The sequence below is a fragment of the Sminthopsis crassicaudata genome, chromosome 1 (assembly GCF_048593235.1).
Source record: "Sminthopsis crassicaudata isolate SCR6 chromosome 1, ASM4859323v1, whole genome shotgun sequence".
NCBI lineage: Eukaryota > Metazoa > Chordata > Mammalia > Dasyuromorphia > Dasyuridae > Sminthopsis > Sminthopsis crassicaudata.
This window is the reverse complement of record NC_133617.1, coordinates 77,722,627-77,783,574: the sequence shown is the minus strand read 5'-3', so window position 1 is coordinate 77,783,574 and position 60,948 is coordinate 77,722,627. Positions and strand designations below refer to the sequence as shown.

The 60,948-nt window shown below is 34.5% G+C and overlaps 3 protein-coding genes across 6 annotated transcripts in view; all 3 read right to left on the bottom strand.

Moving 5' to 3' along the window:
• Positions 1–7,337: 7,337 nt before the first annotated feature.
• On the bottom strand, positions 7,338–23,008 carry LOC141540156 (leucine-rich repeat-containing protein 14-like). Of its 2 annotated transcripts, none has more exons than XM_074263850.1 (4): positions 22,890–23,008; positions 13,094–13,498; positions 8,999–9,601; positions 7,338–8,228 (listed from the first exon to the last, which is right to left on the bottom strand). In XM_074263850.1, exons 2-4 carry the CDS (start codon positions 13,450–13,452, stop codon positions 7,667–7,669), a joined length of 1,524 nt encoding a protein of 507 aa, XP_074119951.1. In that variant the 5' UTR covers positions 13,453–13,498; positions 22,890–23,008; the 3' UTR covers positions 7,338–7,666. The 2 variants fall into 2 exon arrangements, with proteins under 2 accessions (XP_074119951.1, XP_074119961.1); XM_074263860.1 differs by lacking the exon at positions 22,890–23,008 and having other exon boundaries at positions 13,094–13,260; positions 13,368–13,501.
• Positions 23,009–37,065: 14,057 nt separating this feature from the next.
• Positions 37,066–47,921, bottom strand: LOC141540146 (leucine-rich repeat-containing protein 14-like). Of its 2 annotated transcripts, XM_074263829.1 has the most exons (5): positions 47,813–47,921; positions 47,070–47,243; positions 46,179–46,586; positions 41,328–41,954; positions 37,066–37,905 (listed from the first exon to the last, which is right to left on the bottom strand). In XM_074263829.1, the coding sequence occupies exons 3-5, from the start codon at positions 46,538–46,540 to the stop codon at positions 37,362–37,364; spliced, it is 1,533 nt and encodes a 510-aa protein (XP_074119930.1). In that variant the 5' UTR covers positions 46,541–46,586; positions 47,070–47,243; positions 47,813–47,921; the 3' UTR covers positions 37,066–37,361. The 2 variants fall into 2 exon arrangements, with proteins under 2 accessions (XP_074119930.1, XP_074119940.1); XM_074263839.1 differs by lacking the exon at positions 47,070–47,243 and having other exon boundaries at positions 47,813–47,902.
• Positions 47,922–54,489: 6,568 nt separating this feature from the next.
• LOC141552401 (leucine-rich repeat-containing protein 14-like) overlaps positions 54,490–60,948 on the bottom strand; it is a 15,292-nt gene continuing 8,833 nt past the window's right edge. For both annotated transcript variants that reach the window (XM_074284667.1, XM_074284665.1), the window contains 2 exons: positions 56,613–57,242; positions 54,490–55,305 (listed from right to left, as the gene is read on the bottom strand). In XM_074284667.1, coding sequence (XP_074140768.1) covers positions 54,738–55,305; positions 56,613–57,242 — 1,198 coding nt within the window. In that variant the 3' untranslated portion in view covers positions 54,490–54,737. The remainder of the gene's footprint in view (positions 55,306–56,612; positions 57,243–60,948) is intronic.

Genomic DNA, 60,948 nt, shown 5'->3' with positions numbered 1-60,948 from the left:
AAATCATAGACACAATCAATAATTTCATCTGAGAGAATGACAATAATGAGACAACATACCAAAATTTGTAGGATGCAGCCAAAGCAGTAATAAGGAGGAATTTTATGTCTCTAAAGGCTTACTTGCATAAAATAGAGAAAGAGAAGATCAATTAATTGGGCTTGCAACTAAAAAAGCTAAAAAAAAGAACAAATTAAAATCTCCCAATCAAATACTAAACTTGAAATTCTAAAAATAAAAGGAGAGATTAATAAAACTGAAAGTTAAAAAAACTATTGAATTAATAAATAAAATTAAGAGTTAGTTTTATGAAAAAAACTAACAAAACAGATAAACCTTTGGTAAAATTGATTAGAAAAAGGAAAAAGGAAAATAAAATTGTTAGTCTTAAAAATGAAAAGGGAGGACTTTCCACCAATGAGGAGGAAATTAGAGCAATAATTAAGAGTTATTTTGTCCAACTTTATGCTAATAAGTTCGCTAATTTAAATTAAATGGAAGAATACCTCCAAAAATATAGCTTACCCACATTAACAGAAGAGGAATTAAATGGCTTAAATAGTTCCATTTTAGAAAAAGAAATAAAACAAGCTATTAATCACCTCCCTAAGAAAAAATCCCCAGGAGCAGATGGATTTACATGCAAATTCTACCAAACATTTAAAGAACAATTAACTCCAATAATATATAAACAACTTGGAAAAAATAGGGAATATAGGACTCCTACCAAATTTCTTTTATGACAAAGACATGATACTGATACATAAACCAGGTAGGATGAAAACAGAGAAAGAAAATTACAGACCAAGCTCCCTAATAAATATTGATGCAAAAATCTTAAATAAAATATTAGCAAGGAGATTACAGATAATTATGCCAAGGATATTACACCATGACCAAGTACAATTTAAACCAGGAATACAGGGCTAGTTCAATATTAAGAAAACTATTACCATAATTGACTATATCAATAACCAAATTAACAAAAACAATGTGATTATCTGAATAGATGCAGGAAAAGCATTTGATAAAATCGAACATCCATTCCTATTAAAAACACTAGAGAGTAAAGGAATAAATGGATTTTTCCTTAAAATAGTCAGTAGCGGGGGCAGCTAGGTGGTGCAGTGGATAGAGCACCAGCCTTGAATTCAGGAGGACCTGAGTTCAAATCTGGTCTCAGACACTTAACATTTCCTAGCTATGTGATCCTGGGTAAGTCACTTAACCCCAGCTTCAGGGGAAAAAATTAGTCAGTAGCATCTATTTAAAACCATCAGCAAGTATCATATGTAATGGGGATAAACTGGAACAATTCCCAACAAAATCAGGGGTGAAACAAGGTTGCCCACTATCACCATTACTATTCAATATTGTATTAGAAATGCTAGCTTTGGCAATAAGAGTTAAGAGATTAAAGGAATTCCAGTAGGTAATGAGGAAACCAAATTATCACTCTTTGCAGATGATATGATGGTATACTTAGAGAACTCCAGAGAATCAAGTAAAAACCTATTATTAGAAATAATACACTTTAGCAAAGTTGCAGGATACAAAATAAATCCACATAAATCATCAGTATTCTTATATATCACTAACAAAATCCATCATCAAGAGATACAAAGAGAAATTCCATTTAAAATAACTTGATAATACAAAATATTTGTGAATTTATCTGCCTAGGAAAAGTCAGGAACTATATGAGCAAAACCACAAACATTTTCCACACAAATAAAGTCAGATCTAAGCAATTGAAAAGATATCAAGTGCTCATGGATAGGTTGAGCAAAATACAATAAAGGTGACAATACTCCCTAAACTAATCTATTTATTTAGTGCTATACCAATCAAACTCCCAAGAAACTATTTTACTGAACTAGAAAAAAATAATAACAAAATTCATCTGGAAGAACAAAAGGTCAAGAATTTCAAAGGAATTAATGAAGAGAAAAGCAAATGAAGATGGCCTAATTGTACCAGATCTAAAACTATATTATAAAGCAGCAGTCATCAGAACCATTTGGTACTGACCAAAAAATAGACTAGTTGATCAGTGGAATATGTTAGGCTCAAAGAACAAAATAGCCAATGACTATAACAATCTAGTATTTGACAAACAGAAAGGCTCCACCTTTTGGGATGAGATTTGACAAAAACTGCTGGGAAAATTGGCAACTAGTATGGCAGAAAGTAGGCATAGACCCACACCTATCATTGTATACCAAGATAAGTTCAGTAATGTTCTCTCTGTTGTTATTTGCTTGCATTTTTTCTCAGTTTTTTTTCTTCCTTCTTGATCTCATTTTTCTTATGCCACCAGATAACTATATAAATATGTATACACATATTAGATCTATCATGTTTTTCAACATATTTAACATGTATTGGACTATTTACCAGATGGGGGAGGGAGTGGGGGATGAAGGGGAAAACTTGCAACAAAAGGTTATGCAAGGGTCAATGTTGGAAAAATTACCCATGCATATGCTTAGTAAATAAAAAAGCTTTAATTAAAAAAAAAGATGTTTCAGATTTTTTTCTATTTTTCCTACTTTTATTATTTCTTGGTGTCTCACATCATCCAATTCCTTTTGCCCAAGGAATTATTTTCTTCCTTAACATTTTAAATCTCCCCCCCCCAATTGGTTAACTTTTCTTTTTATAATTTTCTTGGATTGCTTTTTTTCCCCCTTATTTTTGATCTTTCTTATTTGAGTTTTTGAATTCCTTTTAAAATTGTTCCAAGAAGTATTTATTGGCTTATGATCATTGAATTTTTGTTTTTTAATTCACTATCTTCCCCTGAATATGAATCCAGATTTTCTTTTATACTATAGTAGCTATGTATGGTAAGATTCTTTTCTTTTAGATTATTCATTTTTTGGTTTTATTTGTTCCATTTTATTTTTATCAGCTTATCATTATAGTCAGATTTTAATTCCTAATTATGGGATTTTGCCCTAGGTCTTAGATTCTGTTTTCTGAATTGGAGAAGGAAGTGGCAAAGTACTCCACTATCTTTCCCAAAAAAATTCCTAATTGGGGTCATGAAGAATTATGCACAACAGAAAATGACTAGACAACAACAGAGCAGGAAAATGATTGTATCATATTTAGAACCTGAAGGAAATAATAGAAATGGGATATGAATGTAAATGATATAAGAAAAACTAAAACTCAATACTTTGGAGGGGGAGGGCAAGGTCACACATCTAGTAAACCTTTAAGTGTCTGAGACTAGATTTGACAGGGCCAGTACTCTGTCCACTGTGCAATATAAGCTGCCTCATTACTAAAACTCAGAGTCAACTTGGGCATATTCATTGCCTTGTGCATTTTTTCTTTAAATGCCACAAATGTCTATCTTCATGGTAAGATTATGTTAGAAGTGAGGGCCATCTCCTATCATTCTGATCTATATCCTGCTAATAGACCCAGATAGCTCCATGATAGAAACTAAGGCTGGTGACTTTGCACAGTCCTTCCTCATATAAATCTAATTCATTTAGTTGTCATGTAACCACCTCCCTGATGTTATGGTCCTCTTTGAGAATATAGTACAAACAACCACTAACACCATGCAGGGCTCAACCTCAGGTACTCCTAAGCCACAGTTAGTGTCTCCAGTGTCACACTGTCTTAAATATTCTTAATGCCTGCTATGTAGTACTCACTGGACACGTGTTTGTTTCTCTTCTCCCACAGCTGCAGCCTAGGATCAAGTCTGGTCAGCCTTGCTAGTTCTGACATCTGTGAACCTCAAGGGTCCTTATGCAAGTATGGAAGGAAAGTTGATGATGTAAAAGTTCCTATGGCTATGAGAAGAACGTTTGAGGTGAAATTTCTTGAGAGTGTTTTCAAGAAGATCCTTCCAGGGCCTACTGTTTGTTAATTCAGTGAAGTAGGCCTTGGAGTGTTAACACTGCACTCTGGTAAAATTTAGCCCTGGAGTCTTTCCTGAGATGAACTCAATTGTCTGATAAAGACATAACTGCTTTACCCCCCCCTTTTTTTTGTTTCTTACATTAATTTCATGGAGATTTTTCTGTCTATTTTAGAAAAAATATGGAGACCCTGGAAATTTCTAACTCTATAACCCTCCCAGAATGCATGCAAAGTTCTTAATGAATGATTTTTAAAATTCATTTTGAACTTTCATGAATTGATGCTAAATGAAATGAGCAGAACCAGAAGATCATTACACATGGCAATAAGACTATATGGTGATCAGTTCTGATAGACATGGCTCTTTTCAACAGAGATGATTCAGGCCAGTTCCAATGATCCTGTGTTGAAAAGAGCCATCTACACCCAAAGAGAGGATGGTGGGAACAGAGTATGGATCACAACACAGTATTTTCACTCTTTTTGTTGTGGTTTGCTTGCATTTTATTTTCTTTCATTTTTTCTTTTGGATTCGATTTTTCTTGTGCAGCAAGATAATTGTATAAATTTGTATGCATATATTGGATTTAACATTTTTACCACGTTTAACATGGTAAACATGATTGGGGAAGGGAGGAAAACTGGAACACAAAGTTTTGCAAAGGTTAATGTTGAAAAATTATCCATGAAAATTTAAAAAGCTTTAATAAAATAAATAATTCTTGGATTCATCACCACTGTGTCAAAGTTGGTTATCATGCTTTATCATCATGTTTAGCTTATTCATTTTGTTTTTATTTGTTCCATGAGATCAGAAAATGCCAAGATCTCTAGATTTGCCACAAACAAAACAAAATTTTGTCTCAAGGCTATCATAGATTGATGAAAGACAAATAAAATTTTGGGGAGAACAGAGGTCTTCCTAGGACAACCTATGAAGACCTGAAGAAGGGTTTAACTGGTATGAAATGTAGAAACCTCCAGGCTAGTTCCTCAGAAACAGCAAACCTGAATCATGGGAACTTTCACCTCTGGGGATAACGTGTAGAGTTCAGGTCCCAGTTCAGGAAGACTGAAGGAATGCCAGGCCCAGCTGTATTGCAGAAACCTAACCCTGGAGGAGAGAGAGTGAGAGAGCGAGAGAGCGAGAGAGCGAGAGAGCGAAGAGAGCGAGAGAGCGAGAGAGCGAGAGAGCGAGAGAGCGAGAGAGCGAGAGAGCGAGAGAGCGAGAGAGCGAGAGAGCGAGAGAGCGAGAGAGCGAGAGAGCGAGAGAGCGAGAGAGCGAGAGAGCGAGAGAGCGAGAGAGCGAGAGAGCGAGAGAGCGAGAGAGCGAGAGAGCGAGAGAGCGCACACAGAAGCAGTGGGGCAAGAACTCTGTTGGCTGTGAGCACTTCCAGGAGAGGGGAAAGTTCTTGATTTGAGATTCCAGGTCAGAGGGGAAAACTGAAGTGAAGCTGGAACTACAATTAGAATTGTATAGGATTTAGCAGCATCTACAACAAAAGATCACAGGTCATGGAATCTATATCAACAAACTAGGCCCCTGGTCCAAAAAAAAAAAAAAAAAAAAAAAAAAAAAAAAAAAAATCTATCTAGCAAAACTAAGCATGATATTGAATTTTTAGAACTTCGTATTAAATGAACTCACATTTTCAAGACTGTCTCAAACAAATATGAACTTAATAAAACATTTAACATAAAAGCCAATAAATATTCATTTCAAGGAGCTCAAGAATAAATTGTTCATATTTTTCTTACATGGAAATGTAAACCCTATTGACATCATTAATTGGGTAGCTCAAAAGAAATATTGGGACAGAGCTGAATATGATCCAATTCTAAAAAAGCAAAACAGTTTAAGAAAAGGTAATGAGTGAAGTACAGAGGAAGAGTTGACAAAGTGTTGGTGGGGGAAGAAGGGAGTGTTGATTCTGAAAACAAACTTATCAGGAATGCTTTGAATAAGGAACAATACATATATCATGAAGGTTATAGCACTGTCTGAAATTTATAAAGAAATGGGGGCAGCTAGGTGGCGTAGTGAATAGAGCACCAGCCCTGCATTCAGGAGAACTGGAGTTCAAATGTGATCTCAGACACTTAACACTTCCTAGCTGTGTGACCCTGGGCAAGTCACTTAACCCCAGCCTCAAAAAAAAAAAAAAATTATATAGAAATAAGGGGAGAGGGAAGAGGATAATGTAGGGTATAAAAGGGTATTTAAATTAACAGGAATGGAATAAAGTTTGTTCATTAATGGGAATGGGATAAAGAGGGAAGGAAAAGGTGGAGGAAAATAAGTGAAGGATCCATGGATTGGGGGGGGGGGGAGGGAGGTTAAATACTAGCAATGCAAGTTGAGTAGAATTAAAATAGAAGAGTAAGCAGTTATAGGAAGCAAGACAAACACAAATTACTATAAAAAGAATTAGGAATAGCATTTAAGGGAAAAAAAAGTAGAGCTAGTGATCATTGATTCAAATTCAAACTAAAGATTCAATAAAGGGAGAAATCTATATTATGTCAGCCATATATTTTAGATGCATATGTATAAGTGTTTGTATATACGTATCTATGTAGATAAACATGTACACACATGTATGCGCACACACACAAACTCTTACTTAACTAGAGCCTGTTTGGGAGATAAAAAGGGAGGAAAAAATAAAGTTAAAAAAAATGCACAGCAGACAACAAAAGAATAATTTACAAGGAAGCAAAGAAAAAATGGATGGTCATGAATATAATCTCTCCTATTATATATATGTATATATATATATATATATATACACACACACACACACACACACACACATATTATATATATATTTTAATGGAAATTTATTGTTACATGTTCTGCTGGGGACATGACAGCTTTGTTTTGTTTTACTTTCCTTTTCTGTCTTTTTGATTTGTTTTTTCTTATTTTGTATTTAGCTTTAAGTTAATTATAAAAAACACCACTAGAGTGAATAGGAATCAATGGAACATATCTTAAAAAGATGAGTATTTATCTAAAACTAAGAGCAAGCACTATCTGTAAAGGAAATCAACTTTAACTCTAATATTATTAGAAAGGTTTCAAGCAAGTATGTCCATTATGACCATTACTATTAAATATTGTTCTAGAAATGCTATTTACAACAATAAGGCAAGTAAAATAAATATAAGGAGCAAGGAAACAAAATTATCACTCTTTGCAGATATAACATACTTAGAGAATCCTATAGCATTATAACTAAAGACTAGTTAAAATAATTAATAACTTCAGCAAAGTTTCAGGATATCAAATAAGCTCACAAATCATCAGCATTTTTATATACTCCCAAAGACCAGCTGTAAGAAAAAGGGAAATTTCATTTAAAATAATTGTCTCCATAAAAATATATCTATAGCTATTTTATTTGTTTGTATTAGGCTCAAATTCTATATATAGAATATAAAAACAATACTTTAAAATACAAATTTATTTAAAATGATAAATAAGAACATGGAAAGCTATGAAAGGTTTTTTTTTTTAAAAGAGATAATGAGAATGATGATATATATTATATCCAACTTGAGATTAAAAATAGTAATTAAACATTTGTGTCTTAGTTGTCTGTAAATCCCTTTTGCTCTTTGTTAAATACTATGGGTTTATATGAGATTTATTCTTTATTTTTGTACATTTAAGTATCTTTCATAGCTAAAATTATATTAAAATTTTTCTTAAAAATGAGAAAATGAACCATCATTATCATGGAACTATGTGATTCTCCCCATTCCTGTTAATCCACTATTACAGGTCAAAATAGTCACTCAAATCAAAGTTAAACCTTGTAGCGAACTCAAGGGTAAAGTCTCCTCTACTGATTAGTATCTGCTTCATTTTCGTTATTACTTTGGAAGTCATTTCCACGTTCATGTAAGATCCCAGTAATCTAGGAAGAGACTGGGGCAGATTCTGGCAACAATCCAGGAATACTGGGAGGGACATTAATTTTAAATTGGGCAGTTTGTGATGGGATGACTCCAGGAAAATGAAAATACTCTTGCTAGATAGTGGATTGTCACTCAGACCAAGATGGGAGAGCCTGGAACAGGAATATAGATAAGGCAAAGTTGCATAAAAGTCATTGTCCTTGATCCTACACATTGCCACATTCAGCCACTTCAGTGATTTTGAGGCTGACTTTAGAAGTTCCAGGAAGATGTCTAGTTGTTGTACTATTATGTCATTGTCTGTAAGATCCAGCTTTATGAGATGGGTGCTATGGTGACTCCGGGCCAGATAAGTTAGGTCTTTCTTTGTCAAAGAACAGGAAGATAGGTGAAGGCTCTCCAGGGGGTACTGTAGACTTCTGAAAATAAAATAAAAAATAAAGATGTCTTATGCACTGAAACCCAGAGATCCAATGGAAGTGAATTCCACAAAAGCCTAAATGATTCCTGTGCTCAGAAAACTAGCAGTAGTACAGAAGAGGTTGCATAGGAACATGGAACTCGCACTAAAGTATGTGAATGTTTATGATGTGAAGTTTAATGATCATATAGGAAAGGAGGAAATCAGATTAGACCAGATCTCTAGAACCTATTAAGTATTCTGGCAGACCTACTTGATATTTCTGGGGAGCATAGGTATAAAAGAAAAAGTATCTACAACTTGGATATGTAATGGGCAATCATCACTAGAATTTTACTTTCATCTGAAGTAGTCAAAGAAGGATTGAACATTATATATATATAAAAATAGAGTTTAGTAAAAAAAATTAATACAATAAAAATATAACACTATAAACTATATAAGGAAGCAGGGGCTCTAATACAGACTAGACAAACAAATTCAACTTTAAATATAGAGATTAGCTTGTCACAAGAGAAGAAATAGGTAAGAAAAGAAATGGAAAAACTGAGTATTACAGGTCTGAATAAAGGAAAGAAAAAAATGTGTGTGTTGTGTGTGTGTGTGTGTGTGTGTATAGCAGATCACCTGTGAGTTTTACCTCATATCCATCAAATGGGCAAAAGATGATCAAACAGATAAATAATAATAGTAGGAAGGGAGGTGGAAATAGAAACACAGCAATATATACTCAATGAGCTATTGAGGCTTTTGCACAGTCCCACTTACCCAAGCAGATTCTTCACCTGGTCTGAAAGACAAACCCTCGGCAAACCAATCTCTTTGAGCCATCTAAATTTTCTCAGCTCTGCAGCTAGAAGCTCAGCATGGGTATTTAGCAGAGGCTCCAAGTACAATACCTTATTTATATTAAGAGCCAGTCTAAAGCTCTGAAAGTTTTGGAAGGTTGTGAAATGTGACATTAGGCACACGATATACTCAAAGGTCATAAAGCAATGACTTATGTCTACACGGCGGAGTTCCAGAGGATCCAAAATAGGGAGGAATCTTAACATATCACGAAAAGACATAAAAGTCATGTAGAAATCTCTGCACTTAAGGTGGAGAGGGCTGTTGGTGTTTTCTTGGAGAAGTTCCTTCAGCATGTCCGCAGAGGGAGGGCACAAGATGAGATCCACCCTGAGAGTCACACTTGCTTCTGCTGGAAAAGTTACTGAGGATGCTGCTGCCACCTGGGGACTTGACTGGCTTTGTAGGCCAGAGCTGTAGATTTGGGCTTGCCTTATTGATCTGACCCACAACCTTATGAGTTTTAAATTACAAGTAATACCAGTATCATGTAATCCTGTCATATCCAGCTGCTTTAATCTCCTATATCAAGGACAAAAAAAAAAAGTTACAATCTGGCCCAAAAATTCTTATTGAGTTCTGCTCATCCTTTTGAAAGGAGGACCAGGTGGGTACAAAATACCATCCTTTTTTGAGTTCCACTCATGAAAAGATCACCAAACAGAGGAATCAGCTGGGTTGTAGTCACTGATGTCATACCTGTTTGAAAGACTGAGAAATTTTATTTAATCCCATAAGTCATTTGCCCCATGGACACTTTTTGACAGAATGGATTTTACTCTACTATAGACTTCTCCACTTCCACAATGGAGATGGATGCTAAAGGCTGACATGAATTGAAAAATAATTACAACTCTGCATTTCTCCATTTGACCTATCCTGACAGATATTTGTGGCAGAGTAGAAAGTGTAGGATCCAAGGTCAGGAAAACCTGGGGTGAATTCCTTTCTCTTAGGGATACTAACTAGGAAATGCAAGTAACTCTTCAGTGTTCCAAGAAGCTCCCTAAGACTATGGGTAGCAGAGAAATTGCCAATAAGTATTGCCATGGGACTTAATTCAACACACACACACACACACACACACACACACACACACACACACACACACACACACACACACACATTTCTTAATTACATATCAAGCACCTAACTCTTATTGCCTTAGGCTATCCAAGACCACAGAACTGTTTGTTTTCCCCACCCCCCCACCCCCAGACTAAGGACTTGACTCCTCCAATTTTGAGTCTTGTAGACATCTGAAAGTCTATCAGAGCAGAGCCACACTACTTGTCAGGAAGCCAGGAAATTAAGAACAGGACCAGATTCAAAAACTTTCAACTGTCTTCTTCAGTGGATTTTTTGCACTTGTCTGAATTCTTTTCCCAATGGTTAGCCTATTTCCACAATCTCTCACTTTACTCATACAAATGTTCACTTGCTCGTTTCAAATTTTCAGTTGTTTACTCTCTCAATTCCAATTACTTTGCAAAACATGCCACTCTTTATAATACACTTCTTTACTGACTTTTGTAAAATATCTTTCCCATAAGTAATATGCTTTTACAAATCTCCTAGCTCTTTCAATTTTCTGACACTCATTAAAATCCTGATTTACTAGTCTTTGTTGGAAAAAGTTTAAAGGCTCCTTATTTTCCATTGATATATTTCTACTTTGATCATTTAGAAACCACTCCTCCTTTGAGATTCATTTTACCCAAAATGATCATCTATGCTAGATCTTGAATATTATCTGCTGATCAGTAGACATTGTCCTTCCCACTCTAGTTTTATATTAGAAAACATGTTGAAAATCTCAGTCTATTTGGTCACTTACTTACTCTGAGGCTTTACCTTAACTACACTCAGAATAACTGTCATTACCTCTGTTTCCACTTTCTTGATTATGAATTCTAAAAGTTCAATTTCTAAATCACAATCTCCCATCATTCCATCTCTCCTTTTACTTGTAAAATCCTAAGCTTTAGGTATGCTGGAGCCAGCTCAAACCAGGAGAATCAATTATAACATTTTCATGTTAGAATTTACACCTCAGAAATTGGCAATTGCTTCAAATAAAAGTTTCATTTTTAAAAAAAGTCATCTAGTCTTTGGATAATGATGGAGAAAATATAAATTTAAAAGCACATTGTACATATTGATTTTTTTTCCCTATCGAGTCAGATGTTAAACATTTGCTAAAATTTTCAGGTCTTTCTATCTAGAGATATTATTCATTTGCAGTAATTATTCACATACCCCAATGAGCTAATTAAAAGGTAAATCAAAATATTAATTGTGGTATTTTTTGTGATAGCCAAGAACTAGAAACCATCACTTGGAGAATGACTTAACAAATTGTGGTACATAAATGTATTGAAATATTACCAGACTATTAAAAAATACCACTAACAGGTAGACAAGCATGCAAAGATGTAGATGAACTGAAACAAAGCCAAGTAAGTAGAGTCAAGAAACTTATTAAATGACTCCAGTTCAATTGTAAATTTAAAAAATGAACAGCAGAAAACAAACAAAAAAAAAAGATTGCTCTGAAAATTTGATTTCATTTGAACTAGACCTTCATTGCTGCATAGGAATGACTTATTTCTTAAAATACTCCCATTAGTTTACTCCCCCACCTGGAAAAAGGTAGCCTCCAGCATGAGGCCTTCTCAATGTTAGCTTCATTTCTACCTTAAAGAAAAAAATATTGCCTTGTATGTACTTCAGTGTACATATCATCATTCTTACAAAATATAAACTTTTTGTTGGTAAAGATTATTTTTCTTTGGAATTTTTATCCATAGTATTTCATACAATATATGATAGGGAAAGTGACCAGACTGATGAAGTAGCTAATATAGGGAATTCAATATATTTTCAATATTGGAAACACTCTCTACTATAGCACCACATTTTCCACAAATTCTAGGGAAGAAATTACTTGGAACCCTGAGAGCTTCAGTTCCTTTCCCATTCAGTAGTCTTAGAGATGGGCCTTGACCCAGGTGTTTCTGGCTCCAAGGCCAAATCTATATTTGCTATCTTTATTGCTTAGTTTCAATTGGCTGGAAGTCATCTATAATTTGTTGTGTGGTTTTCGTTACCACAATTCCACTTGGTTTATAGCTCATTTCCCAGTCTTCTCAACTCTTTGAACACATCTCTCTCTCTTTTGTCTCCCTATCTCCTGTTATATAATCTCTAGGTTAGGTCAAGCTAATAGAACTGTTTTAATAACTTCTGAATTTGTCTCCCTGCTTCTAGAGTATCTTCACTCCAAAGCATCCTCCATATCGTTTTCAAATTTATATTCCTAAAAAGTAAATCTCATATTACTTCCCTACTCAATCTGGGGGCTCCAGTTCCTCTAGTGCTAAGATTAAAAAAAACAACAACCCTTAAATTGACATTTAAGTCTTCTCCAATATAATTTCAATTTCTCTTTCTAGTTATATTTATTTAATAGATATACATTATACACTGTTGTAGTCAACCTGGCCTTATAGTAGCTGTTTCCTTCCTTCTGAACTGAGCCTTTTCAGAACTGGTCTCTATGATAGATTTTTATATCATCACTAGTAGCTTTTTTCAAAGTCTTAAAGATATAATTTCTTACTGCTCAGATGATGCAATGATTTTTAAATTCTTATTTTTCTAGAAATGTGTTTAATTCTATATTTTATTTTTTGCTAGTCTTTATGATAAATGTATCAAACATTGACAGAAGCACATTAAAATTTCCTACTAATCTTTTGCTGTAATTTCTTGAAGTTCAATTAATTTTACCTTAGTGAATTTAGATGCTCAAAGTTCTATTCACTAATTCTTACTGGTGGTCTTTTCCCATCCCACTGTAGCTAGTGTTCTCCCCATCTTGAAATTGCTTTTTATTAAGTAATATGAATTTGTGCTATCCCCATTCTCCCTTTGAATCCCCAATCTGGCATCTTTGCATATGTTAGGATACCTGGAAAACTTTTACCCTATTCTGAGAAATTAAGGACAAACCTGTATGGAAGCTGCTGTGAACCATCCATGATTACGTTTCTTATATAACTGATCACTCCTGAGAGGATGGCATCAATTTTATTTTTGCGTAATTCATCAGGTGTCAGTATCCCTATACATTCTGGACACTTTTTGTAAGACCAAGAACAGTGCCGACACATCTGCAGCTGGAACAGAAATTTAAGTTCTGGGTAAGGCCACATCTTCACCAGCTCACACAGCAGTTGAGTCTTATTTTTTCTGAAAGCCAACTTGAATAGAATACCAAACATACTCTGTGGCATAGATTCCAACATTTTACACGTAGCCTCCTCATCTTGGACCAGTTGCTCAGCACTTAGAAAAGTCAGAGAATACATGGCTTGTATTAGGGGATCTGGGATCCAAACAAAGAATTGCCAATATCTGCAAAGGGGGAGAAGTCATAAAATTGAGAATTAGTCCTAAGTACTTAATAGTGCTAGCCCCCTTTTTCTTTTTCTTTTTTTTTCCCTGAGGCTGGGGTTAAGTGTCTGAGATCAGATTTGAACAGGGGTCCTCCTGAATTCAGGGCTGGTGCTCTATCCACTGTGCCACCTAGCTGCCCCAGCCCCCTTTTTTCAATCCCACTCATCAACTCCATGAAACTATAGCATCTGTCTTTTCAACAGTCATCAGTATTCAATTGACTAGCCTTTTTTTGGCAAAGCAATTGGAATTAAGTGACTTGTTCAGGATCACACAGTTAATAAGTATCCTGACTCTGGAGCTGGTGATCTCCTACTGCACTACTCAACTGTCCTGATAAGCCATTTTTGGAGAGTATTATACATATTAAAGTCACGAGCTATCTTTACCCCTTCATTATTTCCACTGATGCTGACTTATAATTAATTTCTTCCAATACCTTCTGTAGATTACATATTGCCAAGCTCTTTCATCTCTCCACCTTCTAGACTATTTTCTCCAAGTGAGCCATGATTTTTCTTCTAGGACATTTGACCAGTAGAGATCTTGTTAGGCATGTCACAGTGATGACTTATAACAGGCATCTATGTTTGCACTATTCTCAACATCCAATCTCCTTGATCTTTTCATTTGAGCATCTAGTCCATGCTTGATAAGGTTATATTGTTTACCCAAAAGAGAATTCCTATCCTCAAGGAGCTTCTAATTGACAAATGGAGAGGCTGCTTCTTCATAGTTTATAATATGCCATGACATTCAAGTGTAACCATCGACTGTTCTGAATAGGAAGAGTTTGAGACAATTTGAAATCCAGCATTCAGAATAATCACAATAAAAGGGAAAGATTCAGAAAATGAATGATAGGAAATGATAGGTAGGAGTTGGGGAAAAGGAAGAAAGTAAAGACTGAAATTACCAAAGATTTCAGAAGATGAAAATGCAAAATACCTATAGCAAAAAAAAGTATCAATACAAGGAATTAATGTTCTTTAGATCTACTGAAGGAGTTCAGTTACCTATGAGTAAAACTTGCTAAACAAAGGAAAATGATCTAAATTTATTGAAACGAAGGACTCTGAAATTTGAGGACATGAAAAAAAACATGTTGTTTCTGAGTGGTTTTTGCAAAGGAAAGAAGAGTATGAGAGTAGAATTTATGGCCTTCACATCAAAAATGGTGAGCAGAATAAAAAAAACTGGAATTTGCAATTATAAGTCTCAAAGAAACAGAGATAATGCATTGGCAATACAAGTACACAAAATGAGAAAAGGAAATTATTATTAAAAGGAAATATTGTCACTATGCAAGAGAAAACAGTGATTTTGAAGAAAGTATAGACAGCTCAGCAATGTAGCTATCCAAGACAATTCTCATAGATTGGGATGGAAAATACCATTCATTTCCACAGGGAAAACTATAAAGACAATGTGGATTAAAGCATACCATTTTCACCTTTTTTTTTTTTTTTTTTTTTGCTTTTTCTTTCTTGTGGGTTTTTCCTTTTTTGTTTGAATTTTTCTTTCACAACATATATCTTTAAAATAATTGCATATGTATAACTTATATCAGATTGTTTGCTGTCTTGGGGATGGAGGAGGTAAGGGAAAAAATTTAGAACCTTAAAATCTTATAGAACGAATGTTGAAAACTATCTTTAAATGTAATTGGGAAAGTAAAATACCAACTTTCATAGGTGAGGGAGACCTAATTCTTCCATTTCCTACTAGACAACATGCCCCCTAATGATCTTCCACCTTCACAATAACCTATCATTTCCTGCTTCTTCATAGCCAGCATCATTGGTGAGAAAGCCTCAGACAATGGGACTACTGGGGAAGTCCATCCTATGGGAGTAGGCAGACCAAATGCCTACAATCTTCACAGAAATTTTGCCATTTCAAGATTAATTTCCTTGGGCAGGACCTGTTATGCATAATGTATTACTTAAGGAAAGTCTAGTAAAGGCCAGAATGAGTATCTTCCATCTTCCCCAAGGCAGCCATTTCCATTTGTCCCATCACAAGGCATCTTTCTCCTCCTCTGGAAGACTCTATCTCCCACATGGGAGGTGGAAAATCTCTAGTGTCAAAAAGCCAATCCTCCCTTCCACCTTTGGCTATATATCTCTTGCTCTGCCTTATTTTTTTTGGTATAGAAGCCTTCTGCTCAAAGATGAGCATTCTCATCTGTTCATATCCCATATTTCAATGATTCTGAAGTCCCGAACATCATGATCCAAACCCCTTTACCACCCAATTCCTCATTCCTACCATCCTCAACCACCTACCTCTAAGTTTCATCTTAAATTCATCCAGCCCTTCTTACATCCTGGAATGTGTGTTCCATAAATTTATCTTCATCTTAAAACTACTCCCCTTTCGTTCCTTGGATCTACTAGCTCTTATTAAGACCTGAATTTCTCTAATAACAGTCTCCCTGACCTTTTCTTTTCCTTCACTCATTCTCTTCAAATCACTCTAGTCAAGGTGAGAATTCCATTGACACTTCAAAGTTCTCCCTTTTCTTTTTTGACTCAAACTTTTTCTGATTTTTTTCTTATTTATAAATGTCACCCAATAAATAATAAAATTCTAGTAACTTGTCTATATAGTCCCCAGGTCACTCCTCTTTCTTTCTTAATCAAGTTAAAACCTGGTTTATATATTTTTTTCTCCTTCCCAACTGCTGCCATTATACTAGGGTCTTTGGCATATATATTGATTCTCTCATCAGTATCCTAACCACTCAGTTCCTCACTACTCACTTTTTGTAACTACTCTACCCTATCTTATTTATACACAAAAAATGGTCATATCCTTGATCCTTTCCATCATCCACAAATGTGCTATCTTCATGTTCAAAGATTCTGAACTCTATCTTTTTTATGTCATTCAACTCTTTCTACATACCCCATCAAGACCTCTAATCTTTTGGCCCTTTAATTCTCTTCCAGGACAAATCCCTGAATTTTCTTGTCCCTCCTCTTTTCATTTCTATAGTCTCCTGCACTCTTGAATCTCTAGTCCCCCATTATATTATTATTATTATTATTACATTAGCAGTTATGTCCAGTTGGAAATTCAAATACTGATTTAGTATTTTATATATTATTCTGTAATTATTTTGTCTGATATTGTCTCTGACAAGAAATATTCAAAATTCAATAGTCTTCTCTCAGATGCTAAAACTTTACAGTCTCTATTGAGCATTTTAATGAAAAATTCTGGGATAATTTTAGAGACTTAATACTATCATGAATCATTTTAGTCTTAATTCATCGTTGGCTCAGTTCCACTGTAAGATCATAAGTTTCCTTGGCACAAAGTATTTTTTTTACAGTGGAACTGAGCCAACGATGAATTAAGACTAAAATGTTTCATGATAGTATTAAGTCTCTAAAATTATCCCAGAATCTTAAGCTCCTGAGAAACTTCATGATATCTGCTTGCTATCCTTGAGAGGAGACAAGCTGACCTTGATCCCACCTTAGCCTCATTCTTGCCAATTAAATATGGGTCTTATCTCATTCCCAAGTACCAATGAGTATACTACCCCTAGTCCTCTATCAATAGCCCCAGAATGTCGCTGGGTCCACAAAGCATTCCTTTAAGGCAGACAGGACTAGTCTTGTCCCACATATGTGTAAATCCCACTTAATGTAACCAACATATTTCTTCACCCCCATTCACTGCCAACATTACAATAAATATTTTTCTTCATTAATTTCTTCACCTACTCTGTTTTGTTCTTTGTTCTAATCTTATAAAAAGTATTTACCCTGTATACCTCAGAGTCTTTAAGTTAAAGTTGAGGCAGAGTCATTGACCCATTCTTTTGGCAGGCAATACCCCTCTTATCTTGCTTAGACAAAATGTATCTATTTATCTTGGTAGAGTTTTGTTGGCAATTTTAGCCAGGTCTCACCCTTGGATCTCATCTACCATTTATCTATCATCTTGTTTACACATTTCTTTTTAAATCAAAGTGAAAGAAATACATAACTGTTCTGAGTCCCCTACAAATTTAGGTTGTACAAACTAACCTGGGTCCTCGCTCCTGCTAACCAATACTTTTATGCCTCTTTTATTAATTATCCATCCTCCACAGCTACTCTTCCAAAATTTTTCATTTTTTTAAAGTTCTGATTTCTACTCTACAATGTCTTTCAGCTGCAAACATTACCTCATTTCACAGGGAAAAAAATTGAGGCCATTTACTCATGAACTACCTCTTCTTTATCACTCAGATGCCTTCTGTTACTTTCTCTTCCTTTACCCCTGTTTAATAATCCTTCTACTTAAAGATGTGATCTCATTCTTTCTGTCCTTCAATAGGTTCTCCTTTCTGCCATTCCTACTCACTTGTTTTCACTATCTCCCTTACTATTGCATCATTTCTACCTACAAATATGTAAGTCTTCCCTGTCCTCAAAAATCCTCACTCAATCTTTCCATACTGTGGTCCTATATCTATTCTGATCTTTGAAGCTAAAATCCTTGAAAAGACTATATAATAGGTTCCTCCACTGTTTCTCCTTTCACTCTGTTCTTAACCCTTTACAAACTCGCTTCTGACCTTATCATTCCACTGAAACCACTCCCCCCAAAGTTACTAGAGATATTTTAGTTGCCATTGAACTTTTCCCAATAATCCTTGACCTCTCTGCAGCCTTTGATATTGGGAAGCAATCTCCCTTCCTTGATACTCTCTTTCCTCTAATTTTTTTTTCCAGGACACAATTCTCTCTGACCTGTCTTTTCCTTATTTTTCCTTTCCTTGCTCCCCTTCCACATGTGTCTCTAAAGATTCTGTTCTGTGATTTTTTTTCTCCCTGTATACTATTTCACTCTATGATCTCATTTGCTCCTATGTAATTACCATTGTCATGCTGATGATTCTCAAATCTATGTTCTCACATCACCAATTGCCTTTCAACTATTTTCTCTCTATTGCTACTACCAACTTCTCCTTTAACCACAATGAATAAATATTCTCTTCTCTCTTAAGATTCTCTCAATCTACATCTAATTCTCAATCAAAATGTGGTTTTTGTCTTCCAGATAACTTTTCTTTAACCAATGAACTGAATGCCTAGTTCAAAGTTTCTCTCCTCCTCAACTTCTACCCTCATATGAGAGAACTTCAACATTCATAATGATGCTGAATATCTAATTACTCCTCCTCCCACCTCAGCTATTAGAGAGAAATTATAGCCAGTGTTGGAAAGAATGACTAGGAAGGATGTGTTTTGAGGCAGAAACAAAATGTCAGTGAAAAATCAGAATATGGAATAAGGGGAAAGAAAAAAAAAAAGAAAAAGAAAAGAAAAACCCAGATTCAAAGATTAAAAGAAGTTTGCTGCTTGTGGAAGAGGATTTCAGAGAGTACATTAGAAGGTATGGATAGCTTTAGAGTGGGACTTTTTGGAGGGCAGTTAGCTTGAGGGGAAAGAAAATAAGATCAGGGAATGAACAGGATTTTCTCTCCTTATACATGAAAAAATAGGAGATGAATACAGGATGGAATATAATTTCTCTTCTTCAGCATGGAGCCTAAAGACTAAGCATTGAGGCCCTGTGTAATGGAATTGCGCTTAACTTCCACCTGCCCCATGCACACTCTCCCCCAAGCCCCTCCAGGTTCATGGGATCTAGGTAGTCTGGCACAAAGTACTGTTTTCTCTCAATTCCAAAGGCAAGATATTGGTGTGCTATTATTTTTCTTTTGTGCTATTGTTTTTCTTTTCTTCCTGGTGGAAAAAAATGAGCCAGTATGCTTGACAAAATAAAATCATATTCTGCTCCCTTTCCTCAAAGCCAAAAGGCTAGTATGCAATAGGATGGTGTTTCTTGTCCTCCTAGATGAAGCTGCAGTCCAGGAAGGAAACTAACAGGGGTTCTCAAACTATAGCCTGCGGGCCACTGAGGACGTTTATGCGGCCTCAGGGTTATGGCAAATGGGCTGAGGAGCGGAGACAGTGTGAGTTTTTGTTTTTACTATAGTCCTGCCCTCTAGCAGTCTGAGGGACAGTGAACTGGCCTCTATTTAAACAGTTTGAGGATCACTGCAAAAGTTCTCAATGGCTTATGTATATACTGCGGCAAAATATGGTAGACTGATTCTTCTTAACAAATTTTTCTTATGTGACATACAGAATATCATTAATTATGCAAAGATTGTGGTACTGTTTGATATAAAACATTATAAGCTTATTAACTTTGAAATACCAACACAAGATTAAGAAACTCTGGAATATAAATTCATCTGAGCAATTGAAAGAGTTGTATGATGATATAGTGCTAACATTCTAATAGAAGCAGTAACACGTAGCCCTCTTCAAAGTCTATAATGAATTGAAAGAAAGAAAGAAAATGTAGGCAAAAAATCAGGAATGACAAAAAACATAGCACTATTGTTGGAAGAAAGGAGTATGCACAAGAAGAGTATAAACACATGGAGGAAAAGTTGAAGATTGGTGATACAGATGAATGTAATTTGTGGAAGGGGATATCACATAAGGGTTGATATATAAATATATATATATATATATATATATATATATATATATATATATATATATAAACATATATATATATAATATATAAATAAATTCATCAGGGAAACAAGGAATGATAATTAGGCTTTAGAGTGAAGATTTATTAGGTATAGATCAAGAGCAAATAAGCCAAAGTTTCAGATTCTGATGGAGGAATTAGGAAAACTAGGAATTACAGTGTAGCAGGTAATTCCCACGAATTGGGCAATGGCAGCACAAACTGTGGTATTTTGATATAATAGAATATTATCATATAGTAAGAAAGGAGAGAAAATACAATTGCACAGAATTCTAGATAAGCTGGATTTCAGAATGTCAAGCATATCCAAGAGAATAATTTATGCAAAAATAAAACTTTTTCAAAACAAACACTTTAAAAAGACTTAGGAACTCTAGTAAACTCAAAGAATAACTCAATTACTATAGAACCTATACTGCAAAAAGAGAAATACATTTTTGGACATAGCCACTTGATGAGTTTGCTTTGTTTGACTTGTTTTTGTTGTTACAATGTTGGGTTTTTTTCTTCCCATTTTCCCCTCAAAAGCAACAGTAGGAATATTAGTAATACTGACCAAAAAAGTGTGGAATCAAAATATTGCCAACTACCTTCAGAATGAGGGAGTTCCAGGGTTCCCCAGTTGATTTGGACTCCCCCAGAGAGGATAATTTTTACAACTACATTGTATTTCAAAGGAGATTACCTTAATAGGATGCTGAACCTAAAAACCCAATCTGACTGGTCTATAGTTATGGATTCTGAGAGTCATATGGGTACTGCAGGACAATAGAATGAATCAAGCATCTAGTAAGACATCTGAAATACTACTTTTATCTTTTTGTGATAACATGGTATTGATATAATCTTGTTTTATTTTACCATGTTTTTTGCTTCTGAATCTTTTCCTTTATTTCCTTATTTTCCTTTAATTTCTTTAATGGTAGAGAAACACATAACTATGCTATGCTCAGTATCCAATTTGTATATTGACCAATTAGAGAGACTGTGGGGAGACCTTGGACATGTCATAAATATGTTACAATTTAGAAAATTTTCTGCAATTCTGTATCGTGAAGCATAATGAATCAACATGAGAGAGACTGCTTTGACATTACCCTCCTCTGAGAATGAATCTGGGTCCCATGTAATACAGAGCAGGATCCCTTTATGGGATGATGGGCTGAAGTCCAAAAAAGACTCTGCCAAGAACTTGGATGCGACTAAAACATTGTTATGATACTCAATGTATTTGTTTAAGTAGAAATAAAAACCAAGCAACTTTAGCTTATTATACTTATTTTAAAATAGCCTTATTAACCTGGAATCTATAAAATAATTTGACACTGATAATTATGTTTCAATATAAATGCTTTCCTTGATAATCCCATGTGTTGCATATTTTAAAACATTATCTTGAGGTACGTACTTTTCTGAACTCTCAAGTGAAAAAACCAAACTCCTTATTTATAGGGGGGAAAAGTAAAGGGATATGTTTTTTCTTTCCATAGACAAAGTCCCTTTCAAGCTAACTATGTATTTCTTTACCTATGTGCATGAATATTTTTCTCCACTTTCACAATCAACTATGAAGTCAGGACTCTTCCTTCTTTTGTCAACTTTATATTCCCAATGGCTAGCTTAGTACCTAGCACATGGTGGATACTTTTAAAATGTTTGTAAGGTTAAATTCATCTTTGTTTTTCTCACGTCTTGGGAGCGTCTGCTCTCATGGTTTTTCCAGGGTTTATAATTGTAATTAAAAAAATAAAATGGTAAGGATATCAAAGATTTAATACCAATCATCCAAATGCATCTATTCTTTTGGACTTGCTCTACATACTATACTGGTCTAGAAACCCTTCTAAATTTTTTCTCTAAGCTTCCCATTCTTAAAATCCCTAAATTCAAATACAGTCTGAGAAATGTCATGGAAGTTATCACTATCAAATAAGCCAGCCTGGTACAGAACAAAGAACTTTGCCCTTTATATCAGAGCTCAGACACTTTCAACATCTGAAACTTTGGATAGCTTTCTAAGTCTGTTTGTCTTTCTATGAAATCAAAGATAGCAATATTTCTACCTTGCAGGGTGGCTGGTGGAAGGAAATTTCTAATATTTAAAGCAATATATACAAGTGTGCTACTATGATAATTAAGTGGGAATAGTCCTGGAAAGTCTGAGAAGACTGAATGTCTTTTGGCCTTTCCTATTCAATCCTAGGCCAGCTTGGTGGTACCAGGGTAGAGCACTGGGCCTGCCATTTTGCCAATACACTCCCCCAAGAAAGGCTTACAAAGAGTTGGACACAATTAAAAATGACTAAACAATAATAAATAATTCAAATCTAACTTATTTTCCTCTTAACCCAAACATCATGTTTCCAGTCATATGGACCACCCCTTCTTGCAGTCCTCAGCCTAAACCCTCTTGGTAATTTAACAGCCTCCTAATCCTTTTTCAAAGAATTTTAAAGAGCTACAGGGACTATCAACTCCAGCTATTTCAAAATAGAAACCTAGGTACAAAGAACAAAAGGGTTTGTCCAAACTTAGTAATAAGACCATAATTGAATTAAAATACCTCAATATCTCCCTCTTCTTAATGCCTCTCTTTACTTCAGTTCGTCTTTCCTCCCTCTACCAAAAGCATGAACCTCACATTTAGCAGAGGCTCTGTGGAGAAACTTGGTGTGGAACCAAGGTATAACCTTCTGAGCAAGACTGCTGCTACCCTTGAATATGCAAATTCTACTACCTTTGTATTTGAGACCACCTCCAACCAGCTACTTACCTGATGTTTTCTTGGGAAATATTCTGGCAATAACGTGTAATGGTCAGTTAGAACACATATGCAACTAGATATTACTTAAGAACAAGCTAAACTCGGTTTGTTCTGGGGCCCATTTAATTTATACTTCTGTTATACTAAAACACCTGTGCCCAGGTTCCTTGTTAAGCACAGATGCTAGAGAGATTACAGATGCTTTTACTTTATCACACAGATTAGTTGACCTAAATATTTAATTGTTGACTTTTTCCTTCAGTAGTTGAAGGAGAAGCATTTTGGCAAGAATTGCTAGATGCCTGGAGTCCCTTAAGGAGAGATGAAAAATTTCTTTACAACCAGTTCAGAAGGATCTATGTACTCCCCAGAACCAAGTATATTAATTGGGAAGATTATTTTCCTCTATTTCCATTCATACATTTCTTGCTATGTTTCCTTTAATTCCTCCTATCCTTAGTTACTTACAAACCAATAATATTTTATTGTGGTTATTCAAAATGATTTCTTTGGCTATTTTACAAGCCATGTTCCTTAATTCTACTTCTCCTAGCCATTTCTTCCTATTTCCCTGAATTCTGCTATAAATATTCTGGTGTATATAAGATATTTCATTCTGTCATGCATAATCATCAGTGGGACCATTGGTCAGAAGCTTTGCATTTTTTGGTTATATTCCTCTCAAAATTTATTTCCAGAACAGATAGTTTAATTCAGAATTATACATTTCTAATAAAATCTCTATTACTGTATCTATGTATAGAAAGATAAATAGCTAGGACACTAGCTTGACAGACAGATAATACTTTGGTTTATGAGGAACTTCCATCAAAACAAGCTGCCAGGTAGTATAAGTATCATCATTCCAGTTTTAGAGAAGTTAGAAACTGAGGTTTAGAGAATTAATCTGACTTGTCCAAGTCTACCCAGTAAGAAGGGAAAAAGCTGGAAGGAAAGTCCAGGCATACATTTTTCCCCTCACTTTATGATGGTGCCAGGTATTGTGCTAATTGTTGCACTAAATGCAATTAAGTCTGAAGATTATAAGGTCTTGACAGATCTTTCTGAAAGAATATAGTGGAAAAACTAGAAATAGAACAATGGCAAACACAAACTATAATCCTGTAAAAAGAAAAATAAATCAGAACAAATAAACAAAATTTAATTGTGAAATTGTAGTTTTATGTGGGCTAAATCACATTCAGCCATAGATACATGCAGGAGGTGTGAAGAAAGGCAAAAGATAATCCTTGCTCTTGTAGAGCTTATAGTCTGACATGAGTAGAGAGTAAAGAGAAAAACAACATTATAAAAACAAGCTACATGTAGGATCAACTGTAAATAATCAATACAAGGAAGGTGCTAAAGTTTAAAAAATTAGCTTTAGAATCCATCAATTCTCTCTTTGGAGATGAATGCCATTTTTCATCATGGGTCTTTTGGAATTTTCTTGGATCATTTTCTTGATTAGAGTAGCTAAGTCTTTCACATTTGATCATTTTTACAATATTGTTGTTATTGTGTACAATGTTTTCTTGGTACTGCTCACTTCACTTTGCATCACTTCATATAAATCTTCCCACGTGTTTCTGAAACCCTTCTGTTCATTTTTCATTATAGCACAATAGTTATATCCATTATATTTGTATTATATTATATCTGTAAAAGGAACTTGAAGAGGTAATGACAATATGGTCTAGTATCATTGCCAAGAAAACCCCAAGTGGGGTCAAAAAGAGTTGAATATGATTTAATTGACTGAATAATAATAATAATAACAAGATTCCATCAGAATCACGTACCATAACTTATTCAGCCAATTTCCATCTGATGATCATTCCCTCAAGTTTTAATACTTTGTTATCACAAAGAGCTGTTGTGAATATTTTTGTACATATAGGTTCTGGTTTTTTGTTTGATCATGTTGGGATACAGATCTAATAGTTATATGACTTGGTCAATGGATAGACATAGTATTATTGCCTTTCAAATTATTCTTCAGAATGGTTGGAGCAGTTCAAAACTCTTCCAGTGATAAATTAATATCTCAACTTTTCCGTATCCCCTGCAGCATTTACCATATTTCTATTCTATGTTAGTCAACTTTATAGGGATAATGTGGCATGAAAGTGTTTTTTAAAATTTGTATTTCTATAATCAATAGAGATTTAGATTATTTCTTATGTGATTATAGTTTAATTTTGTTTTTTCTGCATTTTTTTTTCATGCAAAATCATGGCTTAGTTCCTTCTACATTTGAGAAATAACACCTTTATGAGAGAAATAATCTTTTTATTATTTTTTTATTTTTAAATTTTTTTTAATTTTATAATTATAAATTTTTTTGACAGTATATATGCATGAGTAAATTTTTTATAACATTATCCCTTGTATTCTTTTTCCAAATTTTCCCCTCCCTCCCTTTACTCCCTCTCCTAGATGACAGGCAATCCCATACATTTTACATGTGTTACAGTATAACCTAGATACAATATATGTGTGTAAATCCAATTTTCTTGTTGCACGTTGAGTATTAGATTCCGAAGGTATAAGTAACCTGGCTAGATAGACAGTAGTGCTAACAATTTACATTCATTACCCAGTGTTCCTTCTCTGGGTGTAGTTGTTTCTGTCCATCATTGATCAACTGGAAGTGAATTGGATCTTCTTTATGTTGAAGATACCCACTTCCATCAGAATAGATCTTCATACAGCATTGTTGTTAAAGTGTACAGCGATCTTCTGGTTCTGTTCATTTCACTCAGCATCAGTTCATGTAAGTCTCTCCAAACCTTTCTGAATTCATCCTGCTGGTAATTTCTTACAGAGCAATAATATTCCATAACCTTCACATACTATAATTTACCCAACCATTCTCCAATTGATGGACATCCATTCATCTTCCAGTTTCTAGCCACTACGAAAAGGGCTGCCCCAAACATTTTGGCACATACAGGTCCCTTTCCCCTCTTTAGTATTTCTTTGGGATATAAGCCCAGTAGTAGCACTGCTGGATCAAAGGGTATGCACAGTTTGATAACTTTTTGGGCAGAAATAATCTTTAAAAATGTTTTTTTCCAGATTTTTTTTCCTCTTCCAGTTTTGGTTGTTTTGTAGTTTTACTTATGGAAAATCTTTTTTTAACTAATCAAAATCATCCAGTTTCCTTCCTTTGATCCCTTTTCTTTCTTATTTGGTCATGAATTCTTATCTAAGAGTTGTTTTTGTGGGGAAAGAACTGGTAAATCTTTGCTTTATTTGATTAGGAAAAGGAAAGGAAAAAAACAAATCACCAGCATCAGAAATGAAAAGGGTGAACTTACTACCAATGAAAAAGAAATTAAAGCAATAATTAGAAGCTATTTTGCCCAACTGTTGTATGCTAACAAATCTGATAATATAATTGAAATGGATGAATATTTACAAAAAATAAATTGCTCAGATTAATAAAAAAAGGAAATTAAATACTTAAATAAGTTCATTTTAGAAAAAGAAATTGAACAAAACCATCAATGAACTCCCTTAGAAAAAAATCTCCAGGATCAGATGGATTTACAAGTGAATTCTACCAAACATTTAAAGAACAATAATTTCCAATACTATATAAACTATTTGGAAAAATAGATAAAGAAGTCATGCCAAAATCTTTCTATGATACAAATATGCTATTGATACCTCAACCAGAAAGAGCCAAAACAGAGAAAGAAAATTACAGACCAATCTCCCTAATGAATATTGATACAAAAATTTTAAATAAAATATTACCAAAGAGATTACAGCAGTTTATCATCAAGATAATACACTATGATTAAGTGGGATTTATACAGGAAATGCAGAACTGGCCAGCATCAGGAAAACTAATACAATAATTGAACTTATCAATTAAAAAAACAACAGAAATCATATGATAATCTTAATAGATACAGAAAAAGCTTTTGACAAAATATAGCACCCATTCCTAATAAAAACACTACAGAGCATAGGGATAAAGGGAGCTTTCCTTAAAGTAATAAGCAATATCTATCTAAAACCAGCAGCAAATATTATTTGTAATGGAGAGAAGCTGGAAGCATTCCCAATAAGATCAGGGGCAAAAAAAGGATGCCCATTATCACGACTATTATTCAATATTGTATTTAAAATGTTGGCTTTGGCAATAAGAAAAGAAAAAGAAATGAAATGAATTAAAATAGGCAATGAGGAGATAAAACGATCACTCTTTGCAGATGATATGATGGCATACTTAGAAATCCTAGAGAATAATCCAAAAACCTAATTAAAACAATTAACAGCTTTAATAAAATTGCAGTATGTAAAATAAAGCCACACAAATCATCAGCATTTCTATATATTACTAACAAAGCCTAGAGGAAAGAGATAGAAAGATAAATTCCATTTAAAATAACCATAAAACAAATAAAATATTTGGGTATTTGCCTGCCAAGACAAACCCAAGAACTTTATGAACACAATTACAAAACACTTTTCACACAAATAAAGTCAGATCTAAATAAATGGAAAAACTTCAATTGTTCATTGGTAGATTGAGCTAATATAACAAAAATAAATAATTAAATAATTGAAAAATAATAAAAATTCTGCCTAAATTGCTCTGCTTATTTACTGCCGGAGCAATCAAACTGCCAAAAAATTATTTTATAGAACTTGAAAAAAATAACAAAATTCATCTGGAAAAACAAAAGGTCAAGGATATCAAGAAAATTAATGAGAAAATAAAAAGATGGTCGCTTTGTACCAAATCTAAAATTATATTCTAAAGCAGCAATTATCAAAACTATTTAGTACTAGCTAAGAAATATAGAAGTGGATCAATGGAATAGATTATATAAACACAATACAATGATCAAGGCCTATAGTAATCTAGTATTTGATAAACCCCAAAACTCCAAAATTCCAGATTCTAGAATAAGAGCTCACTATTTCCTGGGAAAACTGGAAAATAATGTCAGAAACTCAGTATAAACCTACATCTCTCATCCCATACCAAAATAAGGTCAAAATGGGGACATGATTTAGTCATAAAAGATTATGCCATAAATAAATTAAGAAAGCAAGAGATAATTTACCTTCAAATCTTTGGGATTGCCAAAGAATAACTAAAGAATATTATGAAAGGCAAAATAGACAACTTAAATTACATTAAATTTAAAAAGTTTTGCACAAAACCAACACAAACAAAATTAAAATGGAAGCACAAAAAATTAAAAATTTAAAAAGAGGAAGCACAAAGCTGGGAAAAAAAATTTTCCCCCTGAGGCAGTTGGGGTTAAGTGACTTGCCCAGGGTCACACAGCTAGGAAGTGTTAAGTGTCTGAGGTCAAATTTGAACTCAGGTCCTCCTGACTTAAGGGCTGCTCGGAAAAAAAAAAAAAAATTAACAGCCAGTGTTCCCGATAAAGGCCTCATTTCTAAAACCTATAAATATATAAATTTCTAAAATAAGTAAAGAATTGTGTCAAATTTATTAGAATACAAATCATTCCCCACTTGAAAAATGGTCAAAGGATATAAACAGACAATTTTCAGATGAAGAAATTAAAGCTATCTATCGTCATATGAAAAAATGTTCTAAGTTATTATTATAACTTTGAGCTACCACTTCACACCTTTCAGATTGACTAAGATGACAAGAAAATATAAATGATGGGGATGTGAGAACACTGACACAGATGCATTGTTGGAGTTGTGAAATGATCCAACCATTCTGGAGAGCAATTTGGAACTATGCCCAAAGGGTTATAAAATTGTGCATACCCTTTGACCCAACAGTGCTATTATGGAATCTGTAATCCAAAGAAATCATAAAGGAGGTGGAAATATCCACATGTACAAAAATGTAACAATTCTTTTTATGGTGACAAAGAATTGGAAAGTGAATAGATGCTCACCAATTGGGGAATAGTTGAATAAGTTATAGTATATGAAAGTAATGAAATACTATTATTCTATAAAATTATGAACAGACTGCTTTTAGAAAGACTTGAAAAGATTTACATGAACTGATGCTGAGTAAAACAAACAGAACAAGGAAAATATTGTATACAGCAACAGCAAAATTATGTGATGATCCACTATGAAATACTAGATTCTTCTCAGTAGTTCAGTGATCCAAGCAATCCCAATAAACTTTGGATGAAAAATACCATCTGCATCCAGAGACAGAATTATGTAGACAGAATGTAAATGAAAACATGCTATGTGCACTTTTTTCCCTTCTTTTTCTTCTTCTGTTTTTTTTCCTGTCATGATTTTACACTTTCATTCTGATTTTTCTCTCCCAACAAGATTCGTAAGGAAATGTGTTTTTAAGGCTTTAAATTAATAGCTTTTTATTTTCAAAATACATACACAGATAATTTTCAACATTCACCCTTGCAAAACCTTGTGTTCCAAAATTTTTCTCACTTCTTTCCCCCTCCATACCTTTCCTACACAGCAAGTAATCTAAGTTAAACGTGCAATTCTTTTAAATATATTTTCACATTTATCATGCTGCACAAGAAAATCAGATCAAAAAAGGGAAAAAATGAGAAAGAAAAAAGCAAATAATATGTTTTTAAATGAATGGACATGTATAGTCAGAAAAAAAAATAATTTAATTTAAAAATTAAGAAAAGAGCTACATTTTTTTATGGTAGCAAAGAATTGGAAAGTGAGTAGAAGCCCATCAATTGGGGAATGAACAAGTTGTGCTATATGAAAATAATGGAATATTATTGTTCTATAAAAAATGATGAACAAGTTCATTTTAGAAAGGCTTGGGAAGATTTATATGAACTTGAGCAAAACAAGCAGAACCAGGAATACATTGTACAAAATAACTGCAAGAATGTGCAATGATCAACTATGAAAGACTTGGTTCTTCTCAGTAATTCACTGATCCAAAGAAATCTCAATAGACTTTGAAGAGAAAATGCCATCTGCATCCAGATAAAGAATTATGGAGACAATTAAATCAACACACACTATGTTCACTTCTTTTTTCTATTTTTAAAAATTTCTCTCATGGTTTTTCCCTCTTGCTCTGATTTTTCTCTCTCAACATGATTCATAAAGCAATGTGTATTAAAAATAAATAAAAAATTTAAAATGGGAAAGAAAGAGAAAGGAAGGAAGGAAGGAAGGAAGGAAGGAAGGAAGGAAGAAAGAAAGAAAGAAAGAAAGAAAGAAAGAAAGAAAGAAAGAAAGAAAGAAAGAAAGAAAGAAAGAAAGAAAGAAAGAAAGAAAGAAAGAAAGAAAGAAAGAAACAAAGAAACAAAGAAACAAAGAAACAAAGAAAGAAACAAAGAAACAAAGAAAAAAACAAAGAAACAAAGAAAGAAAGAAAAAGAAAGAAAGAAAGAAAGAAAGAAAGAAAGAAAAAGAAAGAAAGAAAGAAAGAAAGAAAGAAAGAAAGAAAGAAAGAAAGAAAGAAGGTATGCCTGTGTATACTGTATAAAATGGTCACTCAGCAAAAACTGGGTGAGTTTTAATTTGGATACTGCAATAAAGCTGCTTTTTAACCTTTGTTTTATACAAACTTTTTTTAAAGGAAAGATTAATTTTTTTGAGTCACTATAATTTCTCCCAGAATCCCTCTTCTTCTTCCTTCCAGGGAATCATCCCATATAATAAATATTTAAAAGAAAACATTAAAAAACTTCAAAACTAATAAATCTATAGAAAAAATAGAAAATATGTGTAATGTATCACACTTGTATCTCTTCTCTCTTTCTGAGGTCTAGCATGTTTCTCGTTCATTTTTAGAATCATGTTTAATCTCTAATTTTATAGCATTTATTTTTGATTTTTTTAATGGTTACTATTTCCAGTTATATTGTTTATAGTGGTGTTTGTTTGTTTATTTGCTTTTGCCTCTGCTCACTTCAGTCTTTCATTTCCTGTAAATCTTTCTAAGCTAATCTGTATTCATCATATTTGTCATTTTTACAGCTAAGAATTCCTTTATTTTCATGTACCACAACTTATTTTGTATTCCCCATTCTATGAACATTCATTTTTATTCCAGTACTTTACTATAAAAATAATGTTCCTATAATCATTTTGGTGTTTATAGTATGTATTTATTATCAATCACCTGTATGGGAAATAAACCTAGTATTGAAATCTCTGCATTGATGGTTGTAGACGTTTCAGTCACAATATTTTGCAAAATTTTACATTGCTTTCCAAAATGATTGTTTTAGTTCAGAGTCCTACAAACAATGCATTAAACTGCATTTTCCCCCACAACCACTCCAATTTTGGCAGTTCCCATATTTTCTCACAATTCCCCAATATTTGAGTATGAAGTAAAAAAATAAAAGTTTCAAAAATGTCTTTATGTTTTGTTTTCTACATCACCATAACATTCTCTAGTGCTTCTCTGTAGGGGTTCAGCCTCTGCAGGGGTTCCAGGGGGCTGAACAGGAGGAATGAATAGGATTTGGGTCAAAGGAAGACAGGAGTCATAGGGTAGTTTAAGTGAGAAGCTGATGGAAGTGATGCTCCCACTTCTCTCAGGCTCCTTCAGGCTTTATTTTTTTTAATTTTTATACTTTATTTTTAAATTAATTTTATAATTATAACTTTTTTTGACAGTACATATGCATGGGAAATTTTTTACAACATTATCCCTTGCACTCCTTCTATTCCGAATTTTCCCCTCTTTCCGTCCACCCTCTCCCCTAGATGACAGGCAGTCCCATACATGTTAAATGTGTTATAGTATATCCTAGATACAATATATGTGTACAGAACCGAATTTCTTATTGCACAGGAAGAATTGGATTCAGAAGGTAACAAGAACCTGGGAAGAAAAACAAAAATGCAAACAATTTACACTCATGTCCCAGTGTTCCTTCTCTGGTTGTAGCTTTGTAGATTATGTCCATCATTGATCAATTGGATCTGAATTAGATCTCTTTGTTGAAGATATCCACTTCCATCAGAATACATCCTCATACAGTATTGTTGTTGAAGTGTATAATGATCTCCTAATTCTGCTCATTTCATTCAACATCAGTTCATGTAAGTCTCTTCAAGCCTCTCTGTATTCATCCTGCTGGTCATTTCTTTTTTTTTTTTTTCCTGAGGCTGGGGTTAAGTGACTTGCCCAGGGTCACACAGCTAGGAAGTGGTAAGTGTCTGAGACCAGATTTGAACGCAGGTCCTCCTGAATTCAGGGCTGGTGCTCTATCCACTGCGCCACCTAGCTGCCCCCCCGCTGGTCATTTCTTACAGAACAATAATATTCCATAACATTCAAATATCATAATTTACCCAACCATTCTCCAATTGTGGGCATCCATTCATTTCCAGTTTCTAGCCATTACAAAAAGGGCTGTCAGGCTTTATTTTTATACTATATCATTATCATATACTTTTCTTTAGGTCAACATAGTCTTCAGGCATGTGTCTGACTTATTGACCTTTATATGTTACTACATTTATGGCTAAGTGTTAAATATTGATTACATTACACAAAGCCAATAATGAAAGGTAAATGTTATAAAAGGTTAAATGTCAGTGAATTTTGTTAGTTGACTTATGTTTTCTTTGTCAACTCTATGGATTGTTTGATTGCTCTACTTCCCTGACTTGAAACTATATACACAGGCATTTAGGGCAATTCCTAATATATAATATAATATAATAACCATCTTTTGGTTCCTAGATATCTTTTCTGAGTCTAAGTTGGTAAGCTCCATTATTTCTTGGACCTTTGGATTCTCTCCCATAGTGACAATACTTTCCATAGTGTGCTCTCCTTTATCATTTGTCTCAGTGAGTGATTAGTTTTATTAAAACAGAAATATGCATATGGAATCATTTCTAATTAACTTGCCCAAATTCCCCTGTCACCAGATTTTTTGAGATAATGTTTTAGTGCTGTAATCAAGCCAATTATAAATAATATAAGAAATAGTAGTCCACTAATGAGAATCATAGAAGGAAATGTTGTTCCTCCATGAGTGCTGTGCACATTTGATCTCAGTGCTGGGCTTTGCCAATCAGCTTAGAGATTGTGGCTCCCAACACTCCTCTTCTTCCCCATGATCATCCCACAAAACAAATAGTGTTTTTAAAAAATTAAAAATAATCAAAAGAACTCTGCATAATTGATTAATACATCAATAAGTCTGATAAAATGTGCCATTGTAGATCTCCCACTTCTGCAAAGAGATGGGGCTTTGGGGAGGAGGGGAGGCTTTGTGTATCTCTTCTGATGAACCACATTTTCCTTTTTACTTTCAATGTTCACTTGATTTTTTTTTATGCTTTTACATTGCTACGAACATTGGGTATATTTTTTCCTTAAATTTATTTCATCTACATTAGATTCTGTGTATCTCTACCTCTATGATCATTCAATTCATTATTTCTTACACTACAGTGCTTTTCTATTACATTTATGTTTCACAATTTGCGTAGCCATTTCTCAATCAATGGGAATTACTTTGTTTCCAATTCTTTGTTATCATACAAAGTGCTACAATAAATATTTTGATTTGCACTGATACATTGTTATCATTAGTGGCCTGTGAATAGAATCTCTGCTTCAAAGGACTTAGAAATATTAGTAAACTTATGTGCATAATTTCAAATTATTTTCCAAAATGGTTGTAGTAATTCACATTTCCAGCAAGGTTACACTAGTACACTTCATCATCCTACAATCCCTCCAATGTTTATTATTATTTGGTCAATGTTTGCAGAGTCTGAGTTGTTTTCCATTTCATGAGTTCTTTACTTTCTAATTCTCTGTTCTAACAAAAGGAACTACTAAAATATTTTTACATAGAAGATCCTTATTCTCTTTATTTGATCTCTTTGGAGAATAGCCTAGAAATGGTATTGTTGGGGTCATTCAGGCACAGTCTATTGACTTTGGAAGTATATTTTCACTATCTTCTAAACAGATCAACCCAGGTTCCACAAAGCCTTTGACCTTTATAACAAATCTCATTTTCTTTTTCTGTCCTATTGACCAATCTGACAAGTGTGAGAGATATTAATTTGTTTTCTCAGCTGCTCTTTTTTGTTGCTTTCTTGTCTGTATCAGAAAAATGTTTGGAAAAGATATTGGACACAAAAGCATAGATAAGGGGAGAAAAATGAAATAATGAAATGGAGACATTGAGTATGGACTGTCTTTTCCAGGAGTCTGTGTGTGAAAGGAAGGAGAGATTTTGGATGGTGGCTAGAGATGATGGTAAAATCAAGTGCATTTTTTTAAAGATAGGAAGCGAAGATATTTGCAATCAGTAGGGAACTAAACAATAGATCAGAGACTGAAAATTAAGAGAGAGAGATCATCAGAATGGTAATCTCTTGAAGGAGAGGGATGAAGTGTTTTATTAGAGGAATTGAAAAAGGCCTCATCTTCAACTGATAACAGAAAGAGGAGACAGTAGGGGGAATCTCATCCTGATGATCCAATGTGTATATTTAGGGAGAAAAAAGGGAACTTCAATTCCCTCTATCTTTCCATTTTTTTCTGAGACCATTTTCTTTCCACTGCATGAGCTTTTTGGGCTACCACAGATGTTAATTTGTATTCATTGTCTTTTGCAGAAAAAGAGAAACACAGTAAGATGTACATAGTTCCACCTGTTGTTTTTGTTGTTGTTTTGTTGTTGTTGTTGTTGTCATTTATCATGTGTTCCACAGAATGATTCTATCTGTTTTCTTATCCTTTCTCAATCAATGTGCATTTTAAATGTTTACTCTGTTTCAGGCTCTGTGCTAAGTGCTTGGGCCACAAAAATAAGCAAGAGTTCCTTCTATCAAGGTGCTTAGAATTTAATGGGATGGCAATGTGCAAACAAATATATTTAAAGTAAGCTATATACAGGTTAGAAAAGAAATACTTAACAATAGAAAGGCACAAGAATTAAGATGGCCTAGGGAAGATTCCTATAGAAGATGGAATTTTATTTGGGCCTTAAAGGAAGCTAAAGTAGTCAGTAGTTGGAGCTTTCTTTTCCAATATAGTTAAAAGCTCTATTTTTTATCTGTTCTTCACTTTTCCTATCGGTCTTAGATCATTTTAAGGACTGACATTTTTGAAACTTTTTTTTATAGAACTCTAACAATTTTAATCCTATCTTTCTACTGGCTAGTATCATTGCCCATGCATTATTAAAAAAAAAAAAGTCCAGTCAGCAAAAGATTTTAACCTATTAGCACTGGAAAATGTATTTTTATTATTCTGCATATTGATTCATAATCTCCTTGATATCAGGTTCTATATGAGTCTATTAGAATCACAGTGGATTGTTTATTGAATCAGAATCTTTCAAAATTTTTCATTTTTATAACTTTGATATTTTAAGATAAATTGCTTTTCTGGTACCATACACTTCATACAAATATTCCATAGCTCTTCAAAACCTTGATCTTCACACATATTGTTCCATTTCTTATCCCTGGCTTAAACTTTCACCCATATCTAGAATGTATTTCTTTTATTCTTCATTTTTATTTAGTAATCTTTGTCATTTAGGAGAGATTTTCTGTATTCTCCAAGTACTACTAGAGCTCTGTCTCCTTGCTTCCCCCCCCCAACTCCAAGTTCATTTGGATTTCACATATAGTCAATCTTCAATTTTTTGTGGGTAAGTGTTAAAAGTAAAACTTCAAATAGTGAACCAATGGAAATTAGAGATTAGGTCACTGTAATCACCAAAACCCATATTTTTTCACTATAGATTATTGAAAATATTGTTTTATATATAATTCTTTGTGGCAAACAATATTTCTGAAAATTGCAGTTTTTCTAACACAGTAACTATGAAATAATCAATAAAATGCAGGGGAGAGGACAGACAAGCTGGATGGGATGGGGAGGAACAGGGGCAGTGTCAGAAAAACTGAGGTGGAATAAAAAGGAAAAGGGCAACCTGCCATCTTTAACCTCCCTTTCAGCTTTATGGTTGAAATGTTCCCCAATGAAAAAACAAATGCTTAGGGATGGTTACTGGCTTATATGCTGCTTAACTTAGTCAGATCTGATCAGTTTAGCCCTGCCAAACTGGCAGAGATGAATCAAGATGCACATCCTGGCCCCAGGCTGGATGATCAGAAGCCCATTTACAAGGATAATGGCAAAGATGGGATGCTTCTCCATGCCAGCACCAAGGAGAAGGTAGGAAGAATTATCATCTTATTTAACCACAAACTTAGCCATCTATATATGTTGGAAAAGAGATTCTCATTCAAGTGTGGATAGGATTAGATTGCTTATATGCCATATATGTAATATATAGAGATTACAAAATATGTATATATTAATATATCATATATATATATAAATATATGTAGCATATCTTAAATTGCTTATGTACCATATGTATAATATATTACATATATGTGATAAATACATAAGCAACCAAATCCTACCCACATTTTAAAAATTAATTTATTTGTTTTTAGTATACATTGTTTTTATGAAACATGTTGGGAGAAAAAATATCTGAAAAAAAAGGGAAAAAACATAGGAGAAAAAAATAGGAAAAAGAAGTGAATATAGCATTGTCTTTTTAAAGGAATAGTCTTCCTTTTCCAAATTGTCGACTCTTTCTTGCATACCTCATTTCTTTTCTCATTTTTTTTCATTTACTTCTTTTATTTGCCTTTTAAAGTATTTTATGAACACTTCCAAGAAATCTCTTTGGGCTGAAGAACAATTCATATTACTCTGAGATTTCCTCTATGAATATTTTGTCTTCTTCCGAGTTGGTATTTTGGTCTTTACTATCACCCTACTAGCTTTGTATGGTTAAAGTTCTTTTATTTTTTTTGCTCATCTTCTTTTTCTTTTGGCATCATTCTTTTTTCACTTTTATGGTTGAGCTCTGCACTTGGCGTAAAGGGAATACTGTCTCAAGCTTCCTATACAGCTCTGTGTCTTGGCTTTAAGCATAGGGTCCCCTTGGGTTTGCAGTGGGTAGCTTTGTTTATGCATATGCATATAATATATATGTATATACACACATGTACACATGTGCATGGGCGTACATATGTGTTCACACGCATGTATACATGCACATGTGTGTGCACACACGGGTATATACACACACACAAACCCATCTCAAAACTATCTATAGATGCTTTACTTATGTTAGCAAAAAAATGAAAACATGTCTAACAAAGAAAAATAATAAATTACAATATACTCATGTAAACAATGCTTTAAATTCACATTTATTTAAAATGATAAATAAAAACAGAAAGATATGAAAGGTTTTTACACAAAGATTATAAGAATAGTGAGTAGATATGTATATATCCTTATTGTTCTCTTTTGTAAAATGTTAGGGTTTTAGATGAGATTTATTTCTTGTTTTGAATATTTGGATATCTTTCTTGGTTAAGATTATATTTAAAATAGTTCTCAAAAATGATAAATGAAACTATCATTATTATCATCTTAGGAGTGTGAGATTTCCCCCCCCATCCCCAACTCCTAATAGCCCACTACCGCAGTTCAAAATAATCACCCATGTCAAAATTGGCAGATCCTTCTATTATTGCTGACTGTAGAATTTTATTCATCATAGAGGAAAACACTTCATTGCCAATAGGTTGCTGTAATAGTACAGGAGAATGATTATACTGGAGCAGGTTTTTACCAGAGTTTGGGAAGACAGGAACTGATATTGCTTTAAGTTTGGACAATTTGCTCTTGCACTGCTTCATGAAAATAAAAATACTGAAGCCAGATAGAGGGTTGCCATACAGACCAAGATGGGAGATTCTGGCACAGGAATATAGATAGGGCAAGATTTCATAAAAGTCAGCATCCTTGATCCTACACATTGACACATTCAACCACATCAGTGAGTTTGAGACTGATTTTAGAAGTTCCAGGAAGGAGTCTAGTTGATCTGTTATGTTATTGCCATCAAGATCCAGCTTTATGAGATGGGAGCTATGGTGACTTTGGGACAGGTAGGTTAAATCTTTGCTTGTTAGAGAGCAAGAAGAAAGTTGAAGGCTCTCCAGGGAGTACTCTAGACCTCTGAAAATAAAATAAAAAAATAAAGATATGATTTATATATAAAAACTGAGATGTCCATTTCTATCTCCACTCCTATTCCATGCTTATGGAATGTCTTTAGCTTCTAGATTTCTATCTGAGTAGAACAAATTTCCCTGTTTATGGACAGTTTACATTTTGACCAAGATAGATACAGAATAGTAATAATAATAACATATATATACATATATATAATAGTAATAAAATGCACTAATGAGGAAACTTGCTAATACTGGGGCTTAAAAAAGTTATAATTTTACAAAATCTATTAATGACCATCAAAATGAATCTTTTATCATAACCAAAGAAGGCCTGAGTGTAGTAAAGGGATTATAAAAAAGAGCTTTGGAAGATTGTTTTGAAGAAATTAAAAACATTCAGCCTTAGAAACTTAGGAAGACCTAAGAGAAAATATCCTGGAAACATGAGACATGTAATTCTAGAAATATCAGAATTAGAAGTAAGTCAATTTAGGATTTGCATCTCACCTAGAAACAAACAGAAGGTTCTAATGCAGATAGCTAAAATCCTCTTACCCTCACCTTTCTGAAGTCCATGTTCTCCATCTTTGATTTAAGCAAAATCATCTAAGATTATGATGGCAACACAGATAAGATTTATCAAAATATCAAAGTAGTGGCCGGAAGGAAAAATGGAAGGGTCTTCTGTAAAATTCTAGTTGATCCATATGCTCACAAACCTAGCAATGCTAATCAGAGAGGCCCCATGGCTTCATCAAACCCAGACTGATATGTCTAAAGTTCCAGGAAGATGTGAAACTTAATGATCAAATGGCATGGAAGAGGCCAGGCATGTACACTCCAGGGCCTCATCAAGTATTGTGGCAGGCTGACTTGATATGCCCATATATTCTAGAAAACAGAGAAAAAGTCTCTATGAAGGATGGGGGACAGGTGGGGAAGATGAGGAACTGACATTATCTGTACTTTTCTTTCCTCTTAATTATTCAAAGGACTTTTGAACACATATATGAAACATATAGAAAGTTTAGTGAAAAAAACATTTAAACAATATAAGGAAGCATTGGATCAAATATAGACTAGTTATTTGCAAATCTAATCCCAAATATGGAGATCAAATTGTCAGGAGAGGATAAAAAGGTTAAAAAAAAAAAGAATAAAAATCCAATCTTAGTTGTCTAAACAAGGAAAAATGGAATATAAACAGATCACCTATTCTATATCACCATCAGAATGGCAAAAAATGACAAAATAGATAATTGATGATTGTTGGAGTAGATATAGAAAGAGAAACATACCAATAAACTTTCAGTGGAGTTGTGAATTGTCAACCTGTTTCAGGAAAGCAAGGTTATATGCTAAAAGTTATTAAGTTGCATATAACCTTTGATTTAGTGAGTGGGATTACTAGTCGTGTCCCAAAGAGATTCAAAGCAAAAGGAAATAATTCAGTTGAATTTTTAAAATATTTATAGAATTGAAAACTAAGGGGGTTTCTATCATCTGGGGAAGTTACTGGACAAATTATGAAAAGGATAGATTCTGAGAATAGATGTAAAGAGAGAGTAGAAGTAGAAGAAAAATTAATATTATAATTAAATGACCATAAAGAATAATTAAGAACTCTCATTAATACTTTGAAAAGCCAGGACTTAGGAAGACAGATGCAGAAGCATAGGACCTGTATGGCCTTATGGAAAAATTATAGACTTGAGACAGAAAGAGCAATACATTGTTTTGGACATGGCCAATATATGGATTTGTTTTATACTACTGTGCTCATTTACAACAAGGAAGTGTTTTCCCCCTCAAATTTGGGGGAGATGATTTTGAAGAGATTATTATCACAATTGAGTGAGATGGCACATTAGATAGAGCACTGGGCTTGGAATCATCGATTCAAATCTGGCCACAGATATTTTATATCTGTGCGATTCTCCAAAACTCACTTTGTTATGATTCCTACAAGGTACTAAGACAGTGGAATTGATAAAGACAATAATTATCTAATTTAGCATGGTTCAGTATGATTGATCTGTTCCTACAAGGAGATGTTATGAGCCAGAACTTGAAACAAGGTACTAAGTGGAATTGAGGAGACAATGGTTAAATCTTATTTAGCACTGATTTAATCCTACAACAAAGAATGGTTTCCTAGTGATGTAATGATTGGTGTGTACTCAGTATACAGCATATAAATAAGAAGCTCTCAAGGCCAGACCCACAAGCCCACTCTCAGAGGCGGAGTCAGATTCATTCCAATTTCCACCTTTGTGCTGGCTAGAGACATTCGGAGGAAGAGAGTCTAAAGCTGGCAGAGGCAAAGGACTAGTGGCAAGAGCTCTCAGAACCAAGGAGAAAGATAGGCCTCTAAGAAAGCTTACTGGGCCCAGGCAAGGAGACAATACTTGGAAAGAGAAAATAAAGGATCTGGACTTTAGCTCCTGGCTGCATTTGGGGTGATAACACTGAACTGAAAGGAAGGCTGCTCCCAGAAGCCCCCCAAGAAACCTGCTCCCAGAGAACATTATATTTTAGAGAAGGACATTACATCACTTGACCCTGTTTGCCTCAGTTTCCTCACCTGTAAAATAAGCTACTGAAGGAAATGGCAAATCACTCCAGCATCTGGAACCTTGAGATATTATACCTACCAGATTGGCTAAAATGATAAAGGAGGAAAGTGACAACTGTTGGAATGGATGTTGAATTCATTGTTGGTGGAATTGTAAATTGATCCAATCAATGTATAAAGCAATCTGGAATTATCCCCAAAAGTTATTAAACTACTTATGTCTTTGACCCAGCAATATCACAAATTAGTCTATTTCCAAAGATGATTAGGGAAAAAGGAAAATAATCTCTGTTTTAAAATATTTACAGCAGATCTCTTTGTAGTGTTAGGTCAGGGAATGTCTGAACAAATTATTATATATATTTGAAATGGCATACTATTGTCACAGATTTTAGAAAAATATAGAAAGACTTGCACAAATAACAAAGAGTGAAATGAGTAGAACCAAGAGAACATTATATATAGTAAGAATGACATTGAGTGAATAAGTTATTTTATCTTTCATAAATACTCAAAGTAACTATAAAGGATATATAAAGAAAGATGCAGTCCAGAGAAATGATAAATAGAAATATGCATAATTTTATATATTTGTATTTGTGTGTGTGTGTATGCACACAGATTGAAGCCCAACTTCTGTGACTCTTATCCTGACATTCTTTCCACTGCTTCCCTCTAATGACCTTACAGTGGTTATGAGATGTGTCTGAATTCAGGAATTTAACCTGCTCTTCCTAGCCTAATGGACCAGATATTGTTGCCAAAAATCTTCCAATATCCTTGCAGAAATTTCAAGACTGGACATTTGAAGAAGATGGGGCTTAGCATTGTCTCTCTGCCTCACTTACCCAAGTAGATATTCCAGCTGATCTGAAAGACAAATATTACGTAAGGCAATCTCCCTGAGGTGTCTCAATTGGTTCAGATTGGCAGCAAAAAAGTCAAAGTTGGCCTTTAATATGGGATCTTTCCACCATTCTCCTTTTTCATTAAAAAAAGGCAGTTTCAAGCTCTGCAGGTTTTGGAAGCTAATAATCTGTGACACAAGCCATCTCATATCTCCCAAAGTTATACTACTATGAATTAGGTCCATTCTACGTAGTGCCAGAGGGTCCAAAAGAGACAGGAACTTTTCAGCCTTTCTAGCAAAGTCATAGGTACAGTAGAAATCTCGGCAGAGCATATGCAAAGGGCTGTTGGCATTATTCTGGAGGGCTACTTCTAGACACTCTTCAGACAAAGGTTCCACATGAAGGTCCACCAGGAGATCCACAAATACTTCCTTTGGAAATGTTGTGGCTAGAGATACTTCTGTCACCTTGTCCCTTGCTTGACTTTCTAAGTCATATGTTGACTGTTCAGGGAAGATGTGGATATTGGCTTTGGTTATTGAGATGGTCCACAGCCTCACGAATCTCAAGTTACAAAGAAAATGTTTATTAAACAATCCTGTCATATCTAGTTGTCGTAGCCTCCTGAATTAAGGACAAAAACAAACAAACAAAAAAACCCAACATACAAATATACAAACACACACACACACAAAAAAACCACAAAATAAAACAAAACAAACAAACAAAAAAAAAACAAGTCATAATCTGGCTCAACTTATTTGTTGACTTCTATTAGCTTTATAATAAGAGGTCCAAAATTCACTTTTTCTTGCCTTCCTCCTAATTAAGAGATCACTAAACAGAAGAATCAACTGGTATGGTCAAGATATTCATAACTGGCTTTGCCAAGAACAGACCTTTTTATTTTATCCCAAAAGTCATTGGCTCCATGGACTCTTTTGGACAAAATAATCTTCCCCCCCCCCAACTATAGCCTTTTCCACCTCCACAATGGAGGTAAATGGAGATGGATGCCTCTGAGTCTGACATCAACTGAAAAATAATCACAGGTCTGCATGTCCTTCTTGAGAGTTTTTGTGGCATAATCAAAAACCAGGATTCAAGAAAGACCTGGGTTAAAGTTCTACCTCTGACACATATAGATTGGATAACTCACCTAATTTTTCAGTGTTCTAGGCAAATTCCTAAGACTGTTTATGGCAGAAAAGCATTGATTTTGGTAGTTAATTTATCCAAGAATTCTCTATTTCAGTGATATCCTAGATCCAGTCCTTATTCTCAAAAAAAGCCCTAGGGCAAATCGTTCATGCATTCCTCATAAACACACACACACACACACACACACACACACACACACACACACACACACACACACACACCCACTCTAATTTTGCTTATTTCTGTGTCAGGTTTCCAGGCTCAGCCCTTACTACCTTAGCCTGTCCCTTAGTGTCCACAATACTATCAACCCTTTTTTTCCTGGCTAAGGACATAACTCCTAAAGCTATGACTTCCAAAGATTTCTGAAATTCTCTCAGGGGAGAGTTGCACTACTTGCCAGCAATTAATGAGTAGGCCAAACTTTGAAATTTCTAACTACTTGTCTTCTTCAGTGTTTTCTCACCCTCTGATAAACTGTCTACATACATTCCTCAGAGTTTAGCACATCTCCACTGGCTCTTACTCTACTCAGTGGTACTGAATACCCATCTGTCAATAAGGGGCAACCTTCTTCTTAAACATTGCTATTTATTTGCTTAATTCCAACAATCTTGCCAAATATACCACCACTTCTTATGCATGCATTTATTATGTTTTCTAGAAGATCCTTTTTAATAAGTAGCACAACTTTTTTTTATACATTTCTATCTCCAGCTTCTTCAATTATCTGGTTCTCATTGAGTTGAGATTTTACTGTTCCTGGCTATTATATTTACTATGGCTATCTTCTCCTAATAACTCTGAATACATTCATCTTGGTGGTGGAAGTCTGAAGACTCCTTACTTCTTAATGATGTAGTCTTTCTACTTATCACTAAGAAATCACTGCTCCTTTGATATTTACTCTATTCAAAATGATCAGCTAGGCAAGATCCTAGATGTATCTACTGACTTGTGCCCATGCTTCTTCTCACTTCTGTTTATGCCTTTGTATTAGGAGACATGCTGATGTTCTTAGCCTATTCAGCTCCCCATAATTTATTCTGTAATTCTGCCTCAACCACACTTAGAGCTTATCAACACCATAACTTTGATCTCATTTGAACTGAACCTTCATTTCTGCAGGGGGGGTGATATTTATTTTTTGTAATGCACCTATTTGTCTACTCCTCTGCTTTGGAAAAGAATATCTTCTACATAGGGCCTTTCATGATGTCCTCCAATGTTCGCTTCCTTGCTATCATGAAGAAAGAAAAAAAAAAAACCTTTGTAAATGCAGGAAAGATTTACTTTAAATTCTTATAAAAATGGGTACTGAGGTGAGTAGAGTCACCTTTGAAATTCCAAAAAGGCAGATTTTTTTTCCCTATCCTGAAACACAAGTCCCTTCTCTGATTCCCCATTAATTAGATGTTGTTATTGAAGTTATACAACATGAATCTCCACCCCTCGTTACATAGCCAGTCCCTGCCCCAAAGAAGCTTACATTCTAGAAGGGGGGAGGTAACAGAGGAGGGCTAAGGACAAAGAACAAAATATTCTTTGCTAGTCTTTGCCCCCCAGGAGCTTAATTTCTTTTGGGGAAAATAACTTCCACCCTTGATTATTCTTTGATGTCCTTAGGGATTTCAGTTTTCTACTTTAAGTTTCATTTCTCCAATTTAATTTTCTATGGAAATCAAATAAATGTCCGTTCATTTCTCATACCTTGTATATACTTAAATATACATTGTCTCTCCTGCAAAATTGTAGCCTTTCTGATGGGAGAGATTAATTCTCTTTGGCATTTTTTTATACCTAGTGCCAAGTATAGTATCTCTTAGGGCAAGATACAAGACTGAGGTTGTAATTAATATATGAAATTCAATATAAATTCAATATGGGAAACTCCCTCTACCAATACATCTCATCACCCTCTTTGCAAATTCTATTGAGAATGCCTGTGATGGAATATAGCCTCTAGAGGAGACAGCAATAATTTTAAGGTCCTCTGACCTTAGGGTTCTTCTATTCTAACAATCTATCAGTGATTCTAAAGTCTTCTGGCTTTGGAATCTATGATCTTGAGGGACCTTCCTCTCCCTCCCACCCCACCAACATTGGAGTACTATTGTTTTAGCAATCTATCAATGATTGTAAAAGTCTCTGGCCTAGGAATATAATATTTCTTCACTTAAACTTTAGGAAAGATATTAGTGATCTTGAGACTCTCTAATCTTAGACTGTTTTTGTTCTGACAATATGTCTGTCAATGATTTTAAAGACTTCTGGCCTAGGATGGTCCTAACTCTGCTGGTCAGTAATAACTAAATTCCTCAGCCCACTCCTCAGTTCTACCTCTAGGACATAAAATTAGCATAGCAATGATATGAACTGGATAACTTTGTCTCCTTGCTCCAGGTGCTTTACTAAATTCATTTGGAATTTTGCCCCTTGACTTGGATATGGGTTCAAGCCTGCAAATTCTTTTGAGACACCTTGCAACACAGTCTGTGACCCCCCACCTTTGGATTGAGGTCCCTTTCCAACCTCAAAACCTGGAACACTGAGAACTTCAGTGACTTGCCCAGTAACTGGTATTAGAGGTGTGCCTTGAACCCAGATTTTCCTGGTTTTGAGGCCAAATCTGTTACGTCAGTCTTAGGTGCTTTACACCAACTAACTGGAAGCTCTTGTACTTGTACTGTGGTCCTTCAGCATCTTGCTTCCTTCTCTTTCCCCTTATGCTCAGTTTTCAGTTGACTTGATTTTTTGAACATCTCTTTTGTTGTCTCCCCATCTCCCATCACATAGCTTGACCTAGCCTAGGAACTAATAGGATTGTTTGAATAGCTTCTTAGTTTGTCTCCCTGCTCCCAGAATCTCCCCCATTCCAATCCACCCTTTATATCGTCTTCAAATTTACACTCCTATAAGGTAAGTTTGACATCACTTCCCTACTCAGTCTTCAGGTGCTCCCCATTTCCTCTAGAGGAATCCAGTGTCAGGATGAAGATGTTTTTAACTCATGTTTCTTTCTACTCCTTTCTTTTTTGTATTTCTCTCTGACACATACAGTGTCCTGATTAACCTGGTCAACTAATAGCTTTTTCGTCTTTTTGACCTGAGCTTTTTCAGAACTCACACTAAAAAAACTCCCTCTTTACTTTTATTTCATCACTGAAAGCTATTTTCAAAATCTAAAAGAAGATATCATTCTTTCCCACTCAAATGATACATTTTAACTCTTATTTCTCCAGAAATTTATTTAATTCTATGTTTTCCTTTTTGCTTGTCTTTATGTTAAATGTGCCCAACTCTGAGGGAATTACATTAAAGCTTCTTATTAATATTTTCTTGTAATTTAGTGCTCATTTTGTTCACTTAATTTTACCTTCATTAATGTGGGTGTTCAAAGTTTTACCATTTCTTGCTTGTAGTCATTTTTTCCATCCTCCCTCCACTTCCACACCCACCCCCTTCCCCACACCTACTCCCACTCCCACTCCCTAGTCTAGTGTTTTTCCCATATGGAGGTTGCTTTGTATTAAATAATCTAAATATGTACTGTATCCATCCTCTCTTTGAATCCCCACCCTAGTATTCTTTCGTATGAAAGCAGCTTAGCAAATGACAGTTGAAATAAATTCACAGAATCTGTTTCCCAGAATGAAATAAAACTTCCCACGTATTTTAAGGACAAACCTGTTTGGGAGCTTCTGTGAACCATCCATGAGTACTTTCCTTATATATTTCATCAGTCCCAAGATGATGGCATCAATATTGCCTCTAGTTGACTCATTATATACGAGAGGCCACCGACATTCAGAACACTTCTCAGAAGATGTCCGAGAGAAGCACCAACATGTCTGCAGCAGCTGTTGGAATTTAAGTTGGGAGTAAGGCCACATCTTCACCAGTTCACACAGCAGCTTTTTCTTATTTTCTTTGAAAGCCACCTTGAATATGATAATATATATGATCCGTGGCATAGATTCCAAGATTTTACATGTGGCCTCCTCATTCTGGATCAGTTGCCGAGCACTTAGAAAAGTCAGAGAGTACATGAGAAGGGCTTTGGGACCTGGGACCCAAACAGAGAATTGCCAAGACCTGTCAAGGGGAAAGGTCAGAAAGCAAATAATGAATCCTGGGGATTTAATAACACTATTCTACCTTCTCAATTCCACTCATCCCATTCCAGGCCACCAGTAAATGCAGACCAACCAACAAATGTAATTAGAATTACAAAGGTAGGTATAGGAAATGTTTAATTCCAATTTACCAATTGTTCCTACTTCCTCAGCTTGCCCTGTTTCCTAGGCTAAGCTGGAAATAACTCCAAAGCTTTTCTTTAAGCTTCCCATTCTTCAAATTGGGCCACCATATTTTCCCAATACTTTTATCCAACTACCTTGTCCAAGAAAGGTTTCCATTGTTATCACCATTACATAAGACATAGTCAGCCTGGCTCAGCACAAAAAACTCTGCCTTTAAGGTTAGACCAATTTTCAACTCTGTCTAAGATCACAGAACTGTTAAAAGTGTCAAATTTTTAAGGTATCTGAAATTGAAAACAGCAATACTCCAACCTACCTTATAGGGTTGCTAGAGAAAGGAAGTTTCTGACATTTATGCTATTATGATGATTAGCTGACTTTGGAAAGTCAGAGAAGATTGACTTGCTAGAGCGAGAGCCATGGACCTGGAACTTTATCAGGAAACTTGCCCCAAAAAGAGGTCACTCAGAATTTGATATAACTGAAAAAACTAAACAATAAATGAATAAAAATTAATGAAAAAATGAATTCCCTTCTGCCTCCAAATAGCTCATTTCCAATCACATGAACTATTCCTTCTGACAGTCCTCAGCCTAAGCTGGCATGTTAACTTAACACCCTCCTACTCTTTCTTTGTAGAAATTCTAAAGGTTACAGAACTAAAAAACAAACTAGGGACTGTCAACTCCAGCTTTCTAATTATTTCGTAAATGGAAATCAAGGCCCATAGAGGAAAAAGATTTACTCCAATTCCACCACGAATTAGTAATATAGCTATAACTGAATTAAATTAGCTCAATGCCTTTCTCTTCTTTTCAATTCCTTTCTTTACTCCTGTTCACTCTTCCCATCCTCTAAAAAAGAATGAGCCTTAGATAGTCTATATGAAGAAATTGGGTAACCTCCTGAGGATACCTTCAGAAGATAAAGGCACCAAGGGCCAAAGAAGCAGCAAAACTGTAATTATACTGATCCTCTTCTACCTAAATCTTTGTCTTGTTACCTCTGAATACCCATATTCTGCCATCTTTGTGAGACAAACTTCAAAGATCCACTCACCTGAAATAATGGGGTAATGGTCAGCTAAGATGTAATATGTAACTAGGCTTTACTTGAGGACCACTGAACTCAGGTTGCTTTGGAGCCTATTTAATTTAAAGGCATTATGTCCTCTGCTACACAGACACCTGTGCCCAACTCCATTGTTAGGCGTAAATGCTAGAGAGATTACAGCTGATTTTACTTTATCACTGAAGTTAGTCTACATAAGTACTCTTTAGTTGGCTTTTCTTCTCCAACAATTCAAGGGCTTGGATTTATGGAGGCTTGCTAATGTCAAAGTGAAGATAGATGAAGGACAAGTATTTTTGGAATTAATATGCTAGATACCTGGAGTCCCTTGGGGAAAGATGAAGACTATGGACAATCAATTAGCAAGGACCTGAGGGCCTCCTGTGTGCTCCTCAGAACCAATTGATCTTGAGCAAGTGAATAGGAACTTGTTACAAGGTTCAGAGGATTTCTCTTTTGAAAGGATAAATAGGAAAATAGCAGAATCAGGGAAAATATGACATGTTATCTGCCAAGAAAAGAAGCCTCAGGAGACCCTGGAACTGTCATTTTATATATTATCCTAATGCTGTTCATTTTCTTATTTACTAATTCATATTTTTCTTGTCATGTTTCCCTAAATTTCTCCTGTCTGTAATTACTTAAAATCAATAATATTCTATTCATTATGATTTCTTTGACCATTCTAAAGCCAATTGTCTATAATCTTTGATGTAATATGATTTTGTGATTTGTAATATGTAATGATGATGTAATATGATTGGGGGAGGGGCTTCTGTTCTAACAGTAATTCAGTAATCCTAAATCTTCTGGCTTTGGTGTCTATCTCAGGAACTTCCCATGCTCCCAACCTAAGAACAACAATCTGTCTAATTTGAATAGAGCACTCCTCAATTCATTACTGACTGTCAAATAGCTTTTATCCTCAAGATAGTCCCACCGACAAAACTCTTGAGATAATAGTGATAATGGTCAGTGAGAACCAAAGGATCACTCCTTCCTACTTATGAGCCATAGAATTAGCATATCAGTGATAGAAAGCTGGATAAATGTGTCTCCTTGCTTCTGTTTCTCTGCTAATTTCTTTTGGACATTCAGCCGGCTTTGTAATGATGTTACAATTACAATAAACTTTGCCCTTTGGCTAAAGAGATGGGTTCAAGCCTGTGAATTCTTTTGAGGCATCCCAATACCAGTCTATGATCCCAAACTTTTGGGGTCCTCTTCCCAACCTCAAAACCTTCTCCCTTTTCTCTACCCATTTTTCCTCTTATTATAATTAGTGCTGCTATAACTTTTCTGGTATGTATGAAACATTTCATTCTATCATTTACTTCCTTAGCAAACTTATTTATCATTGGGCCAGTAGCTTTAAATTGGCCAGTTATTTTCCTTCCAAAATTCAAATTGATTTCCAGAACAGATAGATCAATTTAAAATAACATTTCTAGTCTCTAACCAAATTTGTATTGCTATATCTATTTATACCAAGATAAATAGCTAGTGAAAGAAACTATCTTATGAAGAACTCCACTGACACACTGATGAATGCAGGAAAGATTTGTTTTGCGTTCTTGCAAGAAGGGATGCCTAGATGAGTAGACACACCTTTGAAATTCCAAAGGCAGCTTTTAAGTCCCTGCTGAAACATAAGTCCTTCCCCTGATTCCCCATTAATTGAATATTATCAAAGTTACATGACAAATTTCCACTTTTCATTACATAGCCAGTCCCTGCTCCCAAGGAGTATTACATTCTTCTAGGGTAAGAAAACTAATCTCCACCATTGATTATTCCTTGATGTCCTTTCAGTTTTGAGGTTTCAAATTAATTTCATTTCTCAATTTAATTTCATACCTGTGAAAATGTCCACCTATTTCTTACACTAGGATGACAGAGAGAGAAATAATACTTTATGTTTACTTAAAAAACAAAAAAACTTTCCAGGGCAGCTAGGTGGTGTAGTGGATAGAGCACCAGCCCTGAAGTCAGGAAGACCTGAGTTCAAATGTGACTTCAGACAATACTTCCTAGCAGTGTGACCCTGGACAAGTCACTTAACTCCAATTGCCTCAACAATAACAACAACAACAACAAAAAAAACACTTTCCTCAAAACAAATCTGCCAGGTATTCTTAAATATTATTTTTAAACTATTATATTATAATACATATCATATAAAGTCATATTATATTATAAAAATATTAAATAAAAATATTATCAGCATGATTTTAGAGAAAATGAAAACTGAGGTATAGAAAATGCATATGCCTTATCCAAGATTACAAAATAATAAAGGGGCAAAATTGGAACTAAAGACCAGGAATCCAGGTCTACTCAGTTAAGCATTTAGTAAGTCTATTACATGCCAGGAATTATGTTTAGTGCTGAGGATCCGAAGAAAGGCAAAAGACAAACCTTGCTCTTCTGGAACTCGTCTCACAGTGGTGGGAGTAGAAGGGAGAAATAATATTGTACAAGCAAACTACATGCAAGATAAATTAGAAATAATGGAGGGAAGGCACATTTATTTTATTTTATTTTTTTTCATCAAATATTCCACAATTACATGTAAAAAAATTGTGACATTTTTTGAAAAATTTAAATTTCAAATTCTCCCTTTCCTGATCTTCCCTTACCCATTCATGGAGAAGGGAATCAATGTGCTATCAATTATACATGTGATGTATTAGTCAACCTGCCAAGTGGGAGAAGGGGTGGAGGAAGAAGGGGAAAAGTTGGAACAAAAGGTTTTGCAATTGTCAATGCTGAAAAATTACCTATTCATAAAATTTTTGTATAAATAAATAAATAAATAAAATTATACATGTGAAATCATACAGACCATATTTCCATATCTGATATATTTTTAAAAATGCAAAAAAACAAGAAAAATAAGAAAATAAAAAAATGAGTGTGCTTCAGTCTGCTGTCAAGTCTTCATCAGTTCTCTTTCTGGTATTGAATAACATTTTTCATTATATGTTCTTTGGAATTTTGTTGGAGTCTTAATCTCTTAATTCTCTTAATCAGAGAAGCTAAGTTTTTCACATTCATTCTTACTTACAATATTGCTCTTACTGTATACAATGTTTTCCTGGTGCTGCTCACTTCACTTTGCATCTCTTCAGATAAATTTTCACAGGTTTTTCTGAAACCCTTTTGCTCATATAGCCCAATAGTATTCCATTACATCTATAAAATGGACTCCAAAAAGAAATGGCAAATCACACCAGTATCTTTTCCAAGAAAACTTCAAATGGGATCACAAACACTGAATATGACTGAAATGAATGAATAAAAAGATTCCATTATAACCATATGCCACAACTTATTCTGTCATTCCCCCTATTATGGGAAGCTCCCCAATTTTTAATGCTATGTTAATACAGAGAGCTACTCAAAATATTTTTGTCCATTTAGAATCTTTTATCTTTTTTTATCTCTAGTAAAACTAGTAGAGGTTTTACACAATCAAAGGATATGCAGAGTTTTATCATTTTGGGGGCATAGTTCTGAATTTTTCTTTGGAATAGGTGAACCAGTTCACAATACTATCAACAGAAAATTAATATCCCAATTTTCCCACATCCCTGGCAGATTTGTCATTTTCCTTTTCTGTCATATTAGCCAATCTGATAGGAATTCATTTCATGGAGTCATTTTAATTTGTATTTCTCTAATCAATAATGACTTAGAGAAATTTCCTTTTTCTTTCTTTCTAGCTTCCTAGGAGAGAAGGAGAGAGGGAGGGAGGGAGAGAGAGAAAGAGGGAAGAAGGGAGGGAGGGAGAGGGGGGAGGAGGCAGGGAAAAAGGGGGGAAGAAGGAAGGGAGGGAGGGAGGAAAGGAAGAAGAGAGGAAGGAAGGAAGGAGGAGGGAGTGAAGGAGAGGGGTGGGAGAAAGGAAGGGAAGAAGGGAAGGAGAGAGGAAGGGAGGGAGAGAAGAAAGGAGGGAGAAAGGTAGGAAAAAAGGAAGGGAGGGAGGAAAAAATGGAGAAATGGAGAAACAGAAAGAAAGAGAAAAACAGTGAAATATCTATAAACATATATTTACATAAATATTTATGTCTATTTATATGTATATCTATTATATGTATATTAGACACAGGTATAGTGAAAATTATAAGAATATGAATCATTTCCCCAATTAATAAATGGTCAAAGGATAAAAAAGAAGCAATTTTCAGGAAAAGAAATCAAAGATATAGTCATATGAAAAAAAGTTCTAAATTATTATTGATTAGAGAAATGCAAATTAAATCAGCTTTGATACCATCTTACACCTATCAGATTGGCTAATATGACAGAAAAATAAAATTACATGTTGGAAGAGATGTGCAACAACAGGGACACTAAATGCATTGTTGGTAGAGTTGTAAATTAATCACAGCAACACCACCAAAGATATTAAGGTCCTTTCTTGAGTTGAATTGCCAAGTATACATATTTTACTGCGGAGAGTGTATCTCTGATGGGTTGGTCATGTTGTTTGAATAGCAAACAAATATTTGCCCAAACTATTTTAAGGACAATTCACATAGAGGTCAGAGGAAGCCATAGAAAGTCACTCTAAAAGTTTCTATGAAGAACATTGGCATTGATTGTGAGACATAGGAGACATGGCATAGGACCACCTCATATTGGGTGCCCACACCAAAGTAGGTATTGTTCTATAAGCAAAACACAGTTGTAGTACCTCAAAAGAAACATGAAATGAACAAATTTGGAAACATCTCTATCCCAAATAGTCAATAGACTATTTGCACCCACCTATGGTAGAGACTTTTGAGCTGGCATTGGTATAATCATCTATGTTTGGACATACTGTACTTTGATGTTAACATCATAATTTTGATCATTTTGGTCCTCCTCAACTATAAAGAAAAAGAAATAAAAACAAAATTCCAAAGAGATAAAAATGTATTTATTTATTATATTTATTTATAATAGCTCTTTTTGTATTGTCAAAGAATTAGAAATTGGGACATAGATGAAAAGTTATGGTATATGATTGTGATGGAATAAAATTGAACTATAAGAAATGACGAGCAGAATGTTTTCAGAAAAATCTGGGAAGGCTTACATGAAGTGAAACAAAGTGAAAAGAGCAAAACTAAGAAAACGTAATAGCAATTGTAATCTCAAAATTATAGCATAAATTGTGAATAAATTATATATTCTCAGCAATGTAATAATTCAAAACAATTCCAGAGGACTCAGCGAAAAAATGCTATCCACTCTAGAGAAAGAACTGATGGCATCTGAATAGAGATTAACACATACTTTTAAATTTTTCTTTATTATTCAGGGTAGGCATTTTTTTCTTTTGAAACTTGGCAAATATGGAAATACTTCAGATCATTACACCTTATAATCTATATCAAATTGCTTCTCAAAGTAGTGGGGAGGAGTAGAACAAGGAAGGAAGAGAATTTAGAATGGAAAATTTTAACAAACAAATGTTTAAATTATTGGTTTAAATGTAATTGATTAAAAATTAGTAAATGTAAAAAAATTGTTAGCTACATTAAAATGAGAATGTCTATTATCCTCTGGATTGGTACATTGAACTTTCCTTCAATATTTCCCAGCCATGTCCTTGTATTTTTACTTCCAAAAATCCTAAACTTTCCTTTGTATTTTGTTGGAATGCCAATAGTATCTAGAATGTTTTGTTAATTCCAGTAATCTAATTTTCTTCTTTTTGGTTGGGAAAAAACAGTCTTCTAGTTGCCATTGCTAAGTTTTAATGCTTCTTCTCCCTTTCAACCCAAGACCCCATCTTTTTACATCTGAAATTCTCATGTTAATCTTCTAAAATTATTTTTTTCTCATCATTCTGTTTCCAATTTTATATATTTGTTTCTTGGAATGTTATGATTCTCAACTATATTAGAGATTCATGTGACCTGTGCCTTCCCTTTTACAGCAGTCATATTACATTCTTCAATATAATCTTCTTTCCATCATGAGCTTTTATTTTGTTTTTTTTTTAATTTTGGGGGACCTTTTTCTTTATTTTTTTGTCTATTAGTTTTTTTTTTACAAGAACTTTCTACTTGCCCCCTTTTTGGGATTGATCTTATTTGGGGTATGGCACTGTTTTGAGTTGGTACAAATAAATCTGAACTTAGTCAAAAAACATAGGTTTTTTTTCCTAGGATTTTAGAGAAAAATCCACAGAATTTCAAAAATTAAAGGGACATGGGCACCTAATCCTACACACAGCTAAATCTCCTTTCTCATATTCTTGATAGGTGTTGATTCAACCTTTTTTTTTTTTTTTGAGACCTCCATTAAGGGAATACAATTTCTAGGGGTTGACAGACTTTGGGAAAACATTATTTGATAGAATATTTTCCCTTGATGTCCAATCTAGAATTTACTTTCTTGTAGTACTGTTTTATTTAAGGTCAGAATGAATGAGTGTGTGTGTGTGTGTGTGTGTGTGTGTGTGTGTGTGTGTGTATACACACCTATATTCATTATTACTATAAAAATATCTGTAGCTACTTTATTTATATTAGCCCAAAATTTGAAATGTCTTACAAAGAATGACAATAAATCATGATATACTCACAGAATCAAATAATTGCTTTATTTTAAATAATACATAAAAACATGGAAAGATATGAAAGGCTTTTAAAAAAATATCATGAGAGCGATGACTAAATGTACATTATCTCCAATATGAGTTGAAAAATAGTAATTAAAATTTTTTCTTAGTTGTCTACAAATCCCTGTTTTTTGTAACATGCTATGGTTTCAGATGTGATCGTTTTCTTATTTTGCATAGTAGATTATCTTTCCTAGTTAAAATTTATAAAAAAGTTTTTCTTAAAATGAGAAATTGAACTACCATCATTATCATCATGGAGCTATGAGATTCTTCTCATTTATGGTAATCAATGCATTACCGTAGATCAAAATAGTCACCCTTATCGAAGCTAAGACTTGTGGTAAACTCAATGGCAGAGTCTCCTCTTGAAATTTGTATCTGCTCCATTTCTCTCAGGACGGAGAGAAATTTGTCATTGTCAAGATAATCCTCCGATAACCGAGGAAGAGGACCATGCTGGGGCAGGTTCTTAGAACAATCCAAGAAAATTGAAACCGATATTAACTTCAGATTGGGCAGTTTATTCTGGCATGATCCAACAAAACAGCACATACTCAATCTAGTTAGGGGATTCTGAGATAGACCAAGATAAGAGAGTCTGGAACAGGAATATAGATGGGGCAAAATTTCACAAAAGTCATTGACGCAGATCCCACACATTGTCATATTCAGCCACCTCAATGAGTTTGAAACTGACTTTAGAAGTTCCAGGAATGAGCCTTGTAGCTCTGTTATGTTATTGCCTTCAAGATCCAACTTTATGAGCTGAGAGCTATGGTGACTTTGGGAAAGGTAGGTTAAGTCTTTGTTTGTTAGAGAGCAGTAAGAAACTTGAAGGCTCTCCAGGGAGCATTGCAGACCCCTGAAAATAAAATAAAAAAAATAAAGACATGTTGTTTGCATACTGAAACTCAAAGATCCACTTCTAGCTCTATTTTCATCCCATGCTTGTGAAATACCTTCAGCTTCCAGACTTTCACCTGTATTGGACACATTTACCCTATAGTTTCAATCCAGATAAAGTATAGAATAGAAAGAAAACACACAAATAAGGAAAGTAGATAATACTGGAGATTTTTTTAAAATATGGTTTAAAAAAGCCATTCAATGACAACCACAATGAATCTTTTATGGTACCAAAAGAAAGTTTAGATATAGGAAAATGATTATAAGAAAGGGATTTGAAAATGTTGTTAAAAAGAAATAAAAGCATTCAGACTGGAAGCTTGAAGAGATTTGAGAGAAACTAGCTTGGGCAGCCATATGGGACCTGTCGTTCTAGAAATACCAGATTCAGAAATCAATCTAAGATTTGCTTCTTATCTAGAAATAAGTAAAAGATTCTAATTCAGGTTGTTGACCTGACTTTTAGAAAAGTTAATATCTCAATACTATCCCAGTATCTATGGAACATTCTCAACTAAAACTATAATGGCAGTTCAGATAAGACTTATAAAAATGTCAAGGTAGTGGCTTCAGAGACTAACGGAAGGGTCTTCCAAAAAAGCCTAACTGATCCACGAGCTCAGAAACCTATCACGGGGGAGCAGAGAGATTCCATGGGTAAATGAAACCCATACTGATGTAACTAAATGCCAGAAAATTGTGAAGCTAAATGAACAAATAGGCATGGATAAAGTCAAAACAGGATACTCAGGGACTCGAAGTATTAGGCAAGGCTGATCTGATATACCATTGAGGGCAGATATTCTGGGTACAAAAGAAAAAGTATCTACACTATGGAAGATAGCTGAGGAATCTGACATCACTTGAATCTTAATTTCATCTGAATTAAGTCAAAGGTTTGAACATATATGAAAACACAGAGTTGGGCGAGATGGGGCGGGGGAGAAGAGGAGAGAAATAAACTACATGAGGAAACAAGAGCTCTATTACAGACTAGTTATAATCAAATCTCACTCCAAATATGGAGATTGGTTTGTCACAAAAGGATAAAAGGAAAGAAAAAAGGATAGATTTTTAGAAATCTGAATAAGGGAAAGAAAAAGAAGAGGAATAAAAGCAGATTAACTGTTAGTGATACTTCACATTCAGCAGATTGGCAAAGATGACAAAGATAAATGATGACCATTGGAGGGGATTTGGAAGGCGAATAATAAACATGTACTCTCACTGGAACTGTGTGGGTTGTGTCCCAGCCTCACTTACCTAAGCAGATACTCCACCTGGTCTGAAAGACAAATACTATGTAGACTAATCTCCCTGAGGTGACTTAATTTGCTCAATTCTTCAGCAAGAATGTCAATGTTAGTCTTTAGCATAGGGTGCTTCCCACTTTGCATATCTTCATTAAAATGAGGTAATTTCAAACTTTGCAAGTTTTGGAAGGTTGTAATTTGTGACATAAGGTACCTGATATCCATCAAGATTAAAATACTATGACTTAGGTCCACTCTGCGAAGTACTAACGGGTCCAAAAGAGGCAGGATTTCTAGATCACTTTGAACCAAGCTGTGGGAAGTATAGAAATCTTGGCAAGTCAGGTGGAGAGGGCTGTAGGTGTTATCCAGGAGAGCTTCCTTTAGAAACTCCTCAGAGGAGGAGCTCATATGGAAATCTACTAGAAGTTCCACATGGGCTTCTGTTGGGAAAGTTGTAACTGGGAATCCTTCTGCCTCTTGGTTTCTTGCCTGGCTTTCTGAGTAATGTGTCTTCTTCTCTAAGGATTTACTGTAGATTTTGGCTCTGGCAATTGAGGTAGCCCACAGCGTCATGAGTTTTGAATTCCAAAAGTAATCTTTACCAAGTAATCCTGTCATATCCAGCTGCTGTAACCTCCTACATCAAGGACAAAAAAAAAGAAAAATATTAACACCTGGCCCAGAAATTCTTGTTACCTTCTGTTTATTCTCATGATAGGAGGGCCTACTAGTTCCAAAATACATTCCTCCTTTGAATTCTATTTATTAAGAGGTCATCAAACAGAAAACTAGCTGGGTTGTAGATAGGAATATCAGAGCTGATTGAATGACTGAGGAAAAAAGCCCTTTTTATATAATCCCATAAGTCATTTGCTCCATGATCGTTTTTGAACAGAATAAAATTTTCCCAATTATAGACTTTTCTACTTCTACAATGGAGATTGATGTCAGATTCTGGAGTATCTATCAAAAAAAATAATCACAGCTCAGCAAGCCTCTGTTTGAAAGAACAGCATTTAAAGTCAGGAAGACCTAGATTGAAGTCTTTTATCTGATGTACTGAATGGGAAGTCATATAATCTTCCAGTGTTCTAGCCAACTTCCTAAGATTGTTGGTAGCATAAAAGTCATCAACAAATATGGATTGGGGGATGGGAGTGAGGAAGGGTAATTCATCCAAGAATTATACATATATATAAAATCAAGAATATATTCTGGATCCAGCCATTACTCCTATCAAGACTGCTAAAATGTGAGACCCCAGGCCAAATCACTCATGCTTTTCTTCTAAATTTCTCAATCTCACTACACACACACACACACACACACACACACATATCCCTAGTCTTGCTTAATTTCATGTTTGGCTTTCAGATGTTCAAGAACCCAGAACTTACTGCCTTGGGGCATCACCAGGATCATAACAATACCCATTCTTTTCTTCCTGGCAAATGACATCCTATGACTTATATAGACTCAGTGCAGAATCACACTACTTGACATGAAGCCAGGAAATTAATGATTGGGTCTGACCTTGAAACAGATACACAAATCAAACATTAACTGATAAATCATAATTTCATAACCCCCTTATTCAGTTATACAACCCCATATGGGGATGCAACCCACAGTTTAACAATCTTTTTTCTAGAACACCTTTTTCATCCTGCCTTTTCTTTTAAAATATGGCCTTTAGCTCCTTCAATTTTCTGGCATTCATTGAGATGTGGTTCCCTCCAGATTTCACTGCATTCTTGGTCATTGTATTTTCTATTGCTTCTTCTTTCTCTTTCAGTTCCTTAACTAACTGGTCTTGGTGGGAGAAGTCGTGAGACTTCTTGATTTCCACTGACATTCTTCTTTCCTGTTATCTCTCAGAAACTATTCCTTCTTTAACATCAACTATTCAAATTGTGCTCAAGAAGACAATCTCAAATCATGCCTCATGTATGTATTAGCTATGTGACTGTGAGCAAGTCACTTAACCTCTACCTGCCTCAGTTTCTTCATCTGTAAAATGGAAATAAGAATATTTCCCAAAACTATTGTGAGGGCAAAATGAAATCATATCTAAAGTGCTACATAAAAGTTAGCTTTATATTCTACTGAACTGCTTTCTTTTTTTTCTTTCCTCTTTTTTTTTTAATTCTTTGTTATAAGAAATGGCTTCTGGGGAGTCAAGGTGGGGTATATTTGCAAATAAAATTAATATTGAAAAATTTTCAGTATGAGCATTGATACCTCTAATTGGTAACTGCTTCAAATCAGGATTTTATTTATGTTTGTCTTGTTTATCTAGTCTTTAGAAAATGATTAAGAAAATAAAAATTGAATTTAAGAGCACGTCATATGTGCTGGGGGTGAAGAGGGAGCAGATATTTCTCCCCTGGAGAGCCAGTTTTTAAACATTGGCTAAAATACTTGGCTCTTTTGATCTGGAGTGCCTATTATGCATGCATATACATATGCAAATATATGTACATGTATATACATATATGTGCATATATATAATGACCCTCAAAGAGTTCATTAAAAAGATAGCTGTCATGTAATCGAAAATATTATAATGGCATTTTTTTGTGATAGCCAAGACTTGGAAACCAAGTATATGTCCATCATTTGGAGAAAAACTAAAGTTGTGGCATATAAATGTAATGTAATATTACTATTCTGTTTTTAAAAATCATTAATAGTAATAAACATTCAAAGACATAGATGAATGTGATCAAAGGCAAGCATGTAAAGTCACAAAACTTATGCAATGACTATAACATTATGAATATAAAGATCATTAGAAAACAATAGAAAATGAATGTTCTGAATAGGATCTTGACTTCACCATGGGAATGATTTTTTATTTCTTATAGCTTTATCCTCACTCTGAAGACAAAAAAATATTATCTTGCATATACCTAAAGATACATGTTGTCTCTCTTGCAAAATTGTAACCATTCAGAGATTATTTCTCTTTGGTAATTTTATCTCCAGTGCCTAGTACAATTCCTGATAGGACTGGGGACAAAACAGGGGATCTAATTACTATATGAAGTTCAAGAAAATAATAAAGCTCACTTTTCCATAACACTTCAAAGTTTTGATTTCATTGTGTCCTCACAATAGTTCTGTGAAATATTCTAATCTCCATTTTATAGATGAAGAAATTGAGGCAAATAGAGATTAAGTGACTTGCCCAGAATCAAATAGCTAATAAGTATGTGAGACATAATTTGAAAGTAGGTCTTCCTGAGCACAATACATGCATACACACACACACACACACACATATATATATATATATATATGTATATATGTATGTGAGAAACTCCCTCAACCAATCTTCTCTGCAAATTCTACTGAGCATGCCTGGAACACTGAGAGCTTCAGTGACTTGCCTAGTCAAGTGTCAGAAGTGGTTCTTGAACCCAGGTCTTCCTGGCTCTGAGACCAAATCTGTATCTGCTGTCAGTCTAAAGTCCTTATCACCAATAGGCTGGCAACCATCTCTAAATTGTTTTGCTGTGGTCCTTTAAGACTACAACTTCAGTATCATCTTTGCCTTTTCTCTTTCCCCTCAAACTCCATAGCTAGTTTCCTATCATTTCAATTCTTTGAACACATCTCTTTTCTTATCTCCTTATAGTGTTACATAGGCTAGTTCAAGCTAATTGAACTGTTTGAATATTTCCCTGATTGCTTCCCTGCTTCCAGAGTCAGCCCACTCCAATCCAGCTTCCATACTGTCTCCAAATTTACAAGCCTAAAATGTAAGTCTGATGCCACTTTCCTATTCAATCATCAGGTACTTCCCATTTCCTCTAGACTGAGTTTAAAAAAAATCCTCAGTTTGACAATTACTTCTACAGTCTAACTTTCATGCCTCTTTCTACTCCTTTTGTGGATTTATCTCACTGACATACACTATATATAGTCCCAGTCGACCTAACCTGTTAGCTACTGTTTCTTCCTTTCTGAACTGAGCCACTTCTGAACTGACAGCTGGTTTCCATATGAAAATACAATCCCTCTTCACTTTTATCTTCTTATTGCTATTTTGTTTGAAGTCTAAAAATAAGATTCCATCTCTTGCCACTCAGATGATATAATAAGTTTTAGCTTTATTTCTCCAATTCAAGTCTATATTTTCCTGGTTGCTTGTCTTTCTGTTAAATGTATCCAAATTTCAGAGAAACACACTACAGTTTACTACTAATTTTTTCTTGTGGTTTAGTTAGTGTTCTTGCAGTTCAGATAATTTTGCCTTCGTGAATTTAGGTGATCAAAGTTCTACTGAATATTTCTTGCATGTATGCTTTTCTTATCCTCCTATATCTGTTAGTTTTCTT

Excerpts from the sequence above, each read along its gene's own strand:
- LOC141540156 (XM_074263850.1), bottom strand. The coding sequence starts at position 13,452 with ATGTATTCTCTGACTTTTCTAAGTGCTGAGCAACTGGTCCAAGATGAG. Across the intron at positions 9,602-13,093 it reads TCACAGCAGCTTCCATACAG|GAGATTAAAGCAGCTGGATA; the intron begins GTTTGTCCTTAA and ends TCCTTGATATAG. Across the intron at positions 8,229-8,998 it reads CAGGTGAAGAATCTGCTTGG|AAGTCTACAGTACCCCCTGG; the intron begins GTAAGTGGGACT and ends TTTTATTTTCAG.
- LOC141540146 (XM_074263829.1), bottom strand. The coding sequence starts at position 46,540 with ATGTACTCTCTGACTTTTCTAAGTGCTCGGCAACTGATCCAGAATGAG. Across the intron at positions 41,955-46,178 it reads TCACAGAAGCTCCCAAACAG|GAGGCTACGACAACTAGATA; the intron begins GTTTGTCCTTAA and ends TCCTTAATTCAG. Across the intron at positions 37,906-41,327 it reads CAGCTGGAATATCTACTTGG|AGGTCTAGAGTACTCCCTGG; the intron begins GTAAGTGAGGCA and ends TTTTATTTTCAG.